This window comes from Amblyomma mixtum, chromosome 1 (genome assembly GCF_055824585.1).
Source record: "Amblyomma mixtum isolate Tamu chromosome 1, ASM5582458v1, whole genome shotgun sequence".
NCBI lineage: Eukaryota > Metazoa > Arthropoda > Arachnida > Ixodida > Ixodidae > Amblyomma > Amblyomma mixtum.
In genome coordinates this window covers 193,238,550-193,307,646 of record NC_143012.1, presented here as the reverse complement: position 1 = coordinate 193,307,646, position 69,097 = coordinate 193,238,550, and the positions used below count along the sequence as shown (strand labels likewise).

The 69,097-nt window shown below is 49.1% G+C and overlaps 1 protein-coding gene and 2 pseudogenes across 4 annotated transcripts in view; 2 read left to right on the top strand and 1 right to left on the bottom strand.

Moving 5' to 3' along the window:
- LOC149370378 (uncharacterized) overlaps positions 1–3,330 on the top strand; it is a 7,859-nt pseudogene extending 4,529 nt beyond the window's left edge. Inside the window, exon 4 of the transcript XR_016285715.1 lies at positions 268–3,330. The product of XR_016285715.1 is annotated as an uncharacterized LOC149370378 (transcript). The remainder of the gene's footprint in view (positions 1–267) is intronic.
- Positions 3,331–19,240: 15,910 nt separating this feature from the next.
- Positions 19,241–36,742, top strand: LOC149370376 (CBP80/20-dependent translation initiation factor-like). 3 transcript variants are annotated; one of them, XM_089561341.1, is made up of 5 exons: positions 19,241–20,352; positions 20,864–20,982; positions 21,608–21,880; positions 34,950–35,062; positions 36,307–36,461. In XM_089561341.1, the coding sequence occupies exons 1-5, from the start codon at positions 20,223–20,225 to the stop codon at positions 36,329–36,331; spliced, it is 660 nt and encodes a 219-aa protein (XP_089417467.1). In that variant the 5' UTR covers positions 19,241–20,222; the 3' UTR covers positions 36,332–36,461. The 3 variants fall into 3 exon arrangements, with proteins under 3 accessions (XP_089417467.1, XP_089417474.1, XP_089417460.1); XM_089561348.1 differs by lacking the exon at positions 34,950–35,062 and having other exon boundaries at positions 36,307–36,742; XM_089561334.1 differs by lacking the exons at positions 34,950–35,062; positions 36,307–36,461 and having other exon boundaries at positions 21,608–24,651.
- Positions 32,820–34,364, bottom strand: LOC149370377 (uncharacterized; annotated as a pseudogene).
- Positions 36,743–69,097: the final 32,355 nt, after the last annotated feature.

Sequence of the window (69,097 nt, the reverse complement as noted above, 5' to 3'; positions counted from 1 at the left end):
TTTATCGATCGCCAGTAAAGATGTTTGCTGGTTGCTGGCCGTAATAAACCTAGGACTCCTGAGTCAGATTTCTTCAATTGAATTCATGGCATGAGTTCATTTCAATATGAGCTGCTTGAAACTGGCTTTCGGGTGTCCGTGCCTCTATCATTGTTAGTTATGGACAATTTCAGCCGGACCGGGTTGGCAGTGTAATACAAATGTGTTCTAATCGTACTCAAGCAATGAAGCTGATTGCTTTTTTACGCATCATTCTGGCACCCGCAGAAAGAAAGCGGCGAGAAGTTTCCGGACATTCTTCTGGGCACCTGCGCCGAGTGGTTCGACAAGCGGCACCAGCTGCTTCGGCCGCTGAACGGGCCCGAGCGGGTGCCGCGCAGCTGGACGGCTTTCGTGTCCTCCTTTTTCGAAGCTCGTGCTGGGCCTGCAGCGTCGCAGCGGAGAAGGAGACATGGCGAGCAGCAGGCTGTTTCCGGGCCCAGCTGCTGTGCGACTGCTGCCACGACATTCTGCAGTCCCCTTCGCTGAACAACGCACAAGAGGTAAAGCTCTATATGTATATATTTATACGGTTCCTCAGAGCCATTATTAACTACCTGTGTCCTCAATCATAAATTATCAATGCGCCGCGTAGGAATCAAACGAGTCCTAAAGGTGTCTAAAAATGTGACAAACTAGAATTGTGATCGGTTGGTTGGTTGGTTTTATGGGGTTTAACGTCCCAAAGCGACTAAGGCTATGAGAGACGCCGTACTGGAGGGCTCCGGAAATTTCGACCACCTGGGGTTCTTTAACGTGCACTGACATCGCACAGTGGACGGGCCTCTAGAACTTCTCCTCCAAAGAAACTCAACCGCCGCGGCTGGGCTCGAACCCGAGACTTTCGGGTCAGCAGCCGAGCACCATAACCACTGAGCCACCACGGCGGCTAGAATTGTGAGGAACCCAATGCTCTGCTCTCAAAGAATTTGGAGGGATCGCATAAAGTTATTTGGTCCAATCACGCAAATAGGTGCACAGAAATTAACATGACGGTCAGCAGTGATTTTAGGCGGCACTGCGAGCGCTCAGAACGCGGCCCGGTGCGCACTCCTCAGAGAGTTCTTCAAAAGAAAGCGCACGAATGGCATACAGAGCAGAAGCAACACAGGGAAATCCATGGAACGCGCCTGCCTCCTATGTGCCACACGTGTGGCTTCGTTGAATAAGTAATGCCCTAAATAGACCACCAGAGAATACCTTAATACGTTACGGTTCGTAACACATTCAAGTGCCTACTTTTGAAGAAGCCAGCGCCAGAAATGCACCTTTCGCCTTTGGATCTTTAATGTAAACCTCGGATGCTCTGCACAAGTAGGTAACCTTAATCATTACTGCGAAAGCTAATCAAGACGAATGTATCTATTTGATTCAAGATGGTGCCCTCAGCGCCATAATGAATGGTGCATTGGTGAACGCAACGCGGCTCGCTCGCATCTTCTGATGGGAAAATCGTGCTCTCAGTAAGCTCTTATTCGTCAGTAAGCCCCAGTTCGTCAGTATTGATGCCCATTGTTCCAATTACCTTCCGGTCACTTCTGGCGTGCCGCAAGGAAGTGTGCTTGGACCATTACTGTTTTTGGTCTACATCAATGACATTGTGGATGTAAATTCTGAACCAGTGCAAATCAGGCTTTTTGCCGATGATTGTGTTTTATTTCATGAAGTCAGATCCTACGAAGACCAAGTCATTCTTAATTCTAACCTTCACAACATTCACTCATGGTGCAGTCGATGGGAGATGGAGCTTAACAATGAAAAAAGTCTTTATGAAAGTGACCAATAAACAATGTAGCCTATCATTCCCGTATGCCCTTCCAAATAATTCACTTGAAGAAGTTAACGAATGCAAATACCTAGGTGTTACTGTGACCATTAAACTTAGCTGGAACAAACATATAACCAACATATGTGCGTCATCCTAGTGCAAAGCTTCTAGCCTACACATCCATCATCAGACCGAAACGTGAGTACGCATGCACCGTCTGGGACCCTTACACAATACATAACATTGAGGCACTGGAAATGATCCAGCGAAATAGTGTTGGATTCATCTGTAATAAATATCGTTCTAATGACTCTCCAACCACTCTTACAGCAGAAAACAACATACCGGCTTCGCAAACACGGAAGAAAAATTCAACGATTCAAATTTCTTTTTCTACTCAAGCATAACAAACTCTCCATGAGATCAGATTTATTTTTTAAACCGATCACAACGTGACTAATACGACATCGTCACACGGAATCACTAACACTTTACAGCGCTAGAATCAGTGCTTTTAAATACTAATTTTTGCCTCACAATAAATCGAATGAATGAACTCCCGTCTGAGGTTGTAAACAGCATCGATGCCATTAACAAAATTACTTATTGATCATTGCTGAGTTGTTTTTTCCTTGTTCTTTACTATGTTCTATTACTCTTATGTTAGTTTTGTGCTTGTAATCTGCCGCGCCTCTTTATTTTTTGTGCTTTTGCCCCTCCTGCTTGGACCGATTTCAGGGTCTGCAGTATTCTGTAAATAAATAAAATAAATAAATTAACGTACTTGAGAAATTGTATAATCTAGTAAAGTATCAACGACAAGATAGACAGTACATTTAAGGGTCATTACTATTGTTCATCTATAAGGAACTCAGCGACGAGGTTCCCCTGTGGGTATAAATTCAAAACTTTGCTGGCCGCTTTCTGCAAAAAACCACAAGCCCCTGTCACTGTGCTATATTTGCTGGCTTTTGTTGTTACCCTAAGTGATTGCGCCCTGCTAAGCTGGTCTTAGCAGTGAGGGCGCTTAGCGTCATGCGATATCGTCCTCAATGTTGCCCTCCCGCGCTTACCACTAACCACCGCTGTTTTTTTTTCTCACAGATTGCGTGTTCGCGGTCGGTTCTGAGGAGCACCGGCAAGGTGATCGAGCATAACGCTCCCCACCTGATGCAGACCTTGGTGCAGCGGATGCGATAGGCATTCCTTCAGCCCGGCCTGTCAGCCACCACGCGCAGGGATTTGCTCGAACTCATCGAGCTGCGCGGCTCCGGATGGGTGTTCAACCTTGAAAAGAAGGAGTACTACGAGAAGACACCAATTTATGTTGAAGCTTATATGGCAAAATTGTTGATTTGCTTGCAAGCCTGTTTAATTCGGCAGCAATCAGCAGTCAAGGATGGCGCTTTATTTCTTGCTGCGCTATTATTTTTCATAGTAAAAAGCACGGGACAGCTCTGGAAATCTTTTTCTCTTGTTGTGTTAGCAGTGTCTTGAGCCAATTGTGATTTTATCGTCAATAAACGAATGTACGTTTCGATAGGACATACGATGCTGTGTTGTCTTCATTTTTGTAGAAGCATCTGCGGTGCACAACTTCTATGCCTTAGCGTTGCACTTCGAGATGAATAGAGCTATACAAAGCCATGCAAACGCTTGTGGCCCTCTTTTCGTGCGAGATCTACCGCTGGTTCATTCAGTGGCACATTTTGCTGTGATCACTGGGGTTTAAAACCTCGATACCAGCGCCATCATGAAGTGAAGGTGATTGTATGCGGCGCTGAAACGAAATTGGTATGGCTGATTAATAAAAACGTCCCCATAGAGCGAAAATGAAGAAAAGCTGTGCGCGGGACTGTTCTTTTCTCGGGCTCGGTTTACACATCCTGATTTGTTAGGATTCAACTCTACCTTCTCCTGCCTTTTTGAGCTTTTTTTAAGTACACATGGTTTTTTGGGACTTGATCACTGATGTTCATCAGTTCTGGGTCTAAGTGTTGTGTTTTATCGGAAGCGCTTGAAGCAACAAAAATATTTCAGTAAAAAAAAACGTAACAATTAGTGAAGAAACAAACATGCGGCGGTCGTGACAGATCTCAACTAAGGAAAGTTGAGCCTAAGGTCATGACGCACTGTAAAGTTGAACTTTCCTCCCATACTGACGACCCGCTCCCCCCTGGAGACAAATTTAGCGGGCCGAGCAGTGTTTGCACACTGCTGCACTTATGCGGGGCTCCGCAGAGGAATTATGGGTCACGTTATCAAGTCGCAGTGAAGAAACGAATGCAGCCGGTGCATTTAACGAACAGCTCAGGTTTACGACTCGACGGACGGCGAAGGTATTGAACAATAAAACGTTTTCCAAGGGAAACCTTTCCATGACAAACTGTCGGGCTGCGACCAAATAGGATGCATTATTGAGATCTTTTGAGCACTGAGCGGGCGGAAATTTTAGACCGGCTCCTCGGACATTGGGCAGAGTGTGTGTGGTGCTCGAAAGGACGAAACAGGACTGGGCTACTGAAGAATTTAAGATATCGAGGGACATAAAGCAATACCGCATCCCCCTCTCTCAATTACGACCACGTGCTCCGATATGACAAATTAGCACGCAAGCTTTATGAGTAGCTTGACGCGCTGCGCACTTTCTATAGTTTCTAAATCTTTGCCTCGTTTTTCTGTTTACCTTTGTTGTGCATGCTGCAGACAGGCTTTTGAAGTATCCCATCTTCAATACTATAGTTCAATACATTTTCTCTATCTGTATATGGTATCCCTTGCAAAAATGGAAGTATGAGAGTATCAGTATCGAAAAAAAAATCGCCAGTGGTTTGGGTCTGATTCAAGCGGGTTAATTGCGTTAGCAGTGGTGTGCGCGTATTTGCGGCGATTCCTCGGCGCGTTGCCTTTGCCTGCTAGCATTGCGGCATTCCTGAGCCGTCAGGTGTTAAGGTTCACCGGTGACCGATATTGTGGAACCACTCTGGGAGGTAGACCATTGTCGCCTAGCTGCATCCTTAGCACGATGCTCTGCAAGATCAGGATCTATAGCGCACAAAATTGAAGGGACACAACACAAGCGCTAAACTTACACTGAACGATCTTTATTTTTCGCGGACAACCTTATAAAGGTCACGTAAGGTACAGGTACAGATGACTAACAATGAATATGTTGTCAAGTTCAGGACGTGCAAGGAATGAGAAAAAACAGAATGCAAGCCACCAAGCAGTGAGCACGTTTCACACTATCGCCCGCTGCCTTGCGTCCAAGAAAGCTAAGTACTTTTTTGATAATGACAACGAAGGATCCTTAACGCAATTTCCCAATCCCTCTTTTTCCATTGCCGCTGCTTTAATTATCTCCCTCGTTTTTTGATCACTATTTTTTCAAACTACTGAACACTCATCGAACTTAGGCGCGCAGTTGTGACCTCGGCAGTGACGAGCCAAATTACCTGGCACCTCACCTCTAGCATTTCTGTAGTGCTCGCTGAGTAGCTTATTCAGGCACCGGCTTGTCTGTCCAATATAGAGCGCGTCACATGAAAGTGGCAACCTGTAAACAGCGTTATCGGTGCAATTTACAAAGCGGTTCTGGACCCGTACAGAGCAGACGTTCCTCTCCTGCTCATCGGGACATGTGTCCTTACACATGCGGGACAACTTTTCTGGGGCTGACATGCAAACTCTAACTCCAATTTTCTCTCCAATCTTTCTGAGGCCGTGGGAGAGCCTGTCAATATACGGTATTACTTCAATTTTGTTGAGACCTTCCTTTTTATCTGTCAACCTTGTGCTTTTTCTTTGTCTGTGCATGCTTTCTGTTACTGCTACTAGGAGGTACCTCGGGTAACGCGGTTCCTGAAGGCGATCAATCTGATTACTGAAACTTGTTGTCATGAGGCATGTGATTAGACAGACATGTTTTTACTACCACTCTTTTAACGAACTTCGTATGTGCCGAGGCTCTCTTACCGTTTACCTCGGCACATACGAAGTTGGTCAAAAGAGGAGTAGTAAAAACATGCCTGTGGAGAAGATGGAATGGAATAGAGAATGCGAATGGAGAAGTTGGAGAGGGGCTGCAGGGTCGCTAGTGTTCAATAAGGCCACTACCCAAGGAATGGGACAAAGGACCGTCTCCTGCTCAGGCTATAATCGGGAGCATAAAGGGTGCAATCCCATAAAGAATGGACTTTAATCCGGGGAAGAAAAGCGGCGGGTAGCCCTGGTCCCAAGCACGACCGGTACGGAAGAGTAAGCGTACGGTTTTGCCCATCGCATGTGGAACTGGCAGTTTTCAACAAGTGCATTTCGAGTAAAACGCGAATGCCATGTCAAAAAGGCAAATTAGCATCGTGAGAAAACACCGGCGACGAGCTATCGCTGTCCTAACGTGTATCCCACTTTCAGAGACATTGATGTTGTTGTTGTTGTGACCGAGAGAAGGATGAAGAGGAAATTGCACGGGCCTGCTACTGGCTCGAGCCAAGCCACCACCGCTGCCACGTGCAGATAGAGGAGAGTTAAAAGATCAGAGAAAGAAGTAAAGGAGAGAAAAGACGTGCGTCGCAGCAACAACTGCGTCCGCCGGAGCGGTCGCTGCTCAAAAAGAAGCGGCCGAAGCCGCGCTCGCCGAAGCGAGAACAGATACTCAGAGACATTGATACCAGCGTGCTGTTTTTAAATTTTGAAAACCTGCGAGAATACTGCTGACAATGGCCTTCCGCGTTCAGGAATCGCGGGATGTTACGCAATTACTGCGCTGTAGAGATAGTAGGAGAAGTTCCGTTGTTATAATGTCTCTAAAGTGGTTTTTTTTTGCGTCTAGGGGTTTCTTTTTTGCCGCTCTATTGAGACAAAAGGGAGGCATGAACCCTTTGTGCATAAAAGCAGGGAACAGTTTGTTCTTCAATGCGAAGGAGGCCAAAACGCAGGATTTGCCGCAACGTAGCCTTCGCTATGATAGGCTTAAAGTTTTTATGAAGGATACAACTATATCAAAGATGGAAAGACGTATTTTGCAACCACGACCTCATGTCCTGCAGGATATAGTCTATAGAATTACGTTATCATGCAGGAAATGTTAGGTCGGCCAAATTAGTCGATGTATCAATATTCGCCTCATGAAGCCTGACTCTTGCCGCGGCTATATCAGGCACTGGACACTTGGTGGCACATTGCAAATGATGTGAACGAAATAGCAAAGTCTGTACCCATCGTTTGAGCAGACGTGTAATATTTGTAAATTTGGAGCGAGAGATACTGGACGCATTTCTTAAGCACGTGGAAGGGCATTCGTGCGTAAGTAAACCAGATATTTATATTCCGTCCAAGGAACTGAAGTTCTTGAATCCGGCGGCGCCATCAATCAGCACTTTGACCACTGACACTTTTTGGCGCCCGATCGTTCCCTATGAATACGTGGTTTTTCTGAGAATAACATCAGTTGACGACTAGCGCTTGTGTTGTCTTCTCGCCTTTAGTACCTGGTGTTTAGCGCTGCTACTATGTGCACCCTATAGGAAGACCAACTAGCCACGCTTTCTGCCAAGAATACACAACCAATATGCATCGATGAAGCCACATTTAAGCACTGAACGTGGATGAGATACAAACGCGCCTATTTCTACAGCATTTTGAGACTCTCACGCGGAAAATAGCGGTCGATGTGCCGGAATGTGGTTATTATCATGGCTATGGCAACGACGTCTGCGGAATGCATTTCCATTCGATTGCGCGGCCCATTTCGTTTCATGAACACGGCAAACATATGCGAGTCCAAAGTAACGTGTTCATTTCGCAAATGCCATCACATACCCCAGCGCGCCATCTAGTCCATACGAAAACCTCTGCTTCTTCACCGAGAGATCTTGATTGGCTGAATGGCTGTTTTTGGCTCACACCAGTTATGAACGCTTTAAATCATCTTGTGCAAACGTTGGGTCCTGAAATATCAAGCGTCCCTTAATCCCCGTTTTGCTTTCTTTTGTAGGACCCCAGGCAACGTCATTTTTGGTTCGCGCATTGGACATGGCCGCTAATTTTGTGTTATTAGGATTTCGTGCTAACCCGAAGTTGAAAAAATCTTCCATTGGATTTCCTGCAATATAGTACAGAAGACTAAGCACATAGTATTTCATCAAAAAAATCAGTTCTTCCAAGTAACCTGTTGCGTAATAGAAGCGTGTGGGAGTAACTGCATACATTTTAATGCTCTGGCGTATATTTCACCAACACGTACCTTGTCAAGAGCATACAAGTGTGGCGCGTGTGAGAAAGAGCAGGGGGATTTATTAGGAAGTTCTGTTTTGATACTGACATATGTGATGTCACTCCATTCTGTAGTGCGGAATATTATAAAGAATTTATAATTTGCACCGCGGCTCCATGGTACATTTTGTTTTAGCGAACCTGAAGCAGCCAGTGGTTATTTAGAAGAATTCTGGTACATTAACTTTATGTGATATTCTTAGAAAACATATGAATAAGTGCTAAATATAATTCAATTTAACAAGAAATCAAAAGTTGGAACGTTTCAATGAATAAAAAATGTGCCTCTTCCGCACCACAAAAAGAAATTAAATCGAAAAGATTACAGAAATGCACGAAAAACGCGATTATATTTCTTGTTGAGGCATCCATTAGCTTGCTGTGGTGGTGCCTTAAAATATACGAGGAAAAAGAATTTATATAGCTATGTTCGTGAAATTTGGTCCCAGAAGACTTTGTTCAAAGAAATAGTCTACGAAGAGAACGAAAAAAACGCGCAAAAAAAAACCCAGAAGCGAAGCTCAAGCAGCTGAAAGCCATGTTTTTTTTCTGTTGGGGAATGGGGGCGGGGTGGTGACGTCACTGCTACTTCTCTAGGAAGCATCCTACCGAGCACTTCCGACAAGACATCATATGTAAACCATTGGTATGAAATTTCAGTGGATTACCAAGCGCCTTTGTGAAAAACCGTGACGTCAGGAGAATCCGTGGATGCCACTGGCTGGAGAGTCTCGACTGTAAAGATTTGGCATTGAAGATTCGTGGATGGCTGGGCTAATAAGATCTAAACGACTCAGTACGCGCGCGTTTTCTTCCTGATCGCACTGGCTGCTGGTCGGCGTTCCCTGGATAGAACGCACTAGCTGCGTGTACCTGAACGCAGAACTGAAGACTTGACTCCTCCGTTCTGCTCGGCACAGCTTCGGTGGCTGCTTACTCGAGGCATCTGTGCCGCTCGCAGTCTACTAACGCTTTGTGGTGGCCGGCCTGCGGTCCTGGTCACGAATTTTTGTAATGAGTACCGGCACCTTTTTGCAGGAACTGCTATCGCTTCTACCAAACCTGTTATCGATATTCCTGTTTGTATTGCGTCCGTGGGAGCCGGCACTGGCGAATCCTCCCGTGAAAACGTCGACATAAACTGCGATCGGTCTCGGGAGCATCGAATGGCCTTGGAGCAACTGCTGCTGGAATACAAGCGGTGCTGCGCTTCCTATACGAAGGTTCGTAAACACCCATTACGCTGCACCGCATCATCACCCATGACGACGTTCGCCCTGTACGGCAGCAGCCTTACCGTGTTTCTGCTAAGCAGGGGCAGTTATTGAAACTCAGATTCAGGAAATGCTTGACGATGGCGTTGTTCACCTTCCCAAAGCCTATGGTCTTCGCCTGTAGTCCTCGTTAGGAAAAAGGATGGCACTCTCCGGTTTTGTGTCGACTATCGCAGACTGAACAGTGTGACCAAAAAGGACGTCTACCTGTTGCCGCGTATTGACGACTCACTGGAGAGATTACGGCGCTCTAAGTACTTCTCTCATCCATTGACTTGAATAGCGGCTATTGGCAAATTGAAGTAGACGAACGGGACCGCGAAAAAACCGCTTTTGTGACTCCAGATGGCTTCTATGAATTCAAAGTGCTTCCTTTCGGTTTGAGCTCCGCCGCGGCTACGTTTAAAAGGATGATGGACAACGTCCTCACAGGCCTCAAGTGGCAAACATGGCTTGTTTACTTGGACTACGTCGTCGTTTTTTCCGAAGCGCTTGATCAACATCTCCAGCGCCTGCGGGCTGTCCTCGAAGCCCTCCTCTCCGGAGACCTTACCCTGAAGTCCCAGAAGTGTCATTTCGGTTACGAAGTGCTCAGATTTCTGGGTCACGTTGTGAGCTCTGAAGGAGTGCGGCCAGACCCCGAAAAGACTGCCGCCGTCGCACTTTTTCCCGTTAACACCGACAAGAAAGCTTTAGAGCGCAACACCGCCCTGCAGGAAACTACGCGCTTTGCTTCGTACCGCCTTGTGAACGGACGTGAAGTCCAGAGCATGCTTGATGCCATGCTCGCATGTCCTGAGGATGACCAACTCGACCCAGACGCTCAACGATTTGCCCAACGTGCTGAAGAAGCCCGTCAGCTGGCCCGCGAGTACATCGGGCTACAGCAGAGCACCGATGCGCGCCGTTACAACCTTCGCCACCGACAGGTTGACTACAAACCCTGTGACCAAGTCTGGGTGTGGACTCCTGTCCGTCGCCTAGGCTTGTGTGAGAAACTGCTCTACCACTATTTTGGCTCTCACAGAGTTGTACGGCGTGTGAGTGAGGTTAACTATGAAGGGGTTCCGGAAGGTGTTGCGCAACCCCGACGCCGACAGCCCAGCTCTAACATTGTGCACGTTGTGCAGCTTAAGCCGTACTATAACCCGGTGACGCAGACGTGTTGATGTCTTGGCTGGCTTCAGTTACGGAACTTTGCTCGTTTTTCGCTTATTAAGGCGGAAGCCTTTAATGCCTCATCGCTGTAAGCAGGAGTTGTCGACAGAAATGTCATGCTTTTCAATTGGTAGAAACGGTCGTGACGTCAGAGTGCGCGAATTTCAAACGGGGCACATTGTACTTTGGCTAGTAACCATGCAACCAATTAAAGAGATCCTATAGTGATGCTCCAAGTAAGCGGCACTGAGGTTAGTTAATTGCTTAATCACCCAATTAGCATAATGAACCTTTCTAATCAGGCAAATAAATAAATAAATCCGAGTAGGAAATTGGCCGAGTTCTGGAATGAATCTCGGACTCCGGAGTGCGAGACGAGCATGCTATCCACTCCGCAAGGGTTGCTTGATGGTTTGCAATGAACAAAGGCGCGTCTAGTGAATACGGTTCCTTCTTCCTCCCTTCCCATTACGCCGAGGTTCAGGTGTCGACCGAGGTATGGGAGGTAGATACATTTTCTTTCCTCAAAAACCAATTTACCGACGAGCAAGGCGTCGAACCGAACATGCGATGGCGTTCTGTGGACTCCCTGGCAGCGTTGCAAGACGCTGTCGTGTTTCACTCTTATAGAGGCGAAGCTTAACATCTTAACACACAAGTGACACGAGCAGCAACACAGCCTCACCGAACTTTAGGTCAACTAAGTGCCCCCCTGAATTTTTTGTATTAAAACTGTGACCTAACAGTTCGTCGTACGCCGTTGCGGGGGACGCCATGCGATTTCTAATTTCATCTAAGGCACTTAATAAGGTTAGAGGGTAGCTCAATACAAGTACTCGAAGCGAGTACCCGACTGTTTCACACGGAGCTTTGTGGATTGAGCATTTGTGAAAATATCGTTCGAAGCCACGCCTGCCATTTCTATGTGCAACGTACGTTGAGGTCGAACGCTCATGATGACAAACCAAAGGCCCAACCACAAGGCAGTGTTGGCTGTGTTAGACGTGGGTCAGCGTCTCGTCTGCCAGCGTCTTCGCTCGGAGCGCATAGCAGAATACGATCAAAAAATGACGGCATATGATGCGGGGTTTCCACACATGCCTGGCGAGAGATCGTGGATAAAGTCCCTCAATTATCTCCTGTCTATAGCTAATCGTCCTATTAAGCGGCGAAGGAACTTACTGCGGGGGCAAGGACCACAATAGCAACGTTAGAGAAGGGGCAACTGCTACCTTCGCATAAACTGGCCGCCGCTTTTATGGCAAAATTCTTTAATGGCTCATACTGTCCTGAAAAAGACGTGTTAGCAAATTTGTCCGCGTTTCAGACTGGTCGAAATGGTCGTGACGTCACTGCGCACGAATTTTTGACGGGTGTCCACCGAAATATGTCAGACAGTTACTGCGCAATTCTCTTTCCTCAAATACAATTTTCGACTGGTGTCCTCCGAGGTACGTGAGACAGTTACTGCGTATTTTCCTTTCCTCAAATACAATTTTCGTTTTCCTCATTACGCACCCTCTTTCTCTTTCTTTGTTCACTCCACTTCCTTCGAGTACAGTGCGGTTCAGGTGTCCACCGAGATGACAGAGAATTACGGCGCCATTTTCTTTCCTCGAAAATCACGGGGGCACTTTGTTGGCCTAAAGTGCGGTGAGGCGAAAGCCTTAAGTGCGATGTTGCTGCTTGCGTGGCTAATGCGTTGTTAAGATGTTAGGCTTCGCCTCTAAAAGTGAAACGTGGCAGCGTCTTGCAAGGCTGCCAGAGAGTCCATAGAACGCTATCGCCCGTTCAGTTGTACGCCTTGCTCATTTGTAAATTGTTTGTGAGGAAAGGAAATGTATCTGTCTCGCATACCTCGGGGGACACCTGAAACTCGCCGTAACGGGAATGGAGGAAGATGGGAGAGAACTAGGACACCGGATTCACTAGGCGCGCCTTTGTTCATTCCAAACCATCGAATAAAGACAAAAAAAAAGAGCTAGCATGGCGGAGTGGTTAGTATGCTCGTCTCGCACCCCGCAGACCGGGGTTCGACTCCCGAAATCGACCCATTTCCCACACGGTTTTATTTATTTATCTGGCCTGACTCGAAGGGTTAATTAGGCTAATTGGGTAATTAGGCAATTAACTAAACTCAATCCCACTTACTTGGAGCATCATTTTACGATCCCTTTAATTGGTTGCATGGTTACTAGCCAAAGTACAATTGGCCCCGTTTGAAATTCGCGCACTTTGACGTCACGACGGTTTCGACCAATTGAAAAGCGTGACATTTCTGTCGACAACAACTGCGCACAACGATGAGGCAATAAAGGCTTCCGCCTTAAAAAGCGTTGCGTTCAAAGGGCAACCAAACAAACGGTAGTTTGGGTGCCGGGACATACCGGCATTACGGGAAATCAGGAGGCGGATAGGATAGCTCGAGTGTACGTAATAAACCGAGCATCCAACATTCCCGACCCCGTTGAGGAACTGGAGCCGGTAGCCCAAAGCTACACAGACATTCTGAACTATTACAGAGGGATCAGACGAAAATACCCGCCCCTACACAAACAACTCAGTAGAGAAGACGCCGTAGCATGGCGACAGTTACAAACGGGAACATTCCCGTGCCTAAACATTCTAAGTAAAATCTGCCCCACCCAGTATAAGAGCGAGTGCCCGTGGTGTGGAGACAAACCAACATTATACCATACCACATGGGCATGCGAGAAAATAGACAAGCTATCCATAATTGAAAACCCGAGTGTGGAACAGTGGAAGAGGATGCTATCCGGCGACATCCTGAAAGTCCGACAAGGACTAGTAAGGCGTGCACGCAGGGCAGCTACCCTCAGCGGGGCCCTGGACTAGGGGAACCGACCATGATGATAAGATGGAAGAGCGCAACTCCTCGTAGTCGGAGACTTCAACGCACCCCAATCTGAATATGGATACGTTAAATCCACCACGAAAGGCACGAAGCTATGGGAGACTTCACGCGATCTCGGCCTCACTTAATGATCCCCACTCCTGCACGCGGCTAGGCAACAGCGTCAGCAGGGATAGCACACCCGACCTGACCTTCACCAAGAATACAACTGAAGCCAAATGTCATAACACCAGAAATACGGCATCATGACAATCTCGTTTCATACGTCCGCACTCAAGTCAATTCCAACAAGCACTACGCTCACGGATTGGGATAAGTTTAGAAAACTTAGAGATACCGCTCCCACCAACATCGAAAACTGAGATAATTGGGTAGAGCAGCGGAAAAATGACGTGCGCAAGACGACTAAGGAGGTGGAAGCGACGGAAGATCAGCCGTCGGCTGACTCCAAGCTTCTACATCTCTGGGAAGCGCACAAAAGCATCTTCAATAGATGGGAAAAACAAAAACACAACAGGGCACTTAAGCTAAAGGCACCCAAACTACAGAGGCAGATCGAAGCCCATACATCCGACTTATCTAGGCAACAATGGGGCCAGATATGCGACAGTCTAAATGGTCAGTTAGGTAACAAAATGGCCTGGCTCCTCTTAAGGCACCTCTTAGATCCCACTAAAACAAAATCTACTACCAGATCTCACATGAGCGAAATCATACACGGATTCCCCGGAAGAGATGCGGAGCTCCTAGACGAACTTCGAAAGAGATACCTGAATACGTCTAAAAGCGACGCCTTTAACCGCTACACGGGTGCTCCCAACGAGGAGCTGGACAGAGATCTAACGGACGCGGAGACATGGGCTGTAATCGGTCACCTTCGCACAACATCAGCTTCGGGACCAGACTGAGTCACGAATAAGATGCTGCGAAATCGAGATCGTAAATCTCTCTCGGCAGTTACCGATTTAACGAATGGATATTGGCGCAAAGCAGAACTTCCTCAGTCATGAAAAAACGCGATAGTAACGTTTATTCCTAAACCCAACAAAAAGCTCAGCATTGACAGCCTCACACACATATCCCTTACTTCGTGCTTAGCCAAACTCATGGAGCATGTGATCTTGAGCCGATTGCAATGCTATGCTGAGGATAATGACGTATTACCCAGTGCTATGGTAGTTTTCAGGTGCCACCTATCAACCCAAGACGTCATGCTCCAGTTGTATAACGACGTCATAGATCCCCCGGATAAAACCGGCACCAACCGGACTTGACTTAGAAAAGGCCTTCGACTACGTGTCGCATGGAGCAATTCTAAGAGGCCTCTTGAGCATAAATGTAGGTGCCAGAACCTACAAGTATGTCAGTTCTTTCCTGTCGGGAAGAACGGCAGAACTCTTAATCGGGGGAATTAGGCCGGATAGGCTAGAACTGGGAGATTGAGGCACGCCGCAAGGCCTCGTTATCTCACCCTTTCTCTTCAACCTATCCGTCATATCGCTGCCTAGCAAGCTAAACGCCATAGAGCACTTACGTCAAACACTCTATGCGGACGACGTTACCCTATGGGTGGGAAATGGCTCCGATGCTCACATAGAAGAAGCTCTTCAGAAAGGAGTGCAAGTAGTCCAGGAGCAGGCCAGTAGCATCGCACTAAAATGTTCTCAACCCAAGTCTGAACTCCTTCTAATCAGACATAAGAAACAGAGAGAAAACACCATAGAGGTGAACCTTCAAGGTTTCCCGATAAAGGAGGTCGAAACCATTCGAGTACTAGGTCTGTTGATTCAAAGTAATCGTAAGAGCAACATTACAATCCCCCGTCTGGAAACAACGGTCAACCAGATACTCAGGCTCATTCGAAGAATTACTGCTAAAAAGAGAGGTATGAAGTAGGCCGACATCTGTCGCCTTATGCATGCATTCATCATTAGCAGATTCGCCTACTCTCTACCATACCTCGAACTTTAAGCTGGCCATCGACAGATTAAACAGGTTACACAGACAGGCATATAAAGCAGGTCTAGGGCTTCCTAGAAACACACCCACGGACTGATTTTTATCCTTGTTTATACACAACACTGTAGAAGAACTCATCACTGCACACAAGGCGATGCACATCCAAAGACTGGCCAACACTACAGCGGGAAAGGAGACTCTAGATCGAATAGGCGTAAACGCTGAACCCACGTCTAACCGACCGGGAACTCTACTACGAGGAGTGTGCGACAAACTAGTCATCAAACCGCTCCCCAAAAATATGCTACCGGGCTTCCACGATGGAGACGACGAGCCGAGCGCGGGCTCTGCATAGATAGTACCTGAATCATTTTGGAGCAGTATACACCGATGCAGCCGATTATACTTTCAGCCAAGGGGCCCTTCGCTATCTGCGCATCCAAATTCATAGCAGGAAGAAGCGAGTGCATCTCTGCGGCCTCGGTCACGGTCTAGTACGCGGATCAAGCAGAAGAAGCGGCCATAGCCTTGGCCGTAGCAAATACTGACGCTGACATCATTCTCAGTAATTGCAAGACTGCCATACGCAACTTGTCGCGCGGTAGAATATCCCTAGCTGCTAGAAACATCCTCAGAAATATTATACTGTAACGAGAAATAGAACTGGTATGGGCTCCTGCCCATTCAGGGAACCCAGGGAACGAAGCAGCCCACCAACACGCTCGAGGTTTTGTCGGTCGAGCGGTGGGCTCTCGTCCAGGGGGATCCGAGATGGAGGCAGTGATTTCGTACCACGACATTACCCAATTCTACAAACTCTGTAGAAGAATCCTCCCCCGCACAAATCACTCTCCAAACATCAAGAGGTGGCTTGGAGAAGACTTCCAACCCATTCTTACCCGAACCCGTACATTTACGCCGACGTCTACACCGATCTCATAGACCCCACCTGTAGACACTGCGGTAGCACTGCCACCCTCGATCATATGCTATGGGACTGCCCGGAGGATCCTCCTCCGGAAGCTCTTATAGAAGCTCCCTCACCAGACGCTTGGGAAGAAGTGCTGCGCAGCTCGGACCCCGCCGTCCAGGCAGGGGCCATCAAGCGCGCCGAAGAGGTCGCCGCCAGCTATCAGCTAACGGCCACCTGGCCCTTCTGCGAAGCATCCAGGAACCCTTCTTTTCCGACAATAAAGATTTCTCTCTCTCACTCCATCTGAAGCCGCAAAAAATATTGTAAAATAGAGCAAATAAACGTTTTCCACCACCACCAACTCATCGTGCCGAAAGGGTGGTGGCGTTACGTGTACTAGGGTGCCTCGAAAACGTGGACTCCCTGGCAGCGCTACAACACGGTGTCGCGTTCCACTACTAAAGGCAAAGATTAATTAATGCACCAACAGAATGAAGTGAGCAATCGCGTTGCAAAATACAGCACTCAGGCCTTTTTCGGCTTTCACCACTTTATCGGTTAAAGTTCCTCGTAGTTTTTTTTTGTTATGTCGACAGCGCTCATCCTTTTCATAAGGAGGAATAATGCGACCTAGTATTGCCAGGTGGCGCACAGCTGACGACGAAGTAGGGCTCGCGCCGTCAGGGGATTGGTCGGAAACCGTCGCTAGGCTACAACCGTCGTAGGCATAGAGTTTCTTACTATTCTATGGTCGTAGGCTACAACAACAACAACAACAAAACCGTCGCTCGGTGCGGAAACAGAGAAGTGCCACGACACTCCTGCAGCAGTGGTGCCCGTGCCTGGACTCGACAAGGACCAGAGCGCCCTGCGAAAGGTAGAAAGGACCAGACCTAGCGGCATAACCAGGTATGTACCTTTGTTCTTTATGCGGCTGGCTTTGCACAGTAATTATTGCGGTGTTTAGGTTTAGGTAAAAAAACAGGCGCTGTACGTTTGAAAGTGTTAAGCTTTGCACATACATGTTGAAGTGGCCACCGCGGTACTCCAGAATGAGCAACTGCTCGGTCTCAGTCTGCTAGCCAATTTACTGACAAGAGGACCTGTATTTCTCTATGCAAAGCGTTCGTCATTGGGAGGGGGTCATTTGTTTTTAAGCATGAAATGCTTTTAGCTCCTGTTGTCGGCAGTGTGGTGACGTCACGCCGAGACCAAGAGCCAACGTCCTGACACTGAATTCCACTCATCCAGGTATTGAAACGAGAGCATCCGGGCATCGTACGAGATTTAATGAGATTTAACGAGACTCTCTAAGCCCCCCAACAGGACCGGCTCAAAAGCGGCGATAGCTTCGCGCCGAGAGGGAGGCATTTGGTTTGCAGCCTTCGGGCTGCGGTCGTGTTTTTTTTCAGCCAGCGTCCGTTCCGGCGGACGCGGTTGTTGCGACGAGCGTCTTTGCACTCTTTTGCTCTGTCCTCTTATCTTTCAACTCTTTTCTATCGCACATGGGAGTGGTGGTGGCTCGGCTTGAGCCAGTTGGCAGGCCCGTGCACTTCTCCTTTTCATCCTTCTCTCAGTCCCAACCGCCGAACGGGTGGTAGCGTTCCTCCCTTCCTGTACGGTCCGGTTCGGGTGTTCACCGAGATGACAGAGTATTTCTGCGTAATTTTTTTTCCTCAATAGGGGTCGCGTTCGAAGGGCAAGGAATCGCACCGAACGGCTGGTGGCGTTCCGTGGACCGCCTGGCAGCGCTACAACACGCTGTCGCGTTCCACTCCTAAAGGCGAAGCTTAAGCGTTGTTAATTAGCAGTTAATTAGTATTTATTCATTAATCAGTATTTATCCACTAATCAGTAATTTGTCATTACTTCGTCATCAATTTTTGTGACGTAATCCAGTGGTGGCGCTTCTGCATCGTCCTGCATTTCATGCTTACTCTACTCCCTGCCTTTCCTGTTCTATATCCTCCTCCTCCTCCTACTCTCGGTTACAGAGAGGCAGAGATTTCAAAGTGGTGCGGAAAACGCTTTCGCCACTACGCACTTTAGGCAGTTCGAACGCGCTGCATATACATTCTTGTCAGGCCTGCGTCTCGTCGTGTCCGCGTACGCTTTGTGTTATGCCTGTAAACATTTCATGCTTACTCTACTCTTGGTTGCGGGAGAGTCATAGTTTTTTTTCACTCTGAGGAGGAAGACCCGGTGAGGTGGAGGGGGGTGTGATGTGTGGTGGGATGCACAGCGTCAATTTGATTTTTTGTGTCTAGGCATGGTGTTTTCTAGAGAGGATTACACGGAATAATCTGCGCAGCTTTAATTAAGCATCACCGTAGCTAGCAGAACGGTATCGGCGTTCTTGATGATGATGAAGAGACACGGACGGTGTGCTGCGGGATGCTAGGCACAAGTTTGGGTAGAATAAAATTTCAGGGATAAAGCTTCTGACCAGCGGGGCAGGACGAAGTCCGCATACAAACAGAAACGGGGGAATACAGTTTAAAGAGGGGGCCCCTTCGTGTTTTGGGCCCCTATAAGCTATGACGTCAATATAGCTTAGGATGAAATTAATATAAAAAAGCAGCGGGGGGGGGGGCAGTATGAAAGAAACGGTAAAGCCCTCAGCAGAACAGGTAATTGACCCAGTATATGCCGAAGGTCGGTCGTACAAAGGGCCAGAGTAAAGAAATTCATTTGCAATATCGGGCCGCGATTACCTTTGCATAGCATTACAAGTTTGTGTGATTGTTGAAGGAATCCATGGAAGACTGGTCTTGGTGACGTATCTTTAATTCAGGTTTGGTGAGGATTATGGGGGCGTTTTTTTTTCACGGGTATGCTCAGGTGGATGCCACAGAAACTCACTACCTTAAACACCGTCGCAGCAATGTGGATTGCTGCACAATCCCCAGTACCACGTCGTGTGCGTACGTAAGCGCGGGAAGTAAAAAAATTCAGAGGGTACTTTGCTGACCTAAAGTGCGGTGAGGCGAAACCCTTAAGCGCGTTGTTTCTGCTTGTGTCACTGATGTGTTAAGATGTTAAGCTTCGGCTCTAAGAGCTAAACGCGACAGCGTCTTGCAACGCTTCCAAGGAGTCCATAGAACGACATCGCCCGTTTGGTTCTACGCCTTGCTCGTCGGTAAATTGGTTTTTGAGGAAGGGAAATGTGTCTGTCTCGCATACCTCGGGGGACACCTGAACCTCGCCTTAAAGGGACGGGAGGAAGAAGGGAGTGAACAAAGACACCGTATTCACTAGACGCGCCTTTGTTCAATGTGGACCATTGAGCTTCCATGGCGGAGTGGTTAGCATGCTCGTCGTGCACTCAGGAGACCGGGGTTCGATTCCCGCACTCGACCATTTTGCTACTCGGTTTTATTTATTTATCTGGCCTGACTAGAAAGGTTAATTAGGTTAATCGGGTAATTAAGCAATGAACTTCACTCATTCCTACATACTTGCAGCATCACTATACGATCCCTTTAATTGGTTGCATGGTTACTAGCCAAAGTACAATAGGCCTGTCTGAAATTCACGCACTGTCACGTCATGACCGTTTTGACCTATTGAAAAGCGCGACATTTCTGTCGACAACTCCCGCTTACAACGATGAGGCATTAAAGGCTTCCGCCTTAATATGTATGACAACTGTAGGGGAAGACCTTTCTTCTTCGTGGCCAGGACAAGAGTTTTGCGGACTAAAACATATTTAGTCAGCTGCCACGACAAGGACACGTTATGCGGAGCATGTGGAGAGGAGGTGGAAACCTCTGAACAGTGACACTTCTCTGCAAAGGGCTTCGGCCTGCAGTTAGAAGCAGCGGGGCTGTTTATTGACAGCACTGGGGTTTAAAGAGATTGAACGCATGACATGACAAAGTGGCATGACATCCCGCACACACCGGATCTGCCAGTCGTTTCTTAATGTAGTGCTCTGCTGTCTCCTTCAAGGTATTCTATTCGATGGCGTGGTCTACGAAAGATTTGCGCAGCTGTCCTCCACTTCGGCAGCTCAAATGTGCCTTACGCGATGAGCCGGAGTCCGGGAGTGCCCCCTCGCACGCCCAGGGCCTCATCAAGAGGGCGCTGCAAGGTGAGAAAGCGTTCGGCCGCGTTCATCCAGCCTGGAGTGGAGCTCACCTCCCGTGAGCCCACATCAAGGGCACCATTTTGAACATTTAAATCTGTTCGCATAGCCTTAGAAGTTTGGTTTTAGCAGAGCGCAGCGAGTAGCAAACGCTAGAGCCTAGTTTACTTAGGTCCAACGTACTATAATCCTATCTGGAAACAACTTATCTCATAGATTTGGAGGCCGGTTTCCGGGGAAGGGTGGAATTCCAGGGAGCTTGGCAAAGGCAGGCGGGGATCGTAGATCACGATACTTGCTTCCATGGACTGCTATAACTGCCGCATTAGAAAATTAGAGGGAGATATGCCTTTGTTGTGCTTAATGCATGCCATGTCTTAGCGACCGTGCTTAAAGCGTGGCTGCTACAGCGCTTATGATTTCGATGCGACAGCAGCTTATGTCGGCGAGAGCGAGTGGGCAAACGAGTGTTGCGGCTTTATTCCGCTTGGTTCCTTACACGTTTATTTGCACGCAGATCTGAACGCCCTTTCCAACCAGCAGCTGACGGAGCTGGTTAAGGCTCTATATCTAAGAGCCACACAGGGCACTCAGAATGACAAGCCAGCTTTTCAACTGTGCACCTTCCTAATCGCGGTAAGCCGGCTTTTCTTTCCTGTTGATTGTTCGTGCCGTGTGACCGATGCAGTGCGTATTCTGGTCGACTTTCTTGCGCTATCCTTACAACTGCACATAGCAAGGTATAATGCTGTTGAGAATACGTCAGATTACGAGGCACCTGTATGATTGTCTTTACCCATGACGTTTGTACTTGGTGTCCTTGCCGTCCGTAGCAGAATTCATATTTTGACTACTGCTCTGCTCTCGTTACTTCTGTCTTATTATTTAGAGTGCGCTTAATCTATTAACTGCACCAAACAAAAGCACGCTTTATCGATCACCGGTAAAGATGATGAGGAGTCCACTCGGGCTCCATAGTTGTGGCGTTTCGTCTGCTCGTTGCTGGCCGTAATAAACCTTGGACTCCTGAGCCAGATTTCCTGAATTCAATTCATGGTATCATTTGATTTCAACATGCGCAGCTTGAGACTGGCTTTCGGGCGTCCGTGCCTTTATCATTGTTAGTTATGTGCAATTTCAAGCATACTAAATGCACTATAAAGAAAGCCGGACCGGGTTGGCAGTGTAATACAAATGTACACTCATCGTACTCAAGCAATGAATGTAATTTCCTTTTTGCGCATTATCCTGGCACCCGCAGAAAGAAAGCGGCGAGAAGTTTCTGGAGATGCTTCTGGGCACCTGCGCCGAGTGGTTCGACAAGCGGGACCAGCTGCTTCAGCCGCGGAACGGGCCCGAGCGGGTGCCGCGCAGCTGGACGGCTTTCGTGTCCTGCTTGGCGGTGCTCCTGCTGGGACTGCGGCGTCGCAGCGGAGAAGGAGACATGGGGAGCAGCACGCTGTTCCTGGCCCAGCTGCTGTGCGACTGCTGCCACAACATTCTGCAGTCGCCTTCGCTGGACAACGCACAAGAGGTAAAGCTCTATGAGCATATATTTGTACGGCTTCTCACAGCCATTATTAACCACCTGTGTCCTCAAGCAGGATACGTGAAACCTAGCAGTTTCAAGTTATTACTGCGCTGCGTAGGAATCAAACGAGTCTTAAGGGTGTCTAAAAATGTGACAAGCTAGAATTGTGAGGAACCCATTGCTCTCAAGGAAGTTGCAGGGATCGGATAAAATAATTTGGTCCAATCACGGAAATAGGTGCACAGAAATTAATGTGACGGTCAGCACCGATTTTCGGCGGCACTGCGAGCGCGCAGAACGTGATCCGGTCCGTACTCCTCAGAGAGTTCTTCAAAACAAAGCGGACAAATGGCATACAGAGCAGAAGCAACAGTGAAAACCATGGAACGCGCCTGCGTCCTATGTGCCGCACGTGTGGCTTCGGTGAAGAAGTTACGCCCTAAATAGCACACCAGAGATTACCTTAGTACGTTAGGGCTCGTATCACATTCAAGTGCCTACTCTTGAAGAAGCCGGCCACAGAAATGCACCTTTCGCTTCTGGATCCTTACAGTAGTAGTAGTAGTAGTAGTAGTAGTAGTAGTAGTAGTAAAAGACTTTTATTCGACCAAAATTTATAGGCCGAGCGTTTCGACCGCCTGGGCGACCAGAAGCCGCTGTTCTTCCCCTTCAGCGCCAAGCTAGTCGAGCCAGGTGGTGATGGATAGAGAGGGTGGGGGGAAGGAACCCGACTGCTGAGCAGCCGGGCAATAGAAGAGGCAATGGGCCAGGTCGGCATAGATACAGGGGCAGTTGGGACAGGATGGGTCCGTACAGTAAACCTCGGATGCTCTGCAGAAGTAGGCAACCTTAATCATTACTTCGAAAGCTAATCAAGACGAATGTATCTGTTTGATTTAAGATGGTGCCCTCAGCGCCATAATGAATGGTGCATTGTTGAACGCAACGCGGCTCGCTCGCATCTTCTGATGGGAAAATCGTGCTCTCAGTAAGCTCTTATTCGTCAGTAAGCCCCAGTTCGTCAGTATTTTTGCCCATTGTTCCAATTACCTTCCGGTCACTTCTGGCATGCCGCAAGTAAGTGTGTTTGGACCATTACTGTTTTTGGTCTGCATGAATGACATTGTGGGTGTAATTATTGATCCAGTGCAAATCAGGCTTTTTGCCGATGATTATGTTTTATTGCATGAAGTCAGATCCTACGAATACGAATGCCAGGCTGCAATGCCAGGCATTGCCTCTACGTAGAGGGATTTGTAAGGTATCGGTAGTGCATGCGAGGTCATTGGGGCCGGTCATTGTTTCTCAGCACCCCTGCGCTGCCGTCTTCAATGGACCCCCCCCCCCCCCCTCCGCGACGGGACGGGACGGTGGGGTGCGCTCGAAGCGAAGAATGACATTTCTTGGAAAGATGCAAGCGCACGAGGGCGCCGGGCCGCTCTGGTGTCCATCGCCCCGCGGTGCCAATTCGCGCTGGCTGGGCAAAAGAGCGGTGACAACTATGGGACTGAAGAGTCGCCACACGACGACACCCCCCCCCCCCCCCCCCCCTTGTCTTAATCCCCTCGTCTTAACGGGCACCAGCCGAGGCGCAAACTCGCGACGAGCGTATCGTTCGAAAAGTCTGCAGAATTCCTGAGAATTAAGCACTGCCGGACGGAACGGCGTCAGGGCGCCGTTGACGAGGGGGGCAATAGAGATGAGGAATAGCCGGCGACAGCGCGGGAAGCCGGGAGCAGCGAAGGCCCGAGTTGGGTGACGCTACTGACCGGGTATCGGTGAGGCGCCGAATAAACAGCCTTGGGAAGGCTAAGTCGCCTTGGAACGCAGGTGCAAGCTCGCAGTGGCAGTTACAGCGGTAACTGCCCGCTTAAGCCCGATAATCCCCAATTCCGAGACGACGCCAACGTCGGGGGTCATCGGGGAAACCGACGGCACGTGCTCGCACGAGTGTGTTTTATGTTTTTTACTTTTATTTTGCGAGGGAGAGAATGTTCTACCCCGCACGTCCTGGCATGACTGAGCGTTTGTGTTTGTTTTTTCTTTTATTTGGATATGGAGAGGGTGGTTTACCTTATAGAAGCCGGAGGGCTGGCCATGCCCTTGAAGGGCCAATCATGTTAAGAGTGCAACATGATTGGAAGCAGCCAGATGTGGGCCGGGCCTTTAGGGGTTTAAAACCGATCCCCGGAGCCGGGAAAAGGGTTCTGGGCTAAGGTCAGGTGCTATGCATCTTCGGCTACGCCTAGTAGGGGCCTCCCCTAGTGTTAGCCAGTTCCACCTTTTTGTTGTTTGTCTTTGTGCTGCTTAATTTGTCTCCAGTGCCTAAATTTGTATGTGATGTAAATATCTGTACATAAACTTCAGTTATTCCCTTTATCCCTGCATCGTAACTCATCTTGAGACCGTCTCTGACGGGGCACCCCTGGTTCTCCGGCACTAGAACCGTGGCATGTGACGAGCATTGGCCACCGACGCACTCGCCTTACAATGATTTGCGGAGAAAGCAACCAGCTACAAGCATTTCAGGAGACCATGCTATGCTGTGAAAGAAAAGTGGCCGTCAAATTCCGATTCAGCGCCAGGGAAGTCTCCATGCAGACAAATCCGCCAGCTATTTTTGGCAGAAGCTGCGCTGCCCTTGTAAACTGCATCGTTATCTTCGTTGTCTCACTCTTGTTCTGGAGGTAGCGATAAGGTAATCGAACGTTTTTCACTAGGAAAAAAAGAAACTGAATGCTGCTGCTGCAAAAAAGAAAAAGCGGCTCATTGCTCGTTGGCGTTGACGACGGTCCGTTCGCCCGCGGCCTGCGCACTACGTGTTCATGCGTCAGCACATTGAGAGGCGCGCTGACCAGGCCGCGGGCCGACAGCTCGCCTCTCAATGTGGTGACGCATGAACACGTACTGCGCGGTCCGCGGGCGAACGGACCGTCGTCTGAATCCTTCACACCACCGACGAGATCCCCGCAGTGGACAATCACCTCCTGCATCTGTGGGAGGCGCGCCGGAGCTTAACAAAACGATGGAAGAAACACAAGACGAATCGCAAGCTTAGAGCTCGTATTGCACAACTTACGGAGCAGGCTGCGGCATATGCCGCCCAGCTCACAGCTCAACAATTGGATAGAACGCTGCAACTCGGCAGCGCGTCAGATGAGCTCGAAGGGGCTTTGGCGTCTCTTGCGCAGCCTCATCGACCCGTCTCAAACGAAAGGGGAGACGCAAAAACAGCTCCGGCGGGCTCTGCACGGGTACCAAGGTACGACGGCGCAACTTGCGGACACTTTGTGCGACAGGTATCTCTGCCGCACAAATGACCCGGTTGGGCCCGAGTACACGTACTCCGGCAAGCCAAATCAGGATTTAGACGCCCCTTTTGAGTTGCATGACCTTAAGGCGGCCCTGGCTAAAATGCGCCAAGGTGGGGCACCGGGTCGGGATCGCATAACAGTGAAACTGTTGGCGAACCTCTCCGACTCTGCATACCTCCATTTGCTACAATACATAAATCAGATCTGGGATGGGTGTCCGCTCCCACTGGAATGGAAAACATCGCTTGTAACGTTCATCCCCAAAGCAGGTAAAGCCGTGACTACGGACAACTTGAGACCCATCTCATTAACCTCGTGTGAGGGAAAGCTCATGGAGACGATGGTTCGGGATCGCCTCTCTCCATACATGGAGGGTAAGGGCCTCTTTGCAGACACTATGTTCGGGTTCCGCCCGCACATGTCTGCACAGGATGTCCTACTCCAACTACACAGGGACATAATACAACCCACAACCATGCAACAAAACGACAAGGCCATTCTCGCCCTCGATCTTAAGGGGGCGTTTGATAATGTTAAACATGGCACCATACTCTCTAACTTGAACACCACTAACTGCGGGGCGAAGGTCTTCGCCTATGTCAGACTTCCTCTCTGCGCGTCAGGCACTACTCCGGATCGAGGACGAGGAATACGGCCCGTACTCTATAGGTACACGAGGTACACCACAGGGGGCGGTGTTATCACCGCTCCTTTTGAACATCGCCATGATGCACCTGCCCGGCCGACTGGCTCAGGTGGATGGCATAAAACACGCACTCTACGCAGACGACATTACAATCTGGACCACCGAGGGGAGCCTTGGGGAGATGGAGGACCGCCTTCAGCAGGCCGCCTCCATAGTCGAAGCATATGCTGCCGACTGTGGTCTCCAATGTGCTCCCGCCAAATCAGAGCTTCTACACGTCAGGACAAACCACAAGGACAACACGTCTCTACACATATCTCTATCGGGCGGTCCCATCAGAGAAGTGGCGGAGCTCCGGATCCTGGGTCTGTTCATCAATAACAAACTTAGGCCGGACTCTACTATAGCGAAACTCAAGAGCATAGGTGAACAGGTAGGGCGCATGATCCGCCGTGTTTCCAACAAGCGGGGTGGTCTGCGGGGCAGGGACGCGCTACGGCTCGCCTATGCCTTCGTGACCAGCCGGATCCTCTACGCCGTGCCGTACCTACGCACCACCAAACAACAAGACAAGCGCATTGACGCCATCATCAGGAAGGTAACAAAGCGAGCACTGGACCTCCCGGTGGCTACCTCCAACGCCAAACTGAAGGCGTTGGGAGTGGTAAACTCCTAACAGGAGTTGCGGGAGGCCCACCTCGTGAACCAATATACGCGGCTATCGCAGACGGTGCCTGGGCGCCGCCTGCTAAACCGCTTACACATCCAACACACATGCATAGCGGAGGGGACGGAGAACATCCCGGTGCTGTGGCGCCATATGCTCTTGGTCGCTCCGCTCCCGCGTAACATGGACATGGCTTCACATGAAGGCAGACGACAAGCGCGGGTTCGCACGCTTGAGAGGCAATATGGCTATAAAGAGGGCGTCTATTACGTGGACATCACAGGGCCGTCGCCCGCGGGATTCTTCACGGCTGCCGTAGTCCACCGGGGAATGAATGTCGATGGGCTATCTTTTCGGGCCCCAAATTCAACACGAGCGGAGGAAGTCGCAATAGCTCTCGCTGCCGCCGATCCAAAATCGAAAACGGTTATCACAGACTCTCGCCGGGCCTGTGAACATTATCTTGCAGGCGAAATATCACCTCTTGCCTCGCAAATTCTAAGACGCGGTCTCGCCGATCCAACTCGCACAAAAGTTATCTGGGCTCCTGGCCACCAGGGTCTACGAGGTAATGAGGCCGCTGATGCGGCCGCCCGAGCGCTCACACACCGGGCTCCTCATCCTATCTCTCCTGGCTCAGAAGCTCATAAGCCGCTTCTGCGGTTCCGCGAAATCCTAATTTATTATTGCGACAGCCACCGTCTCTACCCGGCACCTGCCAAAGGGCTGAGTAAGGCGGAGGAGCGAACTCTGCGGCGCCTGCAGACAGGAACCCTTCTCTGTCCTGCAATAGCAAAACACTTCGATCCGAACACAGATGGGCGCTGCCCGCACTGTGGAGAGATCTGCGATATCTTTCACATGGTGTGGGCATATACTCAGAATCCTCACCTTCCCACCTCCGCCACCCCCACCCGAGAGGCATGGCAGACTGCCCTCCTCAACTGCTCCACACTGGAGTCCCAAAGGGCTCTGGTCAAGCGGGCGCGAGACGGGGCCTCGTCATGCGGTGTCCCGGACTAAGGATACCGACCATGCAGCAGGTTTTTTTTACCCTCGAGCTCTCTTTGATTAAAGTTTTTCACCACCACCACCACCATCGTCTGAATCGCCCTTTAAGTAAGTGCGCAAGCCTTCCTGGCGCGACGAACGCGCCGGCCACACAGATGGCTCAAAGGGCAACCCGAAAATGGCGAGCCGGCCGCCCTAGAAGGTCGTCTGGAGCAGAACAGCTGTGAAAGAAAATACGAGCAGAATAGTTTTATTAAGGCGAAAGCCTTTAATGCCTCATACTGTCGTGAGCAACGAATGTTAGCAAGTGTGTTCGAGTTTCGGCGAAGAAAAAAAAAATTCACGGGCACTTTGACTGTCTAAAGTGCGTAGAGGCGAACGCGCTTTCCGCAGCACTTTGCCTATATGACACTGGTGTCGTCACCACCGGATGACGTCACACATAATTGATGACGAAGTAATATCAAATTACGAATTAGTGCCTAATTACCGATTAATCACCGAATACTAATTGACTGCTAATTAATGACGCTTAAGCTTCACCTTTAGGAGTGGAACGCGACAGCGTGTTCTAGCGCTGCCAGGCAGCGGTGGACACCCGTCAAAACGCGGACACACCTGCCGACAAGGCTGCCGACACGGCTGCTAACGACAGTTTGAGACAGTAAAGGCTTCCGCCTTAAAACCTTATTGAGACTTGGAATCCAACCAGGGCCTTTGACACTTCCAGGGTAGTCGCCGCCATTGCGCCACGAAGGCTCACGGTTTGGGCATGAATAAAGACACATCTAGTGAACGCACGAGTTTCATGAGTGAAGTAAAACAAATAAAAAAATGCAAATATGAAAAGAAACAAAAATATAAAGAAATGAAATCGTAAAATACGAAAAATATAAAAGAAAAGGCAGATCTAGTGAACGTACGGGTTTCATAAGTAAAACAAAACAAATGGAAATATGAAAAGAAACAAAAATATAAAGAAATTAAATCATAAAACACAAAAAATATAAAAGAAAAGGCACATCTAGTGAGCGCACGGGTTTCATGAGTGAAATAAAACAAATAAAAAAATGGAAATACGAAAAGAAACCAAAATATAAATTAACTCATACAACTTGAAAATATAAAAGAACAGGGACCGCGTGGTGCAGAAGCGCTGAATCGCGGTTTTGCACAACAGAACAGCAAAAACCCGCGGCGGCGGGGCGCGGAGGCAGGCCACGTGCGGAAAATGCCGTAAAGGGCACAAAAAATGGCGCCGAATGAGACACACGCTTGTGAAAATGGCCAGCCGGCCCTCTCGACTCCTCGCCAGAGGAATAGACCGAAGAGCGGAGCAGCCGTAAAAGAAGAAAAGAGAAAGGAGGGGAGAAAAGTAAGAAAGAGAAAAAGAGAAGAGAAAAAAGGGGAGGAGGAGGGGTTCGGAGTAGAAAGGGCGGCGCTGCGAGGACGGTTCTGCAACGACAACGAGGAATGAGCCAAAGATTCGAGGTAGCTTAAAGACCGTAGAGTAAACTAACCATGGGTAAAACCAGGCGTACGCGTTAACAGACGCGGCCAATGCCATCATCAATATGAACAAAAAAGGTAGCCGAAGAGTTCTTGACTGGTCCACAGTAGTCAGTGCAATGAGAACGTAATGAGATGAGCAGTAGCGAACAAAAATGGGACATCTTGCCAGTAGAGGAGGAGGAATTAGAGAAGGTCTTAAAAGAAATTCAAAAAAGGAAATCACCTGGCAAGGATCAGGTAACAGCTGATCGGTTGAAGGCCGCAGAGGAGATCGTGCTAAAGATGTTAACCACCCTGGGCATGGAGGGCTTTAGCGTACCTGAACCGTTGAAGACCGCGAACATCTTAATTCATATGAAGGGAGACGTCCAAAACTTGCAAAATTAAACCAATCAGTTACAAGGTTGCGAATACTAACGCATTCTTCCCCAGCTTTTACCAAGGCAGTGATCGGAGTACCTCCTGTATTAAGACGGTGAGCAGCAATGGCGAGATCTTGTCTCCACGCCTAGCACACTTCCTTATCGGAACTTCTCTGGTGACTATAGACAGGACTATGGTAGCTGTGCAGTCGTTAGATGTCTAGTCGTTTCACATATTTGTACACCCCGATTAAGCAATCAATGCCTGCATGACTGCTCCTATTTCCACCGAGTCCAATGCTTTCTCGCAATCAGCGAAGGCTATATAAAGGGTGAGTGATGCAGCACATCGGAATGCAAGTCATGCTAACTAGCAGGCTGGTTGAAACAACTGAGAGGCGTGTAGCCCACCGTATTTAACATCCATACCAGTTTTCTTAGACTTTCGGAAACGCGGTTGCCCTCGGCGCTGTGGCTCACGAAAGTCTGCCTACATCGCGACAGGCGCTTTCGAGACACTCTCTTCTGAGTCCGTAACTCGTTGAAGTGGCCAAAATTTGCTGAGCCACAGCGCCGACCATAACGGAGTTTTCAAAATTCTAAAAACTTTTACGCGTGTACTGTGCGATGTCAGTGCACGTTAAAGAACCCCAGGTGGTCAAAATTTCCGGACCCCTCCACTACGGCGTCTCTCATAGCCTTAGTTGCTTTGGGACGTTAAACCCCATAAACAAACAAACAAACAAACAAACAAACAAACAAACAAACAAGCATATTACTTAATGTCGGCTGCGCCGTCCACAATGCTGTGCCGAAAAAACCACCTGCCCTGCTACGGCAGGCAGCGACTGGTGGAGCCTGTGCGAGCCAGATTGGCCTCGCTGAGCCACCTTCAGCGACCGATCATTAATATAACCATTCATTAAGGAAGTTTAACTGAAAGCCTACTTTAAAAAATGTGATGCCTTAGATGAAACACCCTCTGTTATATTCTGCACATTTCTCGATCACCTGATGGATAGTGTGAATATTGTCTATGGTCGAGCATGCTTTACAAAAGGCTTCTTGTAGTTTTAATCTAGCTGCATTAGATTTTAATGTACAAAACAAACACTAATTAATGATGTCCTACTGGAAATCAAGCAGAAGTGCTCTTGGACAGGGCGTGTAGTGCGAAAGCCAGATAACTGCCGGTCCTTATGGGTAATGGAGTGTGTTACACCCGAAAAATATGAGGCCGGCACGATGAAGGAAGTGATTGATTTACTGGCCGGAGTGTTAGAATGTAAGATGGCGGGCCGAAGAGAGGCGCGTGCCGCCGGCACGGGAGTCGAGCTCCATTCGCCGGAACTTCGGCGTTATCTTCATCGGCGGCCGGTACCGCTTCTGCCGCGTGAGGCAGCTGCTACTGCTACAGTAGCCCCCCCGCGCTAGTGAAGGAGTCCGGTGAAGCTGGGAGCCAGAACGATACCTTCCGCTGCTGAGAGGTAGCAAGGAAAGTTGCCGGAGGAGGGCAGGTGGATGGGGCGTCTTTTGTGAAGGCTGGCTCCAAGCGGTCGATGGAAATGGTGTCAGTGCGCCCATGAAGGTGCACGACGAAGAACTTCGGTGTTCTTTCGAGTACACGGTAAGGGCCGTCGTAGGGGAACTGAAGCGGCTTGCGGACAGAGTCTCGGCGAACAAAGACGTGGGTGCAAGTCGCTAGTTTGGATGGAACGTATGAAGGTGGCCGATACTGGCGTCGGAGGTGTAGCGCTCGGAGATGACGGCAAAAACGGCGGAGCTGCGTCACCTTATCAGTAGGGTCGGGACTTGTGGACGAATCGGTGGATTAGAAAAATTCACCAGGAAGACGCAGGGCCGAGCCGAAGACAAGTTCTGTCGGAGTGCAACGAAGATCTGGTTTAGTGTAGCTTGGAGGCTGAGCAGAACCAGTGGAAGGGATGCAGTCCAGTGGGTAGTGTCGAGTTGGGCTTTGAGGCATGTTTTGAGCGAACGATGGAAACGTTCGATCATGCCGTTGGCGATGGGATGGTAAGCAGTAGTTCTGATTCGGGAAGTGCCAAGTAAATTCATAAAGTTATTAAAAAGGGAAGATTCAAACTGGGTGCCACTGTCGCTGGGGATGGTCGAGGGAACTCCGGGAGACCCAACCGGCGGCGAATGTCCTGGCGGTGGTGTCACTGGTGGCGTCAGGCAGAGGGAACGCTTTGGGCCAGCGACTAAACCGATCGATGCAAGTAAGGAGGTATGTGTGTCCAGCGGAAGGTGGCCAGGGACCCAAGATATCTATGTGGACGTTGTCGAAACGGGCGGATGGCGGAGGGAACGAGCCGAAAGGAGAGGTCGTGTGTCGCTGAGTTCTAGACTGCCGGCAAGCCAGGCAGGCACAGACCCAGGTGCGCACGTCCGTGTTGATGCCGGGCCAGACGTAACGTTTTGTGAGAAGATGTTGGGTGGCGCGGTTCCGGGATGGGACAGGCCGTGGAGGGCGTCGAAGACAAGACGACGAAAGGCAGAGGGGACCAAAGGGCGCAGAGTCCCGGCCGAAGTGTCGCAGATAATGTGGACGGGGCACGAAGGGAGTAGAATTTCACGGAGAACCAGTGGGTCAGATTTGATGCGAACCAGGCCAAATGTCATGCGGAGGTATTCGAAGAGGCCGAATGGTGTAATGCTTGCAGTGTTGGGTACATCGGATGGTTCGACAAGGATTTGGTGGTATGCCTTGACGAGATCGATTAATGAGAAAATTGTGGCGCCATGCAGTGCGGAGGTGAAATCGGTGATGTGAGGTAGGGAATACCGGTCCGGAACGGTGGCGCTGTTGAGGGAGCGGTAATCGCCACAGGGCTGCCAGTCCCCTGGGGATTTCTTTGGTACCATGTGAAGAGGGGGCGCCCATTGTCTAGATGAAGGTCGGATAATGCCGAGCTCCAGCATGGTTCAAACTCATTGCGGGCGATCTGTAAACGGTCTGGAGCAAGGCGACAGGCTCGAGCGTGTGTTGGCGGGCCAGTGGTCACAATGCGATGCGTTACCGGGTGTTTGACGGGCAGTAAAAAGTTGGAGGGACGGAGAAGAGAATGGTATTCATCCAGGAGGATCACGTAGGTGGACTAGCGTGGGCTGGGTATACTGGCAAGCGGTTCTCGAAGACGGTGGCCGTGAACCGAGAGGTTCGCCACGGCATCTACGAGACACTTGCTGTGCATGTTGACGAGCAGATTGTAGTGATGCAGGAAATCAGCTCCTAGGATTGGGTAGCGTACTTCTGCGACAAGGAAAACCCATGGGAACACACGTCGGAGGCCCAAATTGAATGTAAGAGCATGTTAGCCGTACGTAGCGATGGGGGTGAGGTTTGCGGCTTGGAGTGATGGGCCAGTACGAAGAGAAGGTGATGATGTAAAGCTGCAAGGCAGGACGCTCACCTAGGCACCAGTGTCGACGAGAAAACGGAGGCCCGAGTTGTGGTCGCGAATGAAGAATAAGCGGCTGGTCTGTGGGGTGGCACCACTTGCTGCTTCTTATGGTGTCGTGGGATGTTTCCCTGGAAGCGAAAGGGATGGGCACACCGACGCGTTGCTTCACCAAAGGTGCGGTGATACCAGCACTCGCTGCCTTGAAGAGGAAGGGTAGCACTGCGTCGGCGAGGTGAAGTCTGGCGACAGGAAGGCGAGCGAGAACGGGAAGTCGACAGTGCGGCGATTTGGTCGGAGAGTCGCGTGATCTGGGCTTGGAAGTCGTCACGGAGGGTCTGAAGGGCCACGCAGGAGGGAAGAGATGATGGTGGTGTGGGAGGCTGCGAGACTGCGCAGAGAGATTTTGCGGAGTAGGAAACTTCTATGACGGAGTCCGCCAGCTCAGAAAGCTTCTCCAAGGAGAACGCCTGGGCGGGCACAGCACCATGCGAACCGACGGCGGCAAGCGCTGAATGAAAAACTCACGCAGGAAAGCTTGGTCGAAAGTAGTAGCCTTGTCGCCCAGGAGCTGCTTGAGCCGCCGCAGCAACTGTATTGGCTTGCGGTCTCCCATTTCTTCGGAGGAGATGAGCTGCTGGAGGCGGCGATGTTCCGAGACGGCTGTTCGCTTGATGAGCTCAGCAGCCAACGTGTCAGAAGGGGCCCAGGCGGGCGGAGTTATGAGGAGGTCGCGGACCTCGGCGGCAATCTCAGGTGGTAACGACGCAGCGACGTGATGAAACTTGTGTGCCTGGCTGGTGATGCGGCCAATAGTGAACTGGCTGTTAACCTAAGCGATCTAGAGCTGAGGATCGGCTGCCGAGAACGGGGGAAGGCAAAGGGACAGCGCAGAGACGGCGCTGGAGGGTCCGTCACCGGGCAAGGCGGAGGCGTTGTCGTCGGCGTTGGTTGGCCATGGTGAGAGAGGGTGTTCCAGTGGACGTCCGGCTCACCAGTTTGTTGCACACGAAAAGTGTGAGGCCGGCTCGATGAACGAAGTGATTGAGTTACTGGCCGGAGCGTTAGGATGTAAGTTGGCGTGCCGAAGAGAGGCGCGTGCCGCTGGCACGAGAGTCGATCTCCATTCGGCGGAACTTCGGCGTCATCTTCATCGGTGGCTGGTACTGCTCCTACCGCGTGAGGCCGCGGCTACTGCTACAAGTGGATTCTAAGGGAAGGCAAGCGCAGCAGGGGGCCGTGTACAGCTGAACCACGGAGTGAGGGAAGGGTGCAAGGTGGGAGTGAAAGACCTACCTTGAGATCTCAGGCGTGCACTGATATCTCACAGCACACTGGCGCGTTTTGTTTCACCTCCATCGAATCGTGGCACATTGAACTTTGCCCATCTCGTGAGCATCAAAATGCTGCAAACGCAGTCGAGCCGGTAATTTAGTTGCCGTAATGAATTGTTTTTACTAGCACCGGTCGCCCTTTCCAGTTATCGCAGTGGACAGTCTTTGAATGAATAGTGCAAATCATGCCGCAGCACTTGTGCTCAGGTACGTCGCCATGACCTGGCTGCTCTCCTTACACTCCCCGCAGGTTTCTAAAGGACGGCATGCCCCCCTGAAATGTGTACATAAATCAGAAATGTAAAAGTTTGTCGTAATGCATCAGCGAAAGGGCGCTAGCTCAGCCGGTACCTGTCGACGCACTTTGCAATCGTGCTGTGTAGGATACTAGGAAGTTGAACTGGGGTCTACTTGCGCCAAGGCCCGCACTCCCTGCCGCGCACCACGCTCTTGGCCGTTTGTGCTCACGCAACCACATAGGGCATAAACAGCCATCATTTCCTCGCTGTTATTTTAGGCTTTTGGCTCTTCTGCTCTCGCTCGAATATAGCTGAGTAGATTGGAGGGATGGTAGCTGAGCAAGAAACGTTGTTACGCTTATAGACCTTGCGTTCTGGTTTAACAAATTTAAATACGTTTTTTTTTCTCTCAGGATAACTGGCAGTTTAAATCGGAGGCCTATTATTTCAGTGCTCTTAAATATGTGCTCTTAATTTGTCCCACAAATTAGCTATTTGAAAAAAGCAGCTTATTTCCTTACAGTATGTTTCTTAGTCTTCCTTACAATATATCATTTATTTTCAGGCTTTCGTGAGTGCCTTGAATGCAGATGATGCCCTGAAAATTATTGTTGCAATCGATGTGAAGACAAGCAGCAAAATCTTGTTCAAAAGCCACCTCTCAGAAAAGCTAAAAGGGTAAGCAGCATCTCCTGTTAATGCTCTATTATCCGTACAAAAACGGTTCTTGTTATCCCATTTTCTAAGCGGTTAATTTATAAATATATTTTTGCAACCCAGGGCTATCATTTCGTGGCCTATCATTTCCGTATGCCCTTCCAAATTATCTGCTTGAGGAAGTTAACGAATACAAATACTAAGGTGTCAGTAAAACCAATAAACTTAGCTGGAACAAGCATATAACCAACATATGTACGTCATCCTTTCGGAAACATTGCTTTCTTAGGCATAGATTAAAAGGTGCCCCTTCTAGTGCAAAGCTTCTAGCCTACACATCCATCATCAGAACGAAACTTGAGTACGCATTCACCGTCTGGGACCCTTACACAAAACATAACATTGAGGCACTGGAAATGATCCGCAAAAGTGTGTCAGATTCATCTTTAATAAATGCCGTTCTACTTACTCTCCAACGATTCTTTTGGCACGAAACAACATACAGACGTTGCAAATACGAAGAAAAATTCAACGATTGAAATTTCTTTTCCCACTCAATAAACTCTCCATGAGCCCAGATTTATTTCTTAAACCGATCACAACGCGACTAACACGACACCGTCACACGGAATCACTAACACCTTACAGCGCTAGAATCAATGCATTTAAATACTCATTTTTTCCTCACATAATAACTCAATGGAATGAACTCCAGCCTGAGGTTGTAAACAGCATCGATGGCATTAACAAAACTACCTATTGATAATTGCTGATTAGTTTCTTTTCCTTGTTCTTTACTACGTTTTATTACTGTTATGTTAGCTTTGTGGTATGTAATCTGCCGTGCCTCTTTTTTTATTTTTTGTGCGTTTGAACCTCCTGCTTGGACCCATCTTAGGGTCTGCAGTATTCTGTAAATAAATAAGATAAATAAATTAACGTACTCGGGAAATTCTATAATCTCTAGTAAAGTATCAACGACAAGATAACAGTACCTTTATGCATCCTTACTGTTGTTCATCTATAAGGAACTCAGCGACGAGGTTCCCCTGTGGGTATAAATTCAAAGCTTTGCTGGCCGCTTTCTGCAAAAAACCACAAGCCCCTGTCACTGTGCTATATTTGCTGGCTTTTGTTGTTACCCTAAGTGATTCCGCCCTGCTAAGCTGGTCTTAGCAGTGAGGGCGCTTAGCGTCATGCGATATCGTCCTCAATGTTGCCCTCCCGTGCTTGCCACTAACCACCGCTGTTTTTTTTTCTCACAGATTGCGTGTTCGCGGTCGGTTCTGAGGAGCACCGGCAAGGTGATCGAGCATAACGCTCCCCACCTGATGCAGACCTTGGTGCGGCGGATGCGATAGGCATTCCTTCAGCCCGGCCTATCGGCCATCACGCGCAGGGATTTGCTGGAACTGATCGAGCTGCGCGGCTCCGGATGGGTGTTCAGCCTTGAAAAGAAGGAGTACTACGAGAAGACACCAATTTATGTTGAAGCTTATATGGCAAAATTGTTGATTTGCTTCCAAGCCTGTTTAATTCGGCAGCAATCAGCAGTCAAGGATGGCGCTTTATTTCTTGCTGCGCTATTATTTTTCATAGTAAAAAGCTCGGGACAGCTCTGGAAATCTTTTTCTCTTGTTGTGTTAGCAGTGTCTTGAGCCAATTGTGATTTTATCGTCAATAAACGAATGTACGTTTCGATAGGACATACGATGCTGTGTTGTCTTCATTTTTGTAGAAGCATCTGCGGTGCACAACTTCTATGCCTTAGCGTTGCACTTCGAGATGAATAGAGCTATACAAAGCCATGCAAACGCTTGTGGCCCTCTTTTCGTGCGAGATCTACCGCTGGTTCATTCAGTGACACATTTTGCTGTGATCACTGGGGTTTAAAACCTCGATACCAGCGCCATCATGAAGTGAAGGTGATTGTATGCGGCGCTGAAACGAAATTGGTATGGCTGATTAATAAAAACATCCCCATAGAGCGAAAATGAAGAAAAGCTGTGCGCGGGACTGTTCTTTTCTCGGGCTCGGTTTTCACATCGTGATTTGTTAGGATTCAACTCTACCTTCTCCTGCCTTTTTGAGCTTTTTTTAAGTACACATGGTTTTTTGGGACTTGATCACTGATGTTCATCAGTTCTGGGTCTAAGTGTTGTGTTTTATCGGAAGCGCTTGAATCAATAAAAATATTTCAGTAAAAAAAAAATACTTAACAATTAGTGAAGAAACAAACATGCGGCGGTGGTGACAGATCTCAACTAAGGAAAGTTGAGCCTGAGGTCATGACGCACTGTAAAATTGAACTTTCCTCCCATACCGACGACCCGCTCCCCCCTGGAGACAAATTTAGCTGGCCAAGCCGTGTTTGCACACTGCTGCACTTATGCGGGGCTCCGGAGAGGAATTACGGGTCACGTTATCAAGTCGCAGTGAAGAAACAAATGCAGCCTGTGCATTTAACGAACAGCTCAGGTTTACGACTCGATGGACGGTGAAGGTATTGAACAATAAAACGTTTTCCAAGGGAAACCTTTCCATGACAAACTCTCGGGCTGCGACCAAATAGGATGCATTATTGAGATCTTTCGAGCACTGAGCGGGCGGAAATTTTCGTCCGGCTCCTCGGACATTGGGCAGAGTGTGTGTGCTGCTCCAAAGGACGAAACAGGACAGGGCTACTGAAGAACGTCAGATATCGAGGGACATAAAGCAATACCGCATCCGCCTCTCTAAATTACGGCCACGCGCTCCGATATGACAAATTAGCACGCAAGCTTTCTGAGTAGCTTGGAGCGCTGCGCACTTTCTATAGTTTCTAAATCTTTGCCTCCTTTTTCTGTTTACCCTTCGTTCTGCATGCTGCAGACAGGCATTTGAAATATTCCATCTTCGATACTATAGTTCAATTCATTTTCTCTATTTGTGTACGGTATCCCTGGCAAAAATGAAAGTATGAGAGTATCAGTATCGAAAAAAAATCGGCAGAGGTTTGGGTCCTGTTTAACCGGGTTAATTGCGTTAGCAATGGTGCGCGATTTTTTTGCGGCGATTCCTCGGCGCGTTGCTTTCGCCTGGTAGCATTGCGGCATTCCTGAGCCGTCAGGTGTTGAGGTTCACCGGTGACATATGACGTGGGACCATTCTGCGAGGTAGAGCATTGTCGCCGAGCTGCATCCTTAGTTAGCACGATGCTTTGCAAGATAAGGATCCATAGCGCTCAATATTAAAGGGACACAACACAAACGCTAAACATACACTGAACGATCTTTATTATTCGCGGACAACCTTATAAAGGTCACGTGTTGACAGGTACAGATGACTAACAATGATTATCTTGTCAAGTTCATGACGTGCAAGGAATGAGAAAAAACACAATGGAAGCCACCAAGCAGTGAGCACGTTTCACACTATCGCCCGCTGCCTTGCATCCAAGAAAGCTATTTTTAGAGCGCAGCTCTTTGGCGTCCGTTCCTGGGTTTCGCGTCGTCGTCGGCGTCGGCCTCGTAACCAGCTCCGCCCCCAATGTCACGCTTTTCAATTGGTCGAAATGCTCGTGACGTCACAGTGCGCGAATTTCAAATGGGGCCAATTGTACTTTGGCTAGTAACCATGCAACCAATCAAAGGGATCGTATAGTGATGCTGCAACTAAGTTGGACTGAGTTTAGTTAATTGCTTGGACGCGCCTCAGCAGTCGGGAAGAGCGGGCGTGTCTCACGTCGGCTCCGCCGAATTTTATGATCCTTTCCCGAAGCATTTGCCGAAGCGCTGCGACACCATCTGGCTACACTTCCAGAACAACGAGGAGACCACCCACCCTTGTTCAGGTGGGACCGTTTTCTCAAATCCTTCGAGAATTTGAAGACCAAGCGGATCGCGCGAGTTGCTAAGCCTAACAGTTAGGCCACGACTCAGCTGCCCGCCGCGGCTCCGCGGGCAAATTCTGCCGCAAACCATGACGACCCTGATGGGATACGACCCGGAGGGGATGCAGATTGTCACCATGCCGCAGGCGAAAACCCCAGTTTTCGACAAGGTTACGGAGGCGATTATCCAACGCAAGATAGAAGAGTGGGAACGCGCATCAGCCCGTGACAACCACTCGGCACGGCAAAAAGGTCGAACGCCAGATGGACGCGTCACCGCGGCAGGGGATACGCCGCTGCAGCAGACGCCCCGCACGCAAGTCAAGCGTTGGAAGCCTCCTCCGCAGCCGCGTCTGGACAAGCAAGATGCAGTGATCATAATCAAACCTAAAGGAACGCTGGAGCTCAGCAAATTCAGGGGAAGCAACGCGGTCGGAAACGCCTTGCACATTGCTGCTGGCGTCGACAAGGGCTCAGCCGAGCTCAGCGTTTGGCCCATATGGGAACAGAACATCATCGTCGTCGGGGTGCGAGACGCCCAAATAATCAGAAAGATCCTGGCAATTCACGAAATTCAGCTTGGGGACAAGGCACAGGCAGTGTACTCCTACCTCCGCCCCTCCGACGACACTTGCAAAGGAGTAATACAAGTGGACCCGAGGGTTTCCAACGAAGACATCACGAACGCGCTTCGCTCCCCGGACGCACCAGTGGTGAGCGTGAGAAAATTAGGTTCCTCCAACGTGGCGGCCATCACGTTTGAAGGAAGAAAGGTTCCGTTTCACGTCTTCTACTATGGTGAAGCGGTTCCAGTACGCCTATACAAGAAAACAACGCCAGCCTGCGCACTGTGCGGGAAACTTGGACACCGGGCGGATGTTTGCCCTTGCCCTTCGAAGTCAAGATGTCCGCAGTGCGGTCAGCAAGATGTTCCAGAATCCCACGACTGCCAACCCAAGTGCACGGTCTGCGAAGGTCCACATCCCATGGGGTCGAATCAGTGCAAGTACAAGTACCGAACATCACAAAAAACCAAGCCCAAGACAGGAGAATTCAACCACCGGTCAAGATCCAGGCTTCGGAACCGGTCCGGCAGCAGAGGTCCATCGAGCAGCGGGGACCGACTGACCCACCAGGACCAGTCCAGCAACAACTCAGCACCACCCGGCTCACGCTCTTCAAGCAATGGACCTGGGACTACCGATAATGTGTCGCACAACAACGGCAGTCGTCCAGCCGAGAAGACAACAGGACCCCATAACAAGGAGCAGCGCAACGGCAGCAAGGTGAGCTGGGCAGATGTAGCTGCCTCCTCCCCCGAAGCGTTGGCTTACAAACGACTTAAAGCAGAGATTGAACAACTAAAATCAGAAAATAGCACATTGAAACAGCAGTTAGTCATCGCAGTCAATCCAAACAACACATTACCTCCATCGACGCAACAGGCATGTCCGATGGAAGAAGATAGGGCAGAGCTACACCCTCCGTCTCCACACCAGTTAGATGCTAGCACCCCCGAGAGGCAAGCAACTACACCAGACGCACCCCACCAGGCACCAACTCCGCAGGCACCACCATCGCAGGCACTAAAGCAGCAATATACAGAGCACCCCCAAACCCAGGAACGCATCACTCGCTTGGAAAAAACAATTCAAGACCTCATTGAAAATAAATTACAAATTATGATCGAGACGACAATCAAAAGTATGTTCGAATCAGTTATTAAACCCATGATGGAAAACCTCGAACCAGTTTTAATAAGGATGCAATCGCAGGAGATCAGAATTGACCGCAAACTTCAGGAATTATCAGATGGTTCTCACAACAGAGGCACAAAGCTGCAGGGTAAAATGGGAACTCGTCGTCTGCCAAGCACTCAGCCAGATCTACAACCTGAGGGCGCACCACATGATGAGGCACAAGTTTCTAGTGTTCAGCATGGCTCCACAACGTAGACATAAACTTACTATCCTACAGTGGAACTGCAGGGGACTAAAACGGAAGAGGGAAACATTACAGCAATACATAGACTGTCATCCCGATACGCCGCAAATAATAGCCCTGCAAGAAGTGAATATGGAGGCTAAGATCAGAGGATACTCAACACATCAAACAAATCCCTCGACATGCATCTTGGTCCACAAATCATGCACGGCAATAACTGTAGACCTTAATCTAGACAGCGACATTGAATATACCTTCATAAAAATACTGCCACAGCACAGAAACAGCAAGGGCACCTATATACTCAATATATATAGTCGCCCCAAACAGCACCGCGTAGCCTTCGACGTGATCTTTCTTAAAGCCCTAAGAGAAGCCCAAAAAGCTCCCCTAGCTATAGTTGGCGACTTTAATGCTTCTAGCCCCCTATGGGGATACCCCAGGGAAGACACGAAAGGCAGAAAACTAGCATCCGCCATCGCTGACATGGCCCTGACCCTACTCACGGACCCGCAGCACCCGACGCGAGTCGGCACCAGCGTAACGCGGGATACTTCTCCCGACCTCACGCTCGTCCGCAATGCCCGCAACTATGAGTGGCTCAATACAGGAGAGACCCTAGGCAGCGATCACTACGTGCTGCAGACCATCTTCGAAAGCAACAAGCACAGCAAACCACGAGGGCAAGCCAGAATTACAGACTGGGAGACATTCAGAAAGGACACCAAACTAACCACATCCGAACAAATAACCAGCTACGAAGATTGGGCGGCTTCCATTCTCGACCTTAAAGAAAAGCTCACAAAGTCTCTTGCCACCACGGAGGACCACCCAGCTGTTGACAACCACCTCCTACACCTTTGGGAAGCAAGACGTAGTCTTATAAAACGGTGGAAAAAACAAAGACACAATCGGAAACTAAGACTTCGAATAGCCAAGCTTACTATTCAAGCAGACCAATACGCATGGGACCTCGCTCGCACCAATTGGCTAACGAAGTGCGAATCCCTCAAAGGCCGCCTAGACACCAAGGCTACATGGAACCTTCTGCGATGCCTAATTGACCCTCCGAAAGCGAAGAGTGAACAACACAGAAATTTGCATCGAGCCCTACACAGCTTTCAAGGCACGGATCATGAACTCGTGGATGAACTCACGCGTCGCTATATCTGCACCGCGCGAGACCCACAACCCTACAATAAGGAGTACCGTGGGGAACCGAACGAAGACCTAGACAGAGATTTCACTTCAGAGGAAATCATTGCAGCACTAGCAGATATGCGCCGAGGCACAGCCCCGGGACAAGACAAAATTACTGTCGGACTTCTGGCCAACCTCGGCACAGAGGCTCTGCAGCAACTCACGGATTACATAAACGAATGTTGGCGTACCGGCACCATTCCACAAGCATGGAAAACAGCCAATGCACACTTTATTCCCAAACCCGGCAAGAAAATCAGCATTGAAAACCTGCGCCCCATATCCCTCACGTCGTGTGCAGGCAAACTCATGGAAAAGGCAGTCCACATCCGTCTCTCCAATTATCTTGAGGACAATGAGCTACTGCCACACACGATGTTTGGATTTCGGGCACACTTGTCCACCCATGATGTGCTTCTGCAAATGAAACGTGAAGTCATTGATCCCGCACGCACAAACAGTAACCGAGCGCTTCTAACACTTGACCTCAAGGGAGCGTTTGACAATGTCAAACACTCCACAATCCTCAACAACCTCCACAGCATGAACTGCGGACAGCGAGCCTACTCGTACATCTGCGATTTCCTTACGGACAGAACCGTCAACATCAGCACCGGCTCAAAACACACAACGCAAGTGAAGATGGGCACGAGAGGCACTCCGCAAGCGGCAGTACTATCCCCACTTCTCTTCAACATTGCACTCCTAAATCTCCCACCTCTTCTCAATCAGGTACAGGGCATACGCCACGCCCTGTACGCTGATGATATAACCATCTGGACAACCACGGGAAGTATGGGAATGATTGAAGAACAACTACAAACCGCGGCGACAACAGTTCAAAATTATGCCCGGGCGTGTGGACTAACGTGCTCACCCGAAAAATCCGAACTGCTAGTCTTCCGTCAACGCAAGAATCAAGACACCATCAATATCCGCGTAGACAACTCACCCATCAAGGAAGTTCAGACCATGAAGATACTGGGTCTGTACATAAATAACAACGGCAACAACCTTCTTGCCCTCCAGAAACTACGGCTCGTGAGCGAGCAAGTCGCCAGGATGATCGCCAGGATAACGACGCGCAAATCGGGGATGCGAGAAGACGATACTCTGCGACTGGTGCAGGCTTTCGTTGTAAGCCGCGTCGTCTACGTAGCGCCCTACCTCCGCCTTAAGAAGCGTGACATCAAAAACCTCGACATCATAATCAGAACTGCCTACAAGAAGGCCCTGGGACTCCCTCTTGCGACATCGACGGACCGGCTCTTGCGACTGGGTGTGCACAACACGATCGATGAGCTGATAGAGGCACACCTTACGGCGCAGGTGGTACGGCTCTCCACAACTCGAACTGGCCGACAAGTCCTGAGTGATTTAAACATCAATTGCCCCCGACAGCTAGACACCAAAACCGACATCCCAGCCTCATGGAGAGGACAACTCAAGGCAGCTCCACTACCCAGGAATATGCACCCTGATTTTCACCAGTCAAGACGACAAGCACGAGCCGAAGCCATGAAAAGACACTACGGCGGGCGCGAGGGCGTGTTCTATGTCGATGCTGCGGGTCCCGAGCAGGGAATGACGGCCGTCGCGGTAGTGCACCAAAATACAACAGTCGACGGACTAGTACTGGCTAGCCAGGACATACTGGCTGCGGAAGAAGTGGCGATTGCTCTAGCTGCAACACACACTAGCTCAATATACATTCTCACAGATTCACAGACAGCGTATCGCAATTACCTCAGGGGCAGGGTCGCACCGCTAGCAGCTAAAATCCTGCAAGATAGCTACATCCGTGGCTACCAACCCACACACAAACACTTAATATGGGTACCAGGTCACCAGGGCATCCCAGGGAACGAGAGCGCACATGCCTCAGCCCGAGCATTTCTCCCCCGGGCACCCAGTGCGGATGCCGTGGAACCTCCTACCCCACTACTAACTTACAATGACATACTTCAGCACTTAAGATTATCCCATCGGGTATACCCTCCGCCGGCTAAGACACTAGATAAAGGGGAGGAACAACACCTCCGAAAGCTACAGACCAACACTTACAACAACCCACGAAGACTGCATGCCATAGACCCGGAGTCATTTGACTCACAATGCAAATTCTGCGGGGAGAAGGCGGACCTGTACCATATGGTATGGGCCTGCCAACGAAATCAGGCGATCACTGTTAATAACCAGCCAACGCAGGAGGGGTGGGAGGCAGCTCTGTCCAGCTCGGACGGAAAGAGTCAAAAGCAACTCATCGAAAGAGCCCGGACAGCAGCCTACGCCAATGGGGTTCCGGACTGAGAGCTCCAACCACGGCTACAACCTCCTAAACCATTTCATTAAAATATTTTCACCACCACCTAGTTAATTGCTTAATTAATCAATTAGCTTAATTAATATAGAGGAGAATGAAGAGGTCAGAAGAAAAGAAAAGAAAGACGCGCGCCGCAGCGACAACAGCGTCCGCGTAAGGAGACGCTGCTGAAAAAAACATAAGTACGAAGCCGCGTTCCCTCAACCACCACGCACTTCCCCACTCAGTAAGACGTTGCTCGTTTCTTATACGTTGTGTCGAACATCCTAGAGAGTTCCAACAATTGACAGGTTAATGACAGAACACGATGGATAGAAATGCAATAATATAAATATGAAATAGCCTAATTAACCTTTCTTGTTAGACCGCATAAATCAGTAAAACCGAGAACGAAATTGTTCGAGTTGGGGAATCGAACCAGGGTCTCCGGAGTGCGATACGAGCACGCTAGCCACTCCGTAGTGCCAGCTGAATGGTTTGGAATGAACAAAGGCGCGTCTAGCTAATACGGCGTCTTCGTTCACTCCCATCTTCCCCCTTTCCCTTACGGCGAGGTTCAGGTGTCCACCCAGATATGCGAGAGAGATACATTTCCTTTCCTCAAAAAATAAATTTACCGTCCAGCAAGGCGTACAGCCGAATTGGCGATGGCGTTCTGTGGACTCCCTGGCAGCGTTGCAAGACGCTGTCGCGTTCCACTCTTACAGGCGAAGCTTAACATGTTAACCACACATCAGTAACACACGCAGACAGCCAATGGACGCGTCATTCGCTGGCAGCACTTGATTCATCATTCACAACCACATTCTTAACGTACGCTCCCTTGCCGCACATGCCAAGGACGTACACCACGATCACATTCTGCGCCATTCCTCTGTACTTTGCTTTGCTGAAACCTGGATGGATCCCGAAGAGCCTCTCGAAATCATAGATTTCCTATACTGCTGTGGTGCTCGCAGAGACCACAACAGAGCGGCGGGAGTCGCTATCTACTTGCGCACAGGTCTCTCTGCAATACCAGTCGAAATGTTTGGCACGTCACATGAAGTTGGCGAACTGTGCGCCGCAAAGTTGCCCAACGGCTCGCTGGTAGTAGCTGCCTACTTCGCCCCTACCGCACTCACGAAAGACGTCGTGCACTTCCTGCAACTCGCATTAACCGTCCATCGATCCACACCGATGTTAGTAGTGGGGGACTTTAATGTTGACATAAAGACAAACAGCAGTTTCCTAACACTTATGCGGGAGAACATCCCGTTCCTCTCGCTCGTAACGCGTCCCACGGCTGTGACAACCTCGCGAGGCACTTGTATAGATCTTGTCTTTGAGAATCAAGCATTGGTGTACCAAGTCGAACATATATCAGTCTATTTCTCCGACCACAAAGCTTCCTTCATGACTGTCAAGAACTGTTAGTGGAGTCTTTGTTAAAGGAATACGTGTGAAAAATAAAAAAAAAATTCTGTGATAGCGCATACATGTGTTGCTCGATTTCTTTACCTCAATCTATCGAAAAGGTGAAACAGCTTATTTGCTGCGCTCAAATTTCGCATTAGGAAGTAACGTAATCGTCGGTTAGGAAGTAACGTAAGCTGGCCAAAGAAAATGCACTCATCATCGTAGGAGATTTCAACGCCATGGACAGGAGTTGGGGATACCAGAAACAAGACATCAAGGGAAGGACATTAGTGGAAGTAGCGGAATACTTTGGCTGCAGTCTAATCACAGATCCTGCGACCCCCACGAGAATCGGGAATAGCGTGAGCACGGACACATGCCCTGACCTCACCTTCGTAAGGAACAGCAGGGAGTCACAGTGGGAAAACATGATGGAAAATCTAGGCAGCGATCACTTTATCCTCCGGACACGAATAGCATCCGACACCATAAGACGCCAGATTGGACAGGCGAAAATCACTGACTGGAACGCGTTTCGCGGGGCTTGCAACAAGTCTGAAGGCGGTATCCAATCACTGGAGGAATGGAGCGGCATGCTGAGAGAAACGCGACAACGATGCACAAAAAGTCTAAGGAGAACGACAGCAACGCCTGAAGTAGACGCCCACCTCCTCAGACTATGGGAAGCGAGACGCAGTCTCACCAAAAGATGGCGGAAGCAAAAACACAACAGGAAACTAAAACTAAAGATAGCAGAAATTACGGCAAAGGCGGAAGAATACGCGATGCAACTCGCGAAACAAAATTGGGAACAACTCAGCGACTCACTTAGGGGAACTCTAGGCACGGCCAGAACCTGGAATCTCTTAAGAGCACTAATCGATCCGACCAAAATAAAATCAGAGAACAATAAAGCCATCCACCGGTTCATCCACTCCTTCGAGGGATCAGACATCGCCCTACTGGAGAAGGCACGGGAAAAATGTTTCGGCGATCACAACCCCCCGCGATACCAAGGAACGTATCGAGGAGCCGAAAACGAGAAACTCGACCGCCCCATAACTGTGGAAGAAGTTTACGCGGCCATAAGAAACACCACCAGAAACACGGCAGCCGGAGCGGACAGAATCGACAACGCCTTAATCCGCAACCTGAGCGACGACCTCATAAAAGAGCTCGTCACCTTTCTTAACAAACATTGGGAGGCGGAGACGGTTCCCGAAGATTGGAAACACGCCGAAGTAATAATGATACCTAAACCTGGTAAAAAGCTACAAATTGAAAACCTCAGGCCTATATCACTCACGTCGTGCCTTGGCAAGCTTTACGAACGGGTTGTAACTTTCAGACTGCAAAATTACATGGAAGACAACGACTGTGTACCACATACCATGTTCGGCTTCAGAGCGAAGCTCTCGACGCAGGACGTTCTCCTCCAAATACAAGAAGATGTCCTGCGAAACGTACCTCGGACGGGAGAAAATGTCATAATGGCCCTGGACATCAAGGGGGCATTCGATAACGTCAGCCACGAAGCGATCCTTACGGGCCTAGACAACCTGGATTGCGGACGCAGAATCCACGGCTTCGTCAAAGCCTTCCTGTCCGATAGAACTGCCACCATCGGCATAGGAGACCTTCGATCGGAAAAAATTCGCACTCCAAACAAAGGAACACCCCAAGGGTCAGTTATCTCACCCCTACTCTTCAACATAGCTATGATAGGCCTAGCTCGAAAACTAGAGAACATCGAAGGCATCAGGCATGCAATGTATGCTGACGATATAACAGTCTGGACAAACACGGGTTGTCTCGGAGAGAAGGAACAAAGGCTACAGCAAGCGGCCTCTTGTGTAGAGCAATACCTCGCAGAAAGAGGACTCGCATGCTCGACCGAGAAATCGGAACTGCTGAGAGTCTGGAGAGGCAAGCAAAACCGGACCGTCCCAACCAACGAGGACCTAAAACTCAACGTCTACCTAGATGGGACGCCCATACCCGAAAAGACAACAATAAGAATTTTGGGCATGTGGGTTCAATCCAACCAGCGCAGTACTCACACTTTTACCCTACTGAAAGCAACAACGCTACAAGTCGCACGCATGATCACCCGCATAACCAACAGGCGACATGGCATGCGTGAAGAAGACACACTAAAACTAGTCAGAAGCCTAGTAGTTAGTCGAATCACGTACAGCCTACCCTACCAGTGCCTCAACAAAAATGAAATACAACAAGCGGATGCCCTGCTACGCAAAGCGTATAAGACAGCGCTCCGACTACCACGCAACACGTCTACAGAAAAACTCATGGCCCTGGGATTACACAACACCTTTGAGGAGCTACGAGAGGCGCAGCATGAGTCGCAAAAACTCAGGCTGTTGCAAACAACGACAGGAAGAGCGCTCCTGCAGAGGCTCGGATACCGCGAGCAGATGCGAGAAATGTCGAGGGCGGCAACGATCCCCGACGAGCTTCGCAAGACCCTCAAGGTAGCGCCAATACCAAAAAACATGGATCCCAACCTCCATCGAGGCAGAAGAGAAGCGAGGGCCGAATTCATCGAGAAAACATACGCTCCTCAAGCCACGACCGTGTATACAGACGCGTCTTGGAGAGGAGGAGATACCAAAATCGCTGTAGCGGCGGTGGTCGATTCGTCTTTACGCGAAATGACCAGCGCGTCTCTCCGAGGCTGCACAGCTGCAGAGTCCGAGGAAGTAGCCGTTGCTCTAGCGGTGGCGGAGGGCTATAGAACCGGGCGGTCACTAACAATACTTACGGACTCTCAAACAGCCTGCCGAAATTACATGAATGGCAGGATAGGTCGTCACGCGCTCCGTATACTCCTCGCAGCGAGTGATAGAATTAAAATCCGGGAAGAACAAAACGACAAGATCCTACACAAAATTGTGTGGGTACCGGGGCACACGGGGGTTGCAGGGAACCGAGAGGCCGACAGGATAGCTCGAGGATACATTACTTTCCGAGCTTCCGACGAGACCGCGGAACTCGCGCTAGCACCCAGGGAATACTCGGCCATACTACAAAACTATAGAGGCAGAAGAATGCGATATCCCCCACCGCACAAATCTCTCAGCAGAGAGGAAGCTGTCACTTGGAGACAATTACAAACAGGCTCTTTCCCAAACCTACATATACTAAACAAAATGCACCCTACAATATACACGAACAAATGTCCCTGGTGCGACGAAAAACCTACACTATACCACATCACATGGGCCTGCCAAAACATAGACGTGGTCCCCAAAATACAAAACCCGAGTGCGGAGCAGTGGGAGACTCTGCTGTCCAGCGACCGCTGCGAAGACCAACAAGGTCTTGTACAGCGAGCTCAACGGGCGGCAGTGGCCAGCGGAGCCCTGGACTGAGGGCAACCGACCACTGGTTAGAGGCGGACGATTTCGACAGAGAAGGCTCCTGGGGGTAGAACCAAGACGTCTCTGAAGAAGCCCCCAAACCGCAGGAATAACCATTACTGTAAATAAAGTTTTCCCTTCCTTGATAATGACAACGAAGGATCCCTAACGCAATTTTCCAATTCCTCTTTTTCCATCGCCGCTGCTTCAATTATCTCCGTCGTTTTTTGATCACTATTTTTTCAAACTACTGAACACTCATCGAACTTAGGCGCGCAGTTGTGACCACGGCAGTGACGAGCCGAATTACCTGGCCTATCACCTCTGACGTTTCTGTAGTGCTCGCTGAGTCGCTTACTCAGGCACCGGCCTGTCTGTCCAATATAGAGCATGCCACATGAAAGTGGCAACCTGTAAACAACGTTATCGGTGCAATTTACAAAGCGGTTCAGGTGCCGTACAGAGCAGACGTTCCTCTCCTGCTCATCGGGACATGTGTCCTTACACAGGCGGGAAGGTAGGAAGGGAAAACTTTATTTACACTAATGGTTTTTCCTGCGGTTTGGGGGCATCTTCAGAGACGTCTTGGTTCTACCCCCAGGAGCCTTCTCTGTCGAAGTCGTCCGCCTCTAATCAGTGGTCGGTTGCCCTCAGTCCAGGGCTCCGCTGGCCGCTGCCGCCCGCTGAGCTCGCTGTACCAGACCTTGTTGGTCTTCGCAGCGGTCGCTGGACAGCAGAGTCTCCCACTGCTCCGCACTCGGGTTTTGTATTTTGGGGACCACGTCTATGTTTTGGCAGGCCCATGTGATGTGGTATAGTGTAGGTTTTTCGTCGCACCAGGGACATTTGTTCGTGTATATCGTAGGGTGCATTTTGTTTAGTATATGTAGGTTTGGGAAAGAGCCTGTTTGTAATTGTCTCCAAGTGACAGCTTCCACAACTTTTCTGGGGCTGACATGCAAACTCTAACTCCAATTTTCTATCCAATCTTTTTGACGCCGTGGGATAGCCTATGAATATACGGCATTACTTCAATTTTGTTGGGACCTTCCTTTTTATCTGTCAACCTTGTGCTTTTTCTTTGTCTGTGCAGGCTTTCTGTTACTGCTACTACGAGGTACCTCGAGTAACGCGCTTCCCGAAGGCGATCAATCAGATTACTTAAACTTGTTGTCATGAGGCATGTGCGTGACTTATTTACTGCATTAGACATGCATGTTTTTACTACTACTCTTTTAACCAACTTCGTATGTGCCGAGGCTCTCTTACCGTTTACCTCGGCACATACGAAGTTGGTTAAAAGAGGAGTTGTAAAAACATGCCTGTGGAGAAGTTGGAATGGAATGGAAAATGCGAATGGAGAAGTTGGAGAGGGGCTGCAGGGTCGCTAGTGTTCAATGGGCCACTGCCCAAGTAATGGGAACAAAGGGCCGTTTCCTGCTCAGGCTATAATCGGGAGCATAAAGGGTGCAATCCCACAAAGAAGCGACTTTAATCCGGGGAAAAAGAGCGGCGGGTAGCCCTGGTCCCAAGCACGACCGGTCCAGAAGAGTAAGTCTACTGTTTTGCCCATCGCATGTGGAAATGGCAGTTTTCAACAAGTGCATCTCGAGTAAAACGCGAATGCCTTGTCAAAAAGGCAAATTAGCATCGTGAGAAAACACCGGGGACGATCTATCGCTGTCTTAACGTGTATCCCACTTCAGGGACATTGATACCAGCGTGCTGTTATTAAATTTTGAAAGCCTGCGAGAATACTGCAGACAATGGCCTTCCGCGTTCAGGAATTGCGGGATTTTATGCAATTACCGCGCTGTAGAGAGAGTAGGAGAAGTTTCGTTGTTATAATGTCTCTAAAGTGTTTTTTTTTTTGCGTCTAGGGGTTTCTTTTTTGCCGCTCTATTGAGACAGAAGGGAGGCATGAACCCTTTGTGCATAAAAGCTGCGAACAGTTTGCTCGTCAATGCGATGGAAGCCATAACGCAGGATTGGCCCAACGTAGCCTTCGCTATGATAGGCTTGAAGTTTTTATGAAGGATACAACTACATAAAAGATGGAAAGCCGTATTTTGCAACGAAGACCTCATGACCTGCATGATATGGTCTATAGAGTTACGTCATCACGCAGGAAATGTTAGGTCGGCCATATTAGCCAATGTATCTATATTCTCCTCATGAAGCCTGACTCTTGCCGCGGCTATATCAGGCCCTGGACACTTAGTGGCACATTGCAAATGTTGTGAACGAAATAACAAAGTCCATACCCATTGTTTGAGCAGACGTGTAATATTTGTAAATTTGGAGCGAGAGATACTGGAAGCATTTCTTAAGCACGTGGAAGGGCATTCGTGCGTAAGTAAACCAGATATTTATCTTCCGTCCAAGGCACTGAAGTTCTTGTATCCGGAGCCGCCATCGCTCTAGCACGTTGACCACTGACACTTTTTGGCACCCGATCGTTCCCTATAAATACGTGGATTTTCTAAGAACAAAATCAGTTGACAACTAGCGCTTGTGTTGTCTTGTGTCCAGAAATATAAAGCGTCCCTTAATCCCCCGTTTCACTTTCTTTTGTGGTACCCCAGGCAATGTCATTTTTGGTTTGCGCATTGGACATGTCCGGTAATTTTGTGGTATTAGTATGTCGAGCTAACCCCGAAGTTGAAAATATCTTTCCTTGGATATCCTGCAATATAGTACAGAATCCTAAGCACATAGTATTTGATTAAAAAAAGCAGTTCTTCCTAGTGTTCAACTGTTGCGAAATAGCAGCGTGTGGGATTAACTGCATACATTTATGTTGAGGCGTATATTTCACGAACACGTACACTGTCAAAAGCATATAAGTGTGGCGCGCGCACGTCCTGATCAAGAGTGGGGGTATTTATTACGAAGTTCTGTTTTGATACTGGCATATGTGATTTCACCTCATTTTGTAGTGTGGAGTATTATAAAGAATTTCTAATTTGCACCGCGGCTCGATGGTACTTTTTGTTTTAGTGCACCTGGAGTAGCCAGTGGTTATTGAGAAGAATTCTGGTACATTTTATGACATTCTTAAAAAACATATGAATAAGTGCTAAATATAAATTAATTTAACAAGAAATCAAAAGCTCGAACGTTTCAATGAATAAAAAATGTGCCTCTTCCGCACCACAAACAGAAATTAAATGAAAGAGTCGATCAATAAGATTACAGAAATGCACGAAAAACACGATTACATTTCTTGTTGAGGCATCCATTTGCTTGCTGGGGTGGTGCCTGAAAATATACGTGGAAAAAGACTTTAGACAGCTATGTTAGTGAATTTTGGTCCCTGAAGACTTTGTTCAAAGGAAAACTCTACGAAGAGAAAGGATAAAACGCGCAAAAAAAACCTCGAAGCGAAGCTAAAGCAGCTGAAAGCCATTTTTTTTCTTATGGGGAATTGGGGCGGGGTGGGGAGGGTATCCAACCGCCATCTGCATTTGATCTTGGTCCCTATGGAACCCGATGGTGGCAGTTGGCATGCTTTGACAGAGATGAAGTGAAATATCTAGAGCCGACGAGATTAGAGGTCAGGGCTGCAGCCAGGAAGAGACAGGCAGCAGAAGCAGGAAATGAGGAAAGAGGTAGAGAGTGTGAAGGTGCTTATCCCTGGTGCTCTTCCCTCTAACCCTCTGTTGGTAAGCGTGACGTCACTGCTTCTTATCCGGGGAGCATCCAACTGAGCACTTCCGACATGACATCATATGTAAACCATTGGTATGAAATCTCACTGGATTACCAAGCCCCTTTGTGAAAAACCGTGACGTCAGGAGAATCCGTGGATAACACTGGCTGGAGAGTCTCGACTCTAAGGATTTGGCATCTGTGATTCGTAGATGGCTGTGCTACTTCAGATCTAAACGCCTCAGTACGGGCTAGTGTTCTTTGTGATCGCACTGGCTGCAGGTCGGCGTTCCCTGGATAGAACGCACTAGCATCGTGTACCTGAACGCAGACCTGAATACTTGGCTCCTCCGTTCTGCTCGGCACAGCTTCGGTGGCTGCTTACTCGAGGCATCTGTGCCGCTCGCAGTCGCAGTCGCGTTTCACTCTTATAGAGGCGAAGCTTAACATCTTAACACACAAGTGACACGAGCAGCAACACAGCCTCACCGAACTTTAGGTCAACTAAGTGCCCCCCTGAATTTTTTGTATTAAAACTGTGACCTAACCGTTCGTCGTACGCCGTTGCGGGGGACGCCATGCGATTTCTAATTTCATATAAGGCACTTAATCAGGTTAGAGGGTAGCTCAATACAAGTACTCGAAGCAAGTACCCGACTGTTTCACTCGGATCTTTGTGGATTGAGGATTTATGAAACCATCGTTCGAAGCCACGCCTGCCATTTCTGTGTGCAACGTGCGTTGAGGTCGAACGCTCATGATGAAAAACCAAAGGCCCAACCACAAGGCAGTGTTGGCTGTGTTAGACGGGTCAGCGTCTCGTCTGCCAGCGTCTTCGCTCGGAGCGCATAGCAGAATACGATCAAAAAATGACGGCATATGATGTGGGGTTTCCACACAGGCCTGGCGAGCCTCAATTATCTCCTGTCTATAGCTAATCGTCCTATTAAGCCGCGAAGGAACTTACTGCGGGGGCAAGGACGACAATAGCAACGTTAGAGAAGGGGCAACTGCTACCTTCGCATAAACTGGCCGCCGCTTTTATGGCGAAATTCTTTAATGGCTCATACTGTCCTGAACAAGACGTGTTAGCAAATTTGTCCGCGTTTCAGACTGGCCGAAATGGTCGTGACGTCACTGCGCACGAATTTTTGACGGGTGTCCACCGAAATATGTCAGATAGTTACTGCGCAATTCTCTTTCCTCAAATACAATTTTCGACTGGTGTCCTCCGAGGTACGTGAGACAGTTACTGCGTATTTTCCTTTCCTCAAATACAATTTTCGTTTTCTTCATTACGCACCCTCTTTCTCTTCCTTTGTTCACTCCACTTCCTTCGAGTACAGTGCGGTTCAGGTGTCCACCGAGATGACAGAGAATTACAGCGCCATTTTCTTTCCTCGAAAATTCACGGGGGCACTTTGTTGGCCTAAAGTGCGGTGAGGCGAAAGCCTTAAGTGCGATGTGGCTGCTTGCGTGGCTAATTCGTTGTTAAGATGTTAGGCTTCGCCTCTAAAAGTGAAACGTGAGAGCGTCTTGCAACGCTGCCAGAGTCCATAGAACGCTATCGCCCGTTCAGTTGTACGCCTTGCTCATTTGTAAATTGGTTTGTGAGGAAAGGAAATGTATCTGTCTCGCATACCTCGGGGGACACCTGGAACTCGCCGTAATGGGAAGGGAGGAAGATGGGAGAGAACTAGGACACCGGATTCACTAGGCGCGCCTTTGTTCATTCCAAACCATCGAATGAAGACAGAAAAAAAGAGCTAGCATGGCGGAGTGGTTAGCATGCTCGTCTCGCACCCCGGAGACCGGGGTTCGACTCCCGAAATCGACCAATTTCTTACACGGTTTTATTTATTTATATGGCCTGACTAGAAGGGTTAATTAGGCTAATTGGGTAATTAAGCAATTAACTAAACTCAATCCCACTTACTTGGAGCATCATTTTACGATCCCTTTAATTGGTTGCATGGTTACTAGCCAAAGTACAATTGGCCCCGTTTGAAATTCGCGCGCTTTGACGTCACAACCGTTTCGACCAATTGAAAAGCGTGACATTTCTGTCGACAACAACTGCGCACATCGATGAGGCAATAAAGGCTTCCGCCTTAAAAAGCGTTGCGTTCAAAGGGCAACCAAACAAACGGTAGTTTGGGTGCCGGGACATACCGACATAACGGGAAATCAGGAGGCGGATAGGATAGCTCGAGTGTACGCAATAAACCGAACATCCAACATTCCCGACCCCGCTGAGGAACTGGAGCCGGTAGCCCAAAGCTACGCAGACATTCTGAACTATTACAGAGGGATCAGACGAAAATACCCGCCCCCACACAAACAACTCAATAGAAAAGACGCCGTAGCATGGCGACAGTTACAAACGGGAACATTCCCGTGCCTAAACAACCTAAGTAAAATCTACCCCACCCAGTATAAGAGCGAGTGTCCGTGGTGTGGAGACAAACCAACATTATACCACACCACATGGGCATGCGAGAAAATAGACAAGCTATCCATAATTGAAAACCCGAGTGCGGAACAGTGGCAGAGGATGCTATCCGGCGGCATCCTGAAAGTCCGACAAGGACTAGTAAGGCGTGCACGCAGGGCAGCTACCCTCAGCGGGGCCCTGTACTAGGGGAACCGACCATGATGATAAGATGGAAGAGCGCAACTCCTCGTAGTCGGAGACTTCAACGCACCCCAATCTGAATATGGATACGTTAAATCCACCAAGAAAGGCACGAAGCTATGGGAAACTTCACGCGATCTCGGCGTCACTTTACTTAATGATCCCCACTCCTGTACGCGGCTAGGCAACAGCGTCAGCAGGGATAGCACACCCGATCTGACCTTCACCAAGAATATAACTGAAGCCAAATGGCATAACACCAGAAATAGGCATCATAACAATCTCGTTTCATACGTCCGCACTCAAGTCAATTCCAACAAGCACTACGCTCACGGATTGGGATAAGTTTAGAAAACTTAGAGATACTGCTCCCACCAACATCGAAAACTGAGATAATTGGGTAGAGCAGCTGGAAAATGACGTGCGCAAGACGACCAAGGAGGTGGAAGCGGCGGAAGATCAGCCGTCGGCTGACTCCTAGCTTCTACATCTCTGGGAAGCGCACAAAAGCATCTTCAATAGGTGGCAAAAACAAAAACACAACAGGGCACTTAAGCTAAAGGCAGCCAAACTACAGAGGCAGATCGAAGCCCATACATCCGACTTATCTAGGAAACAATGGGGCCAGATATGCGACAGTCTAAATGGTCAGTTAGGTAACAAAATGGCCTGGCTCCTCTTAAGGCACCTCTTAGATCGCACTAAAACAAAATCTACTACCAGATCTCACATGAGCGAAATCATACACGGATTCTCCGGAACAGATGCGGAGCTCCTAGACGAACTTCGAAAGAGATACCTGAATACGCCTAAAAGCGACGCCCTTAACCGCTACACGGGTGCTCCCAACGAAGAGCTGGACAGAGACATAACGGACGCGGAGACAAGGGCTGTAATAGGTCACCTTCGCACAACATCAGCTTCGGGACCAGACTGAGTCACGAATCGAGATCGTAAATCTCTCTCGGCAGTTACCGATTTAATGAATGAATATTGGCGCAAAGCAGAACTTCCTCAGGCGTGAAAAAACGCGATAGTAGCGTTTGTTCCTAAACCCAACAAAAAGCTCAGCATTGACAACCTAACACCCATATCCCTTACCTCGTGCTTAGCCAAACTCATGGAGCATGTGATCTTGAGCCGATTGCAAGGCTATGCTGTGGATAATGACTTATTACCCAGTACTATGGTAGTTTTCAGGAGCCACCTATCAACCCAAGACGTCATGCTCCAGTTGTATAACGAAGTCAGAGATCCCCCGGATAAAACCGGCACGCACCAAAGCCGTTCTTGGACTTGACTTAGAAAAGGCCTTCGACTACGTGTCGCAATGGAGCAATTCTAAGAGGCCTCTTGAGCATAAATGTAGGTGCCAGAACCTACAAGTATGTCAGTTCTTTGCTGTCGGGAAGAACGGCAGAACTCTTAATCGGGGGAATTAGGCCGGATAGGCTAGAACTGGGAGATCGAGGCACGCCGCAAGGCCCCGTTCTCTCACCCTTTCTCTTCAACCTATCCCTCATATCGCTGCCTAGCAATCTAAACGCCATAGAGCACTTACGTCATAGACTCTATGCGGACGACGTTACCCTATGGGTGGCGAATGGCTCCGATGCTCACATAGAAGAAGCTGTTCAGAAAGGAGTACAAGTAGTCCAGGAGCATGCCAGTAGCATAGGACTAAAATGTTCTCAACCCAAGTCTGAACTCCTTCTAATCAGACATAAGAAACAGATAGAAAACACCATAGAGGTGAACCTTCAAGGTTTCCCGATAAAGGAGGTCGAAACCATTCGAGTACTAGGTCTGTTGATTCAAAGTAATCGTAAGAGCAACATTACAATCACCCGTTTGGAAACAACGGTAAACCAGATAGTCAGGCTCATTCGAAGAATTACTGCTAAAAAGAGAGGCATGAAGTAGGCCGACATCTGTCGCCTTATACATGCATTCATCATTAGCAGATTCGCCTACTCTATACCATACCTCAAACTTTAAGGTGGCCATCGACAGATTAAACAGGTTACTCAGACAGGCATATAAAGCTGGTCTAGGGCTTCCTAGAAACACACCCATGGACAGATTTTTATCCTTGGGTATACACAACACTGTACAAGAACTCATCACTGCACACAAGGCGATGCACATCCAAAGACTGGCCAACACTACAGCGGGAAAGGAGACTCTAGATCGAATAGGCGTAAACGCTGAACCCATGTCTAACCGATCGGGCCCTCTACTACGAGGAGTGTGCGACGAACTATACTCCGTTTCATACATCATGTGCAACGCGGTGAAGGCTACGGAAGTAGTCCGCAGAAAAAAATAAAGAGAGGTGTATCCGTCCGCGCTGTTTTGTGGCCGTGCGGTCTAACGCGTCGCTCCATCTTCCTCCCTTCCCGTTACGGCGAGGTTTAGGTGTCCACCGAGATATGACGGATACATTTCCTTTCCTCAAAAACCAATTTACCGACGAGCAAGGCGTATTTGTCCGCGTTTCAGATTGGTCCAAATTGTCGTCACGCCGCTGAGCTGGACGCCATTTTCTCAAAAGTAAAAGGGAGGCGGACAGAAAGAGTAAACACGGCGGCCAGCGGGGACACCGAAAACGTGAAATGGAAAAAGACGACACACGCAAAATACAAAATCACAGATCTCGACCGATTCATTCGCAATATCATCGTTTTTTGTCACGCTGATGACAAATGTATTACCCACGAATCCTGTCGGCAATGCATTTGTTATTTTTCGCTCTCCACAAGCAACGCACTATTTTCTGTCACGGATGCAGGCTGCGCAAAAAAGAGCGCTAGCTTTGACTGCGTTGCACCTGATGTATGAAACGGAGTATAGTCATCAAACCGCTCCCCAAAAATATGCTACCGGGCTTCCACGATGGAGACGACGAGCCGAGCGCGGGCTCTGCACAGAAAGTACCTGAATCATTTTGGAGCAGTATACACCGATGCAGCCGATTGTACTTTCAGCCAAGGGGCCCTTCGCTATCTGCGCATCCAAATTCATAGCTGGAAGAAGCGAGTCCATCTCTGCGGCCTCGGTCACGGTCTATTACGCGGATCAAGCAGAAGAAGCGGCCATAGCCTTGGCCATAGCAAATACTGACGCTGACATCATTCTCAGTAATTCCAAGACTGCCATACGCAACTTCTCGCGCGGTAGAATATCCCTACCTGCTAGAAACATCCTCAGAAATATTACACTGTAATGAGAAATAGAACTGGTATGGGCTCCTGCCCATTCAGGGAACCCAGGGAACGAAGCAGCCCACCAACACGCTCGAGGTTTTGTCGGCCGAGCGGTGGGCTCTCGTCCAGGGGGATCCGAGATGGAGGCAGTGATTTCGTACCACGACATTACCCAATTCTACAAACTCTCTAGAAGAATCCTCCCCCGCACAAATCACTCTCCAAACATCAAGAGGTGGCTTGGAGAAGACTTCCAACCCATTCTTACCCGAACCCGTACATTTACGCCCACATCTACCCCGATATTATAGACCCCACCTGCAAACATTGCGGTAGCACTGCCACCCTCGATCATATGCTCCGGAAGCTCTTATAGAAGCTCCCTCACCAGACGCCTAAGATGAAGTGCTGCGCAGTTCGGACCCCGCCGTTCAGGCAGGAGCCATCGAGCGCGCCGAAGAGGTCGCCGCCAGCTATCAGCTAACGGCCACCTGACCCTTCTGCTAAGCATCCAGGAACCCTTCTTTTACGACAATAAAGTTTTCTCTCTCTCTCTCCATCTGAAGCCGCAAAAACATATTGTAAAACAGAGCAAATAAACGTTTTCCACCACCCCCAACGCATCGCGCCGAACGGGTGGTGGCGTTCCGTGGACTCCCTGGCAGCGCTACAACACGTTTTCGCGTTCCACTCCTAAAGGCCAAGATTAATTAATGCACCAACAGAATGAAGTGACAATCGCGTTGCAGAATGCAGCACACAGCCTTTTTTCGGCTTTCACCACTTTATCTGCTCAAGTTCGTCGTAATTTTTTTGTTATGTCACAGCGCTCTTCTCTTTCATAAGGGTGAATAATGCCACCTACTATTGCCAAGTGGCGCATAGCTGACGACGAAGTAGGGCTCGCGCCGTCAGGAAAGAAGTCTTTCTAGGAGGTATTGCGTCTATCATCATCATCAGACCGTCGCTCGTTGCGGATACTTAGAAGCAAACTTAGAAGTGCCACGACAGTCCTGCAGCGGGGTTGCCCGTGCCTGGACTCGACAAGGACCAGAGCTCCCTGCGAAAGATAGAAAGGACCTGGCCTAGCGGCAGAACCAGGTATGTACCTTTGTCGTTTATGCGGCTGGCTTTCAACAGTAATTATTGCGATGTTTAGTCTTAGGTCAAGAAAGAGCCGCTGTACGTTTTATAAGTTAAGCTTTGCACATACATGCTGAAGTGACCTCCGCCGTACTCCAGAATGGGCAACTGCTCGGCCTCAGTCTGCTAGCCAATTTACTGACAAGAGGACTGTATTTTTCTAGGTAAAGCGTTCATCAGTGGGAGGGGATCATTTGTTTTTAAGCATGAAATGCTTTTAACTCCCGTTGTCGGCAGTGTGGTGACGTCACGCTGAGACCGAGAGGCAACATCGGGGCACTGAATTCCATGATGAAATAACAGCGCAAGGAACGGGACGAAAACACGAAGAAGAAGACACAGACACGGGCGCTGACTAACAACTGAAATTTTTATTTCGAAGCAGGACACACATATAAAGTACAAAGAGGGGGGTGTGTCATGGATTACCAACTAGCCCGGCATCTTGCACTTCTGCACTGAATTCCATTCATCCGGGCATTGAAACGTGAGCATCCGGGCACCGTACGAGGTTTAATGAGATTTAACGAGACTCTCTAAGCCCTCCTACAGGACCGGCATAAAAGCGGCGATAGCTTCGCGCCGAACGGGTGGTAGCGTTCCTCCCTTCCTGTACGGTTCGGTTCGGGTGTCCACCGAGATAACAGAATTACTGCGTAATTTCCTTTCCTCGATAGGCGTCGCGTTCGAAGGGCACGGAATCGCACCGAACGGCTGGTGGCGTTCCGTGGACCGCCTGGCAACGCTACAACACGCTGTCGCGTTCACTCCTGAAGGCGAAGCTTAAGCGTTGTTAATTAGTAACAGTATTTAGTCATTAATCAGTATTTAGGCACTAGTTAGTAATTTGTCATAACTTCGTCATCAATTATGTGTGACGTAAACCAGTGGTGACGCTTCTGCACCGTCCTGCATTTCATGCTTACTCTACTCTGGGTTACTGGAGAGGAGATTTCAAAGTGGTGCGGAAAACGCTTTCGCCTCTACGGACTTTAGACAGTTCGAACGCGCTGGATAGACATTCTTGTCAGGCCTGCGTCTCGTCGTCTCCGCGTTCGCTTCGTGTTATGCCTGTAAACATTTCATGCTTACTCTACTCTTGGCTACGCGAGAGGCGGAGTTTTTTTCACTCTGAGGAGGAAGCCCCGGTGAAGTGGAGGGGGGTGTGACGTGTGGTGGGATGGACAGCGTGAATTTGAATTTTTTTGTGTCTAGGCATGGTGTTTTCTAGAGAGGATTACACAGAATAATCTGCGCAGCTTTAATTAAACATCACCCGAGCCAGCAGAATGGTATCCGCGTTCTTGATGATCAAGAGGCACGGACGGTGTTTTCCGGGATGCTAGGCACAAGTTTGGGTAGAATAAAATTTCAGGGATAAAGCGTCTGACCAGCGGAGCTGGGCGAAGTCCGCATAGAAACAGAAAGGGGGGAAGAGCTGTTAGGAGAGGGGCCCTTCGTGTTTTGGGCCCCTATAAGCTATGACGTCTCTATAGCTTAGGATAAAATTAATATAAAATAGCAGCGGGGGGGGGGGGGGCAGTATGAAAGAAACGGTAAACTCCCCAGCAGAACACGTAATTGACCCAATATATGCCGAAGGTCGGTCGTACAAAGGGCCAGAGTAAAGAAATTCATTTGCAATATTGGGCTGATTACCTGTGCTTATCATTACAAGTTTGTGTGACAGTTGAAGAAATCCATGGAAGACTGGTCTTGGTGAAGTATCTTTAAGTCAGCTTTTGTGAGGATTATCGGAGCGTTTTTTAAGCATGAAATGCTTTTAGCCCCCGTTGTCGGCAGTGTGGTGATGTCACGCCGAGACCGAGATCCACTCATCCGGGCATTGAAATCCACTCATCCGGGCATTGAAATCCACTCATCGGGGCACTGAATTCCAGTCATCCGGACACTGAATTCCAGTCATCCGGGCACTGAATTCCAGTCATCCGGGCACTGAAATCCACTCATCCGGGCACTGAATTCCAGTCATCCGGGCTCTAAAACGAGAACATCCGGGCACCGTACGAGACTTAACCAGATTTAACGAGACTCTCTAAGCCCTCTTACGCGACCGGCATGCAAGCGCCGGTCGGTCTCCAAACGAGACAAAAAATAACTGCTGCCAGTGCCTTCTCAATGTTTATCAAGATATCGGCGGAGCTGTGGGTTTGATAATGCACGGAATTATAATTTCCGATTTCTAATAACGTGCAAAAAGCACATAAATGCCATGTTACACTTCGTTGTCATACGTGATCCGGGGGAGAAGCGCTGCGTTCAAAGGGCAAGGCATCGCGCCGAACGGGTGGTGGCGTTCCTCCCTTCCTTTCCGGTGCTGTTCGGGTGTCCACCGAGATGGCAGAGAATTACTGCGCCATTTCGTTTCCTCAAAAAAACCTTGCGTTCAAATGGCAAGGCATCGCGCTGAACGGGTGGTGGCGTTCCTCCCTTCCTGTACGGTGCAGTTCGGGTGCCCACCGAGTTGACATTACGCCCGTAAACATTTCATGCTTACTATACTCTCGTTTACGGGAGAGGCAGAGATTTTTTTTGCACGGGTATGCTCAGGTGGATGACAGAAAAACTCACTGCCATAAACACCCTCGCAGCAATGTGGATCGTTGCATAATTCCGAGTGCCACGTCGTGTGCCTATGTCAGCGTGGAAAGTAAAAAAATTCAGAGGGGCACTTTGTTGACCTAAAGTGCGGTGAGGCGAAAGCCTTAAGCGCGTTATTGCTGCTTGTGTCAGTGATGTGTTGTTAATATGTTAAGCTTCGCCTCTTACAGTGAAACGCGACAGCGTCTTGCAACGCTGGCAGGGAGCGCCATCGCCCGTTCGGTTCTGCGCCTTGCTCGTCGGTAAATTGGTTTTTGAGGAAAGGAAATGTATCTGTCTCGCATACCTCGGGGGACACCTGAACCTGGCCGTAACGGGAAGGGAGGAAGATGGCAGTGAACAGAGACACCGTATTCACTGGAGGCGCCTTTGTTCATTGTGGACTATGGAGCGGGCATGAAGAGTGGTTAGCATTCTCGTCTCGCACTCCGGAGACCGCGGTTCGATTCCCGCACTCGACCAATTTCCTACTCCGTTTTATTTATCTGGTATGACTAGAAAGTTTAATGAGGTTAATTGAGTAATTAAGCAATTAACTAAACTCATACCCAGTTGCAGAATCACTTTACGATCCCTTTAATTGGTTGCATGGTTCCAGCCAAAGTACAATTGGCCTCTTTGAAATGCACGCACTGTGACGGCACGACCGTTTCGACCAATTGTTAAGCGTGACATTTCTGTCGACAACTCCTGTTCACAACGATGAAGCATTAAAGGCTTTCGCCTTAATATGACAATTGTAGGGGAACAGCTTTCTTCTTTGAGGCCAGGACAGGAATTTTCATATTCAACATATTCACTCAGCTGCCACGAGGAGGACACGTTATGAGGAGCGTGTGGAGAGGAGGAGTAAACGTCTGAGCAGTGACTCTTCTATGCAAAGGGCTTCAACCTGCAGTTAAAAGCAGCGGGGCTGGTTTATTGACAGCATTGGAGTTTAAAGACCTGGAAGGCATGACATGACAAAATGGCTTGACATCCTGCACACACCGGATCTGACAGTCGTTTCGTAATGTAGTGCTCTGCTGTCTTCTTCAAGGTATTCTGTTCGATGGAGTGGCCTACGGAAGACTTGCGCAGCTGCCCTCCACTTCGGCAGCTCAATTGCGCCTTTCGCGACGAGCCAGAGTCCGCGAGTGCACCCTCGCACGCCCAGGGCCTCATCAAGAGGGCGCTGCAAGGTGAGAGAGCGTTCGGCCGCGTTCACCCAGCCTGGAGTGGAGTTCACCTCCCGTGAGCCCACATGAATGGCACCGTTTTGAATATTTATATCTGGTCGCATAGCGTTAGAAAGTTGGTTTTAGGAGAGTGCAACGAGTAGCAAACGCTACCGCCTAGTTTACTTAAGTCCAACGCACTATAATCCTATCTGAAAACAACTTATCTCATAGAGTTGGAGGCCGGTTTCCAGGGAACGGTGCAATATTAGGGAGCTCGGCAAAGGTAGGTGGGGATGAGAGACCACGATATTTGTTTGCATGGACTGCTATAACTTCCGTGTTAGAAAACCAGAGGGAGATGCCTTTGTTGTGCTTAATGCATGCCATGTCTTAGCGACCGGGCCTAAAACGTGGCTGCTACAGCGCTTGTGATTTCGGTGCGAGAGCAGCTTATGTCAGCGACAACGAGTGGACCAACGAGTGTTGCAGGTTTATTTGCTTTGTTCCTTACACGTTTATTTGCACGCAGGTCTGTACGCCCTTACCACCCAGCAGCCGACGAAGCTGCTGGAGGCTCTATGCCAAAGAGCCACACAGGGCCCTCAGAATAACAAGCCAGCTTTTCAAAGGTGCACCTACCTAATCGCGGTAAGCCGGCTCTTCCCTCCTGTTCATTGTTCGTGCCGTGTGACCAATGCAGTCCGTATTCTGGTCGACTTTCTTGCGCTATCCTTACAGCAGCACATAACAAGGTATAATGCCGTTGAGAGTACGTCAGATTACGCGGTACCTATGTGATGGTCTCTACCCATTACGTTTGTACTTGGTGTCTTTGCTGTCCGTAGCAGAATTCATATTTTGACTAATGCTTTGCTCTCGTTATTTGTCTTCCTTATTATTTAGAGTGGGCTTAATCTATAAACAACTGCACCAAACAAAAGCACGCTTTATCGATCGCCAGTAAAGATGTTTGCTGGTTGCTGGCCGTAATAAACCTAGGACTCCTGAGTCAGATTTCTTCAATTGAATTCATGGCATGAGTTCATTTCAATATGAGCTGCTTGAAACTGGCTTTTGGGTGTCCATATGCCTCTATCATTGTTAGTTATGGGCAATTTCAGCCGGACCGGGTTGGCAGTGTAATACAAATGTGTTCTAATCGTACTCAAGCAATGAAGCTAATTTTTTTTTGCGCATCATCCTGGCACCCGCAGAAAGAAAGCGGCGAGAAGTTTCTGGACATGCTTCTGGGCACTTGCGTCAAGTGGTTCGACAAGCGGGACGAGCTGCTTCGGCCGCTGAACGGGCCCCGAGTGGGTGCCGCGCAGCTGGACGGCTTTCGTGTCCTTCTTGGCGAAGCTCCTGCTGGGACTGCGGCGTCGCAGTGGAGAAGGAGACATGGCGAGCAGCAGGCTGTTTCCGGGCCCAGCTGCTGTGCGACTGCTGCCACGACATTCTGCAGTCCCCTTCGCTGAACAACGCACAAGAGGTAAAGCTCTATAAGTATATATTTATACGGTTCCTCAGAGCCATTATTAACTACCTGTGTCCTCAATCAGGATACGTGAAACCAAGCAGTTGGAAATTATGAATGCGCCGCGTAAGAATCAAACGAGTCCTAAGGGTGTCTAAAAATGTGACAAACTAGAATTGTGATCGGTTGGTTGGTTGGTTTTATGGGGTTTAACGTCCCAAAGCGACTAAGGCTATGAGAGACGCCGTACTGGAGGGCTCCGGAAATTTCGACCACCTGGGGTTCTTTAACGTGCACTGACATCGCACAGTGGACGGGCCTCTAGAACTTCTCCTCCAAATAAACTCAACCGCCGCGGCTGGGCTCGAACCCGAGACTTTCGGGTCAGAAGCCGAGCACCATAACCACTGAGCCACCGCGGCGGCTAGAATTGTGAGGAACCCAATGCTCTGCTCTCAAGGAATTTGGAGGGATCGCATAAAATTATTTGGTCCAATCACGCAAATAGGTGCACAAAAATTAACATGACGGTCAGCAGTGATTTTTGGCGGCACTGCGAGCGCTCAGAACGCGGTCCGGTCCGCACTCCTCAGAGAGTTCTTCAAAACAAAGCGCACGAACGGCATACAGAGCAGAAGCAACACACGGAAAACCATGGAACGCGCCTGCGTCCTATGTGCCACACGTGTGGCTTCGTTGAAGAAGTAATGCCCTAAATAGACCACCAGAGAATACCTTAATACGTTAGGGTTCGTAACAGATTCAAGTGCCTATTCTTGAAGAAGCCGGCACAAGAAATGCACCTTTCGATTTTGGATCATTAGTGTAAACCTCGGATGCTCTGCAGAAGTAGGCAACCTTAAGCATTACTGCGATAGCTAATCAAGCCGAATGTATCTATTTGATTCAAGATGGTGCCCTCAGCGCCATAATGAATGGTGCATTGGTGCACGCAACGCGGCTCGCTCGCATCTTCTGATGGGAAAATCGTGCTCTCAGTAAGCTCTTATTCGTCAGTAAGCCCCAGTTCGTCAGTATTGATGCCCATTGTTCCAATTACTTTCCGGTTACTTCCGGCGTGCCGCAAAGAAGTTTGCTTGGACTATTACTGTTTTTGGTCTACATCAATGACATTGTGTATGTAAATAGTGAACCAGTGCAAATCAGGCTTTTTGCCGATGATTGTGTTTTATTTCATGAAGTCAGATCCTACGAAGACCAAGTCATCTTTAATCTAACCTTCACAACATTCACTCATGGTGCAGTCGATGGGAGATGGAGCTTAACAATGAAAAAACAGTCTTTATGAAAGTGACCAATAAACAAAGTAGCCTATCATTTCCGTATGCCCTTCCAAATCATTCGTTTGAGGAAGTTAACGAATACAAATACTTAGGTCTTACTATAACCAATAAACTTAGCTGGAACAAACATATAACCAACATATGTGCGTCATCCTTTGGGAAACTTTGCTTTCTTAGGCATAGATTAAAAGGTGCCCCTTCTAGTGCAAAGCTTCTAGCCTACACATCCATCATCAGACCGAAACGTGTGTACGCATGCGCCGTCTGGCACCCTTACACAAAACATAAGATTGAGGCACCGGAAATGATCCAGCAAAAGAGTCCATGGTAGAGAGAGGGTGCGGTAGATGGTCCTTGGCGATCACAAAATGAACAAGGGAGGGGAAAACCTGAGGTTGCTAGAGCCAACGTTTTTTCAAGGGGACTTGTCTTCGTCTGGGCAAAGCGTTCATCATCGGCAGGGATTAAATAGGGCCTTCGCTCCGAGGAGGAAGGCCACGGGGGTGGGGAAGGAAAGTGGTGTGGGAGGGGATGCGTGTCAGGAAGGGGAGGGAGGTGAATCATGATTCGTTAGGCTGCAATAGTGGAACAACTTATATCCGGGGGGTGTGTAATGAAGAAAAGGCTTTGAAGGGGCTGCGACGGGGGGGGGGAGGCGCTGGGTGAACCTGCAAAACTCAGATAAAAGGATTAGTCAGCGTGGTACAGGGAAATGAGAACAAGAAAAAAAAAATTACCGACGATTACGTTACTTCCTAATGCGAAATTTGAGCGCAGCAAATAAGGTGTTTCACCTTTTCGATAGTGAGTCAACCCCAGCTGCGGAGTTGGTTTCAGGGACAACGCCGCCGACGCCGACACAAACAATATGATACCCTCGCTTCCGCAGCGCTAAGAACCAGGTCTAGCCGTGGAAAGGTGGTCACGTATTCGTTGACGTGCCGGGGCCTACGTGAAATAACCGGCGCGTCGGCAACTGAAGAGCACCCTATCCGCCACACAAGAACAGGGGGGGGGGGGGGGGGGGGGCTCTTTCTTCCTCTTTCTGCATGGCGGTGACGGTGTTCTATGCAGTCACGTTATCTTGACTCTCTAGCGGCGTCAGCGGCATCCAGCGGTATCAGTCGGTCGTTATCAGTCGGTCGCTGCTAGCGCTGGGGGGATGAAAGGGGGGCGGAGCTGGTTACGAGGCCGACGCCGACGACGACGCGAAACCCAGGAACGGACGCCAAAGAGCTGCGCTCTAAAATTAGGAGTCACTTTGGCGACTAAAGTGGTGCAAGGCGAAAGCCTTAGTACAGCATTCTGTCACGAATGTGGTTGTGAATGATGAATCAAGTGCTGCCAGCGAATGACGCGTCCATTGGCTGTCTGCGTGTGTTACTGATGTGTGGTTAACATGTTAAGCTTCGCCTGTAAGAGTGGAACGCGACAGCGTCTTGCAACGCTGCCAGGGAGTGCACAGAACGCCATCGCCAATTCGGCTGTACGCCTTGCTGGACGGTAAATTTATTTTTTGAGGAAAGGAAATGTATCTCTCTCGCATATCTGGGTGGACACCTGCACCTCGCCGTAAGGGAAAGGGGGAAGATGGGAGTGAACGAAGACGCCGTATTAGCTAGACGCGCCTTTGTTCATTCCAAACCATTCAGCTGGCATTACGGAGTGGCTAGCGTGCTCGTATCGCACTCCGGAGACCCTGGTTCGATTCCCCAACTCGACCAATTTCGTTCTCGGTTTTATGGATTTATGCGGTCTAACTAGAAAGGTTAATTAGGCTATTTCATATTTATATTATTGTATTTCTATCCATCGTGTTCTGTCATTAACCTGTCAATTGTTGGAACTGTCTAGGATGTTCGACACAACATATATGAAACGAGCAACGTCTTACTGAGTGGGGAAGTGCGTGGTGGTGGAGGGAACGCGGCTTCGTACTTATGTTTTTTTCAGCAGCGTCTCCTTCCGCGGACGCTGTTGTCGCTGCGGCGCGCGTCTTCCTTTTCTTTTCTTCTGACCTCTTCATTCTGCTCTATATTAATTAGGCTAATTGATTAATTAAGCAATTAACTAAACTCAGTCCAACTTAGTTGCAGCATCACTATACGATCCCTTTGATTGGTTGCATGGTTACTAGCCAAAGTACAATTGGCCCCATTTGAAATTCGCGCACTGTGACGTCACGAGCATTTCGACCACTTGAAAAGCGTGACATTGGGGGCGGAGCTGGTTACGAGGCCGACGACGACGCGAAACCCAGGAACGGACGCCAAAGAGCTGCGCTCTAAAAAAAAAAGGGGGGCTGGCACCGAAGGAGAAAGGAAGGGGGCATTTCCAAGGAAGGACAAGGCAGGGGGGGGGGGAATGGCTCGTGTTCAGAGAAAGTCAAAAAGTGGGGGCGGAGGGGGTAACAGGAGTGTCATGGTTTCCGAGAACTGGTAGCAGGGGATTAGGAGAAAAAAAAAAGGTGAACAAAGGGAGAGGGTGACAAGGCCGGAAATGTGGTGGAAGATATGACGTGGGAAGGGTGCCAGGAGCGACAATATACTTATGTGAGGTTCTAGGAAATAGTCTGACCACGTGCAACCTGGAATCTCTCAGGTACATTCCAGGGTCAGCATAATTTTAAATTAACAAATGTCTTGCACGTGGTCAGACTATTTCCTAGAACCTCACATAAGTATATTGTCGCTCCTGGCACCCTTCCCACGTCATATCATCCACCACATTTCCGGCCTTGTCACC

Bases quoted from the DNA above. Each gene is read 5' to 3' on its own strand.
- LOC149370376 (XM_089561334.1), top strand. From the start codon at position 20,223: ATGGCGTGGTCTACGAAAGATTTGCGCAGCTGTCCTCCACTTCGGCAG. The intron at 20,353-20,863 runs GTGAGAAAGCGT...ATTTGCACGCAG, and splicing joins CATCAAGAGGGCGCTGCAAG to ATCTGAACGCCCTTTCCAAC. The intron at 20,983-21,607 runs GTAAGCCGGCTT...TGGCACCCGCAG, and splicing joins TGTGCACCTTCCTAATCGCG to AAAGAAAGCGGCGAGAAGTT.